Source organism: Solanum stenotomum, chromosome 10 (genome assembly GCF_019186545.1).
Source record: "Solanum stenotomum isolate F172 chromosome 10, ASM1918654v1, whole genome shotgun sequence".
NCBI lineage: Eukaryota > Viridiplantae > Streptophyta > Magnoliopsida > Solanales > Solanaceae > Solanum > Solanum stenotomum.
Genome location: NC_064291.1, coordinates 10,347,180 through 10,419,268, shown reverse-complemented (window position 1 = coordinate 10,419,268; position 72,089 = coordinate 10,347,180). Strand labels below are relative to the sequence as shown.

General features: G+C 35.3%; 2 protein-coding genes and 1 long non-coding RNA gene across 5 annotated transcripts; 2 read left to right on the top strand and 1 right to left on the bottom strand.

The window, feature by feature from the left end:
- Nucleotides 1–2,991: 2,991 nt before the first annotated feature.
- Nucleotides 2,992–6,541, bottom strand: LOC125842421 (cation/H(+) antiporter 15-like). Its single transcript, XM_049521718.1, has 3 exons — nucleotides 6,069–6,541; nucleotides 4,450–5,415; nucleotides 2,992–4,363 (listed from the first exon to the last, which is right to left on the bottom strand). The coding sequence occupies exons 1-3, from the start codon at nucleotides 6,291–6,293 to the stop codon at nucleotides 3,059–3,061; spliced, it is 2,496 nt and encodes an 831-aa protein (XP_049377675.1). The 5' UTR covers nucleotides 6,294–6,541; the 3' UTR covers nucleotides 2,992–3,058.
- Nucleotides 6,542–27,702: 21,161 nt separating this feature from the next.
- Nucleotides 27,703–31,716, top strand: LOC125842436 (uncharacterized). 3 transcript variants are annotated; one of them, XR_007443915.1, is made up of 4 exons: nucleotides 27,709–27,800; nucleotides 29,498–29,566; nucleotides 30,970–31,474; nucleotides 31,605–31,716. It is a non-coding gene; the product is annotated as an uncharacterized LOC125842436 (long non-coding RNA). The 3 variants fall into 3 exon arrangements; XR_007443914.1 differs by having other exon boundaries at nucleotides 27,703–27,800; nucleotides 29,485–31,474; XR_007443913.1 differs by having other exon boundaries at nucleotides 29,498–31,474.
- A 35,159-nt stretch (nucleotides 31,717–66,875) lies between these two features.
- Nucleotides 66,876–71,171, top strand: LOC125842425 (3-oxoacyl-[acyl-carrier-protein] synthase I, chloroplastic-like). The gene is made up of 3 exons (XM_049521722.1): nucleotides 66,876–67,416; nucleotides 69,949–70,380; nucleotides 70,788–71,171. The coding sequence occupies exons 1-3, from the start codon at nucleotides 66,967–66,969 to the stop codon at nucleotides 71,154–71,156; spliced, it is 1,251 nt and encodes a 416-aa protein (XP_049377679.1). The 5' UTR covers nucleotides 66,876–66,966; the 3' UTR covers nucleotides 71,157–71,171.
- The last annotated feature ends 918 nt before the right edge of the window (nucleotides 71,172–72,089 follow it).

Sequence of the window (72,089 nt, the reverse complement as noted above, 5' to 3'; positions counted from 1 at the left end):
TTTAGCTTAAATCTATTCAGGAGAGAAGGTGTGAAACCTAAAAGGAGGAGGAAGACTCCACTTCGATTCAACGTTCTAAAATAATAATATTGACAAGTACTTACACACATCTTCTACGTAATTTCCCAATTTCTTGTATTAGGTGAACATATTCTACACTTAAGTTATGCTATTCATACTTGCTTCTACACTACACCCCTCACATTTTGATTTTTCATAAATACCTTGATTATTTCACAATCTTATTTATATATATAGATATACCAAAACTCCTCATTGGCTCATCAAACTCATCATCTATTATTCTATCCTAAGAAAATATCACAAACTATTTAGTCTAAGAATTATATTGATTTGAGTGCTCATATATACGACATCAGATTTTATCTCAAAGGTCAATTAAATATTTAATTGTTGATGCATTCAAGTTATTTTGATATGAAAGTGGGCAATTACTTATTCTCAAACAAGAATAATGATAGGAATAGTGATGATGGTAATAATTCTAGGAATTATAAGGCATCATCATTGAGGTTGAGATTCAAAAATTCGTGTTTGAGGAAGAAGAAGAGAATATACAAATTGCGTAATTGGTTCATTGACTCAATTTTATTCAAGATTGTCTCTATTTTTGAAGCAATTGTTATTGTTTCTACCTTAGCTTTCTTCTTATTCTCTTATGGTTTTCGTATTTGATATATTCTCTGTAAACCAAGGGGTTCATTAATATTGGACAAAGTTGATATCTAATGGGGGTTTAAGGTTCATTTGGTTTATTAATTTAGTTTTCTTTATCCATCTCTTATATATATATATATATAGGGATAAGACATAGGTAATCCTTGAACTTAATCGAAATCTCAGCGACACATCTTAACTTAACTAAGGTTTTATTATCCTCTTAAACTATTTTATAATGGAAAAATACACCCAAAAAACTGACGTGGCATAGAGAGTGTGTACACTCTCTTGAAGGCAAGTGATGAGTGAATAAATTGGACACATGAATTATATGGCAATAGGACCCTAGTTAACTTAAGATATGTCGTTGGAATTTTGGTCATAGTTCATAGAGGTACTTATGCCTTATCTCAAATATGTACTATTTTGCATTTCCAACATAGAAATTATATTCTTGGGTTTTATTTTACTTAGCTTTTGAATTAATGTTTTTAAGGTAAAAGAGCCTGATATACCCCTCAACCTTGCCATTTAGAGTTGATATGTCTCTCGTTATGAAAGTGGCTCTTATATGGCAAGTGAAAAAATTAGTTTTAAATTTATTTTTTGACTTTTAATTCTAAAAAAATCCATGTAGGGGCATATATGACCCTTCTAGCAAAGTTTAAGTATATTTTAATCTTTTTTCATACAAAAAATATTTTTTGACTTCTTTTATTATCATTATTTGAGTTTCTTTTTCTTATTTTATTTTTTTCTTTTATTCTTTAGTGTAAAAAAATATGTTAACACTATTTTTTTGGTAACTATATTATAATTTAAAATGATTTTTTCCGGCTATATTGCAATTTAGTTTTTGTATTTGACAAAAAATTGGGCCATCTATGATAAATTTTACAAGAAAATTAATGAAACATAAATAAATTTGACCATCAAAATAATACAGTAAATTTAAATTAGTCATTGGAACAAAAAAAGTCAAAAAATAAATAAATACGTGTGATGAAGATTAAATATTCCCATATGGATTATATTTTTTTCAAAAAAAAAAGTAATTAAAAATTAAATTAAAATTAATTTTTTTCACTTCCGTTAGAGGAAAAGGGTATATGTGAGCTATTTGTATAATAGTAGGGGTATTTATGAGCCACTTTCATAACGAGGGGTATATCAACTCTAAATGATAAAGTTAAGGGGTATATCAAACCCTTTTCCTCTTTTTTAATGTTACATTTTAGTAAATCAAGATTAAAAATGAAGATATTCTAGAAAGGTGAGAATGACCTCCATGACGGACAAGGTGAGGAAGGTGAGATTGAGATGATTCGGATATGTGAAGAGGAGATGCACAAGTGCCCGGTGAGGAGGTGCACGAGGTTGACTATGGTGGATAATGATGAGGCTAGGGGTAGGCCTAAGAAGTATTGAGGAGAGGTGATTAGTCATGACCTAACACACCTGCAGCTTATTGAGGACAAGATCCTAGATAGGAGGATATGGAGATCGAAGATTTTGATATAAAGTTATTAGGTATAAGTCGAGCGTTGTCACTACAACAAAAATAATTTTTAGCAACAATAAATATGCACATTCACAAGAGTGTTAAAGTTTTTACCAATATCAGTTAATTGTCATTGGATCTAAAGTAGCTATAGATTTTAGGAACATTTACAAAGAGTGTTAATTGCCTCTAAAAAATATGTTTTTGGGCAATAAGTTATTGTCGTTCACTAATTAAAGCTAACAATCATTTTTGGTGTAATGTGTCTACTTGTCCTTATTACTCTCCTACTATCTTTATCTTGAATTTTATTATCACTTATTTTTACTTTGCTTCAGTTAATGTATTATTTGATATTGCTATTGTCTTCTCTTTTCGTATCACTTAATTTTGATAAGTTTTACTTGAATCGAGGGTCTATCGAAAAGTGAAATTGTTTTGTATGAATTCATGTGTAGATATTGTCCATTAGTTTCTAATTAAAACCTTTAGTGCTGAAATGCATGCCTATCTCGCATTACAATATATGGTGGATACTACTTCTTCTCAATGCCAAGTTAGTGGAAATTGTTCAAATTTCTCTAGTATGATAGTGTTACATACTTTTGCTAGGTTAACACCAATAGTAATATATCACAAGTTTTAGTTTAACTTCTAGTTTCTTGAATATTATGTCACAAGTTTAATAGTGTAAGAGAATATTTAGCTCACATTGTTATTACACTTACCTGAAAATGAAGCAAACTATCATCATTCAACCCCACTTAAATTAATCTTTTCCAGGTGAAAACCAATACATCATTTAGGAACTTTTGAATGTGAAGTTACAACCTTTTTAAGTGTTTGTCATCAGCCTAAGCTAAGACTTTGTGTTGTTTAGACTCGTGGCATATGTTCCGTTCGCCTTCTAAAACTGGAGAACACATCCCCTGATTCACTATCCGCGCGTTGCATGTCCAAGTCCATGTCCATCCCAATGCCTGCTATCCTCTCACTCATTGATCCATAAGAATTTACTGAACCATCTCCAATTGGCTTAACATACTGTTGCATCACCAGCACGGAGAATGTGGAGTCGAATTCTGATGTCACTAAAAGATCACCAATAGGCCCGAGCTCAGGACAGTCACACCAATCTACTAGGCCAGCCGTTAGTGGTGACACCACGCCTCGGCCTTTTCCTACGATGTAGAGATCATAGTTATGCTGATCCATTAGTTTTATGGCCTTGACAGCTTCTTCCACATCATTCAGCAACAGTTCTATGTATGTTACTGATTTGTCATTGGCTGTGCTGATCTTGAACCTGTTTAAGAACTCGTCGTCCATCAACTTTTCACTCTCTTTGTCAATCTGGACATTCACATGACTTTCATCAGCAAATTCTGTTTGCTCTATATCAGAAGCGCCTTCGTCTGGAATGAACTTTACAACAGTTAGCCGTGTATCTGGACGATCAACCATTCTCAAAGCGTAAGCCAGAGCTTCCCTGTCATCAGTGCCTCCAAAAAAGAGGACAACGATATTTTTTGCATAGTCACTGGTCTCAGAGAGGCCACGATCGATGAGGATTCCCACAGAACAAGGGGCATTAGCTAGCACACCTTCGTTGACAGCCCGAATTTCAGGGTTGACATCCTCCATTTCACCCTCGATACCTCGTTGTTTGTGGAAAGGTAGAATGATGAAAGCTACACGCTTGTCTTTGGCAATGTTGCACATATCTTCATCCATGGTGGACAAAGCAGACCTTGCTGTGAGTACTTGTACCATCACTCCATCTGATCGTAGCTCATAGTTGTCAAAAGCAGTGATGATCTGTCTTGTTTGTGTCTCCTCGTGTCCAAGACTTCGAGAGCCTCGTTTCCCTGAGTTGTGTACTTCTAGCATAGATGATCCACGCCCGACTAATTCTACTACTTGGAGAGCAAAGACAGTTATTGGGGATGCTGGTGTAGAATGTGACGAGCCAAGAATGTTGATGACTGAAGGGATGTCATGTGTGCCATGGATGCAAGCAAGGACCCGAAGCTCCTCCTCCATTCTTGCCTTCTGTATAGTCCTTCGTTTATGGGGAGCAATTTCCTGCGAGGGACGGTGGAGCATAGTCATAGGGGTGACTATCGCTGTCATCACCAAAATGCCAGCCACCATAAGGGAGTACAATTGTGTGCTCAAAACCTGGCCAAGATTTTTACAAAATACAAAATGGTTAGTCGAAAATCCATATCCAGTAAAAGCAAATACAGATCGGTAAGACAATCAACCTGTTGTGCCTGACCAGCTTCGATAATGATCAAGGCCATGATACTCTTGGTATTGCTAAGTACTCCAACAGCCAGGGCCTCCTTAATAGTCATTTCAGAGAAGAAAGTGGCAGCTATTGAGCTCAAGATTTTGGCTGAAACAAATAAAAGTATGTAGCCAACAATTTCGTAAATGCTGCCCATTTGTCCGAAATTGGTTCTGAGTCCACAAACAACAAAGAAAGTTGGCTTAAAAATGCCCGTCACAAAGTCATCAAGCTTATCGATAATTTCTGCTTGAAGCACTTGGTTAGGTATACTAAGTCCAAAGAGAAAAGCTCCAATAATAGGATGTGTCCCTAAAGCATCAGTTATAACTCCGGAAATAGCCATTCCAGCAAGGATTGAACATATAAAGAACTCACTATACCCTTGTCCTTCTGGCATTTTTCTAATGATCCAGCCAATGGCACGACGAAGATAAAAGACACAGAATAAGGCGTAAGCAATCGTGCAAATTAAAGCCCAATGTATATTAGCTGTACTCCCTGTAACAACATATCCTAGTGTAAGAATAAACCATGCACCAATATCATTGATTACAGCTGAAGACATAGCCATTTTCCCTATGTCAGTTTGGAGGATCTTTTGTTTATCAAGTATCTTAGACAGGACAGAGAACCCTGTAATGGTGAGAGCACCACCATAGAAAATGAAACCTCTAACATCTTCATCGCGAGTAAGTGAGAAATATAATATTGTTCCCATGACAAAAGGGATGATGATACCGATAATAGCAACATTTCTAGCCTTTATTCCAATTCGAAGAACAGATTTCATATCCATCTGCAATCCCACTAGAAACCCATAGAACACAAGGGCTACATGAGCCATTGTCTCAATAACATGGAAGTTGTAGTTTGGGAAAAGCAGCCTCCTGAACCTCATGATCCTTCCAAGTGCTGTAGGACCTAAAAGTATGCCACTCTACAAAACAAAATCATCTTTCTTCTTTAAACCTTTTTTTTGTATAAATGTCCAAATCAATGCATAATATCTAAACAGACACTCAAACTTAGCCTCAACTCGTCATGTATAAATTGAAGTGTCTGGATGTGCACTCTCCAAGTTAGAACGCTTGCTTACCAACTAAGGTCAAGTTTGAGTGTTTGTTTATGTCAAAATTTTATTCCCAAGTACACAAAACAAGAACATGAGAATTAAACAACATTTTCTCTGGAGTGTAATGCAATGCTTAGGCTATAGTTTCCTTTAAAAAGCTACAATATCGCTTGAAATGCCACATTTTAAAAATGTATCTCAAATTCCACATCTTAAGAGTGCATTTGATACGACGAAAGATTCAGATAGTTATATAGAAAATTACTGCACGTAGAAAGTTAAAATTAAAGAGTTGTCAAAAAAAAGAAGGAAATAGACAACTTTTTTTAAACATGCTAAAAAAGAAAGTAAAACAAACAAAATGACACGAAGGAAGTATAAGTAATGAGTCAATGTAATATACTATATTATGCAGAGCAGAAGATAAAAATAACTAATCATTACGTTATTAATATATGCATAACTCTAATCAACGAACATACAGATCGAAATAAGAAAATTTCAAAGAATGTACTTACAATAATCTCAGCAACAAAAGGAGGTTGCCTGGTGGGTTTTAAGACAAAGGTGACAAAACGAGTGATCAAGATAGCTAATGAAACTTGAATAAAGAAAAGAGGGATAATTGGTGTCAAAGGATCTGGTCCTTCCCAAACTCCATTAAATCTATAAATTGTTTGTGCATAACATAGAACTTTTTCATTTAATTTTCCAACATCAATCAATGGCTCTGGATCTGCCATTTTTTCCTTTCTAATGTTCAACAACAACAACAATAATGACAACAAAAAGATTTTTTCCCTCTTAAATCACAAAATTTGTACAATCAAAATTTGTACATTATTTTTCTTGAACACCCTTTTTTTGTTTTGTCTAGTCTTGTGCCAGGGCAGGGAACAACCCTGGCTACAACCCTATTTTTGATATTTAGCCACCACAACAAATGGAGATAGGTATAAAATGGAACATGAGTAAAACTAAAGATATGGTTATCACCATGTGAAAAATAGTAAAAACTTGGTTTTTTACCAACAAAGCTTTGTTCAAAGTGAATGGTTTTCCGCTCAATTTGGAAGCTTAAAACATTTTTTTTAAAAAAAAATTGAGGTTGTTATTTGACAAAAAAATAAAAAAAATAAACATGAATTGTTGTGGGATTCATGTAGTGCCATCTGTCACATAATGATTTAAGGGTCAATAATTATTCAATCAAAACAACCTCTTAAATCATAGTTAAGCTTCAGTATCTTTTTGGCTTACTACCAAATTCTCAAGATAGAAAATAAATCCGGGAAGGACGCTGAAATTTTTTCTGCTAATTCCAAAATCCCAAAAATTTGTTGAGGCAAACTATCTTTTGCTGGAAAAAAGATTTCCTTACCATGGATAATATATGTCCAAGAGAAAAAAGATACAAGACTCAACAAATAGAGAAGATTAAATAATTTATTAGTGACAACAACAGAAGATCAAAAAGAACAATCTAGTGGCAGTTTATTGTCATCATATTGACAATTGATAATTTAATTGAGGTTTGGTTATTGTTCCTTGAGGCAATAACATAGAGTTCTTTTGGTGTATTTGGCTTGAATTTTGTAATTACCAATCTATAATTTAATGCAAATTTGTTGTGTTGCTTAGTTGAAGTTATTTGCACTTTGTAGTTGAGAAACAATAATGGAGGAAACAATAATTTTCCTTTCTTGGTTAACGGAGAAAAACAGGATAACGGGGGATGTGATCATTATGAACGTACTTACTTAGTTACTATATAGTTTTTCATCTCGTATTAACGAACACCTATATAATATTATGAAGAACTAGAGTAACGAAAAAAATCTCTTACTGATCTTTCTTAACCGTCTGATAGCAAGAAACAAAAACAAAGGTATAATATAATTTAGTTGTAGAAATTTCTTGTGGTAGATTTCATGAAAAACGAAGAGGGAAACAATATTTATATTGTAATGCACTTTAATTTTGTTAAGAAGTTGAATATATAAAGAAATGTGAGAAGATTTATTAAATAATATGAAAATAATAGAGTAATTAATTTGAAAGAAATTGAGTTTGGGATGGAAATTAATTGATTTTTTGGAAAGAACGTAAAAAAAAAAAGCTAAGAAATTCAAGATACCATTAGTTTTTGTCGTCGGATAAAGAAAACAGAGCAGCAATTGAGCAAAGATCCTCTCCTATATACATGGCGCTAATATGGAATAAAAAGAAATTAAAAAAGGATATTGTAGCTTAACCATGATTTAAGAGGTTGTTTTGATTGGATAATTATTGACCCTTAGATCATTATGTGACAGATGGCATCAGATAAAAGGTGCACTAATCCTAGATAAGAATGGACAGATTTTAAATATTTGTATATAGTTAGAGATAAGTGTCAAAAACACACCTAAACTATCCCATTTTTTGAATTTCATATCTAAACTATTGAAAATGTGAGTTTCATACCTAAACTATCACTTATTAGTTTGAGAAGCACAACTCTATCTTTTATAACACTCTCATCATGGTATGTGTAATGTACTCTCTCTTTTATTCAAAAAAATTGTCACATCATACTCTACATGGACAAAACATTTCAGCTTGACAAAAATTAAATAAATATAAGTATTAGTTAAAATTAAAGATTAATAAATTATTATCTCAAAAAATATTTTTTTATAAAATAAAATGTAAAATATTTTTCTTACTCCACATCACTTCCTCTCACCGTATACCCCCGCCCATTTTAAAAGTTTTTTTGTTAAAATTTATTTTCTAGAAGTATTTAATTTTTTTTATTTCATCNCCCCCCCCCCCCCCCCCCCCCTTCAAATACTAATTTAGATATATATATTTTTTTTTAAAAAAATAATTCTACTCACTTTACCTAACCTTCCACTTCCAATTTTTTTCTCGTTTTGTGTTATCGAAAATATTTTTTACTTGTCGCCGCAAGACTATTGTTAAAATAAATTTTTTATTTATGTTATCTTCGGTACACAAGTAAAAGAAAATCCCTAAAAATATATGTACATATCTAACACAAAACGAGAAAAATGTAAAAATAAAATTAAAAAAAAATTAAGAGCGGAGGGTTAAATAGAATGGGGTAGAATTTTTATTTTTTAAAAAATAAAATACTATCAAAAAAAAATTGGGAGAATGAGTGGGTGGTTTGGGGGTGGGGGGAGAGGGAGGAGGTGGTGGAGTGGGGTAAGAAAAATAATTTAAATTTTATTTTTTAAAAAATTATTTTTTTGGGATAGTAATACTTTAATCTTTAATTAATATTAATAGTTTATTATTTAATTTTTGTCAAGATGGAATATTTTATCCATGTGTCAAGGTTTTTTCAAATAAAAGAGAGAGTACATCACACACACCACACTGAGGTGTGTTTCTCAAACTAATAAGTGATAATTTAGGTACGAAACTCACACTCTCAATAGTTAAGGCATGAAACTAAAAAAAAAGGAATAATTTAAGTGTGTTTCTGACATTTATCTCTTATAGTTACTGTAGATAGAGATAAGTACTCTTTTAGTTCTATTAGGACTCTGAGTCCTTCTCCTATCTTAGTATTTAAATATTGAATATATCATTGATAAATTATCAATTCAATCAAAACTCTTTCTCACTGGACCAATTGGATGCTACATCCACTGAATGGGAGCCGAATCCATTGTTGTCAAATCCAACATACAAATATATATATATATATATATATATATATATATATGCGCGTCAAGCTAATTAATATTAACTTCTTAAAATATTAGAATAAATGGAAGAATGCATGTTTAGCTTTTACAACACTAATTATTATTGCAAAGCACAAATTATACTGAAAATTGCTATTGGATGAAGTTTTGAAAGGATATTCTTGATTCAAGAGAGAACAAAATGTTTATTAGCAATATTGCTTTCTATCGTTAGAACGTTTATTTCAATCATTACTATAGTTTATAGTTGTACAAATACTCTAAAAAATATTATATAATCTTATGTGTTATAAAACATAAGCTTAGAACAATATAATATAAAGAGAAAGAAGACAAAATATGTAGATAAAGAAGATGACTTTTCTTCTATTCAAGTGCGTCCTTCAAATGGTGAATGATATCTCTATTTATAGTATTGAGATATCACTCCCAAAGGTCACCAAACTAGTAGATACATAGTTATCCAAAAAATTCTTATCACCTTGAAAGTATACATACATGAATTCAATTAATTCTTGAATAAATCAAATAGACAATCAACAATTCAATGGATTTATAACATTATGTAGTTTTTCTAATATATCAAATATTCAGCTTAACCATTTTCTTATTTTATAATATTTCAACAACTCGGTTTCAATGTGAACATGCACAATATCGTTTATGGTTACAATCTTGAGAAAATGACCAAAATGGTTCTTGATTTATAAGTAATGCTTTATCTTAGTCCTTAATATATTTCACTCGATTGAAATGGTCCTTAACATATAATAAAGGTATTCATTTTGGTCCTTAATATATTTTACTTGATTGAAATGATCCTTATTTAATAACAAAAATGGGTTCATTTTAATCCTTTATTATCAAAATAAAAGTGTTAAATTTAACTGTAGACCCCACGTGGCAAACAAAATCCACCATTATTGTCTTCTTTGTTAGCTCCATATATAAAAAAAACTCCATGAATCTAACACCATTATATTTACTTTCTCTAACAAAATTTACTATTTTATCTTGCTTAAAACATAAATGGGTATTAGGTCAGTGAAATAATATTTTAGGAAAGAGAAAATAGTAAATTTTGTTAGAGAAAAGTTGTTATCGATAAAAATATACACTTACAAAACTCTGCATATGGCGGATAGGACACTCTATTCTCTCTCCTACCCTCCATGCACAACCCTAGTAGTCAGCTTGAAACCTAGTTTTCATTTCCACTCCGACCACTAATCAGTATGCTCCGACGGCTCATCAGCTTATTGCTCTAGCCTCTATATCTCAATTACCTATTCTAATCCATCTGAAATCTTCAGAAAAAATCATTACCCAACCTAGCCCTTCTTTTCCTAACAACATCAATACCCTCATCCCTCTCATCAATCTAATAATGGTTAGCAGATCTCTAGGACTCTTATCATTTGTAAGACTCTTTTTATTCAGACTTTTTATATTAATTTTTTACTTATCAACTTTTTTTTTATCTTTAGGATTGTAGTTACATAGATTTTTTCTATTACCTAGATTTTCTCTAAGTTGATATTTTATTTTCAGTCGTGTATATAATACACTGGCTATATAAGGATCAATATAGTAATCAATAAACATCAGCTCATCTACTGCCAATCTTTTTCTTCTCTTTATGGTAACCAGAGCTATATTGCTTTAAGAAGTTTGATTTTTTTTCTCCCAGCCCACCCATCTCATGCCTAAATGGTCCCCAATACAAGTGTTTTCAATGTATCATGACCCGAGCCTACACCCTGGACGTGACCGGCACTCGAGAACCATTGATGACCCTCAAGAGAACCCTCATCCTGACTGACTACAAGCGGAAGACTAACCAAGCATACGTAAGCATCAAATTGAAAGAAATATTTAAAAATAATTTACTGAATCTCAAAACTTTGCTGAATATACTGAGTATGAAACATAAGTTTAAATAAAACATTAGAAAACTAAAAGACTCTTCAAAACTATTTATCTATGAAGCCTCTACTATACAAAGATGAGTGTTAGGACAAGACCCACGACTCCTCAAAAGAACTACTACTAGCAACTCATAAAACTGAAGTCCTCTGAAAGCAAGGAAGTCTCACTCAAAAGTTGACGAGTGGATGAAGTGATCTCAACAGACTCATGTTAAGGATCCTAGGAACCTGCATCTACATCATTAAAAGATAAAAGTCGAATGAACTCAGTACATTGAATGTACGAGTATGTAATATAGATGAATAACAAATAACTGAAACAAAGGACTGGAATATATAACAATGTACTCAAACTGAATGTAAAGAAATTAATCAAGGAGTTAAATCATTTAAAGCTTTTCAAAATACTTTCTCATCTCTGAACTCAACATAATAAGTGATGTATAAAAATACACTTTAACACTATTGGGATATTCTCTAACCGACAACCATCACTATGAGCTCTGTGACGATACAACGTCTCGCCCACACTGACAGAAATGTCATATACCTTGTCAGAGTATAGAATACCTCAACTAAGTGGATCCACTAAGATCTGCCCGAAGGCACTTAGGATTCATCTAAAAAGTATGATCATGTACCCATGTTGACATACATGGTTTATGAGGAATGTGAGTTATCTGAACTCATCCCCATATCGGTGCTCAATACTACTCCCACTAATATATACTCATGCTCAATGTTTAAAAATATATTCTTCCTCTGGTTTGATATAATTACTCAAACTATCCTCTTAAAAAAGGTATCTGCTCTTGAAATATCTTTGAACTCATAACTTATTGAGAAATCAAAGTTTCTCTTTTATCAATGTAAAAGTTGATACCTTTGGAATACTTAATTAGTTCCCTTATACTTTTACTCAATTTATACTTGAAAATTCTTTCTCAAAAATATATCAAAATCATATTGTGATATGATCATTGATGACTCGGGAAGTCATAATGCATGAACATCGATGACATAACTAAATACCATACTTCTTAAACATTGATGGCATACTCGATTGTCATACTAATCATGTTTTAGAAACTGTCTCTAAACTCATCTTTACTTCTTCAAAAAATCAGTTTAAAACTCAAGTGTTGACTTTAAAAACTTTCTCAAGATTTATAACTCAATTCATAAGGTTCATGCGGAATTATGGACATAAACGACTCAACTCAGGGATCTTAATAGCAATATGAAAACTCAGAACTCAACGATACTACTCATCTAAAAATATACTCAATTCATAGGGTTCATGTTGAAATATAGACATGAACGAATCAACTCAAGAATCTTAATGCATAACATATAGTAATTCAATAATTATGAATAGAATTTCAAAAGAATCAGGAACTCAAGAACTCAATATCAACTCATCTCAAGAATACTCAAATCTAGGGATATAATCCTAGATTACTCTTTTACTGATTTGAAAGTAGATGTAGGGCGTGAGGACGAATTAGTCCAACGCTATGATTGCCTTATATACCTGGAAGAACAAGGTTCTTGAAGAATCGTGAAGAAGAACTTGATTAGAAGCCTTGAAATCCTAACTTGAAGCAAGAAAACCTTTCTTTAGACTCTTGAATTAGTTTCTTGAAATCTCTATGGAAAAGAATTATGATTTTCATTAGTGATTCATAACTGTATGGAGTAATTTGAGTTGAAAAGAATGGAATTCTTGGAGAAAAACTTACCTTGAAGAAGAATCTTTTTCGGTTTGAGAGAGAAGAGAATGACGTATTAAGAGATGAAAATCTGATTGTTTTGGGTGCTTAATTAGTCAAGAAATTCGTTTAGGATTTTCTTAGAGGTAAAAAAAATCAAAAATACCCTTTTTTAATGTTTTCCCGTCGGATAATTCGTCAATGCATTGTATCTGGTTACTAAAATGGTCATAACTTTTTACTCGAAACTTGGATTATTGTGAAATTGGTGGCGTTGGAAAGAAGATTCAAATATCTTTAATTTGATAGGTTATGGGCCATGTAACTCTCTAAGATATATGGTTGTTTGAAGTTGACCCAAAGAGAATCTTACATCAAAACTTAATCGGTAACTCTACTTTGTGCTAGAAGTTTCTAGTGACCTTAATTGATATCCAAAATCATTCCAACACTAAATAATTTACCTTTACACATATGAAAAATTTAAGAATCACCTGATACGACCCTACAAGTAAATGAAGAAAATTCGGGTAAAAACTTTGAAATTTTTGGGGTGTTGCACAATGCCAATAACATCTTCGGTATAAAGATTGTTGCCCAGTTCATGAATTCGATTACTCAACTCTCTGTCAAGCTTATTGGTAGCTATAACTTTGTGTTGTGGAAGGCCAAGTTTTCCATATTTATGTGTGGACATAACCTCTTTGGCCATTGGCAAGTCACTGAATGCATATATTTTTAACCCAGTATGTCAAATAATAGTATATAGAAAGATGTTGAACCCACTGTTGACACCCAATTTTGACCTTCCCCAATAAGAATTAATTCACGAGCTTCTTAATTCCCAAACAATTTAGAATAATTAGTTTTATAAAATTCAAATACTTTCAAAGTCATTTTAAGTGATCTTAGTCGATTTTCATAATTTATAAATACAAATATATTTCATATAGTTTTTTTAGATATAATCGGTATGTTTCATAAATATTTGACAATCATCTCAAAAAGATTTTATTTTAAATATTCTAATAAAATTAGTTTAGTTTAAATTATGGTTAATTTTAAAAAATCAATTGGTTTATAGTTGAATTAATTATTTTATTTTTGTTAAGATGGGAAGCTCCTAAATTAATTATATTAATTCATCATATTTATATTTAGCCGAATTTGCAAATGAGTTCAATTTGATTAAGTTCGTAATCTCAATTGGCCAATTACAACTCATTGTGGTTAAATTAGTGATTTACTTGGCCATATAAAAAAAAAGAAACTAAAGTTTTGGGCGTTCCCTTAAATTTCCAGCAGCCTTCTCCATTCTCTGCAGCCCATTTCATTATTTTCAACTACATTCTCCAGCCCACCCGTTTCCTTTTACCCAGACCCGACCCAACTTCTTTTACCATCAACAAAAAAGAAACCCAGCAATATAATATACAACAATACAAAAACGACCCAACCCCCCTGTACATCTTCTTTTTCTTCCAACAGAATTGCAAACCCAAAAACTCCATCAGTGAACCAGCCCAGAAATCGGCCACCCACTAAAGTCGACCCGAGTCCAGCAACTCACGATTCCAAGCGTGAGTTCACGGTGCCTTCACGCCAGCTCGAACAGCAACACAAACAGCGACCATACGACATCTTCACGGCCTCAAATTCCGTCAAACTACACAGAAAAGCAGCAACAGATGGGCAGTGCTGTGAAATTTTTGTCTTTTTCTCCAATGTCTCTTTGCAACTCATACATTTCCAGCAGCAAAAAGGCATGCGTCTGTGTCCCTTTCCTCTTCCAGAATGGGTTGAAAATCTCAAAAAAAGTATGCTTGCCTTTAATGGTGAAAGAATTTTGATTTCGAATTTCGAATGGCAAAATTCCATCCAGATTTTCGCCCTTTTTTCTATATGAATTTTCTTGTATAAAAGCTCTCTTTGCATTTAATCTAGGGGTTCTTTCTTTTTTAGTCTTGGAGGTTAAAAAAAATAGAGTTAGAAAGTTGAGAAAAAAAAAGTTGGAAAAGGTTGGCAATTCAAAAACGGATTCAGAGAATCCTCTAAGCAAAAATAGCTATAAAGTGTATATGAAACACATTTGAGAAAAAGAGAAGAGATAACTAGTGTTGGTTCGAGTGTCGTTCTCTTTTATTGTTTACTCTCACTTCACAGCCTTCGTTTGAGTTTGAGTTTCTGCCCGAATTTTTTGTTCACTGTTCGTATTTGAGTTTTGTGGAAGAAGAAGTTGTCCCCTGCTCGTCCCGTCCCCGTTCGCTGCCCGCAACAAGGTAAACAGCTCGTGACTCTTTCATTCGTTTTGAGTTCAATGTGTTGAATCGTGTTTGGCCTCTGTTTATTCAAAGAGGATTTTATAGGATATGTCAAAGCATAAATCTTTCTTTTCATGTTAATCTTTTATGAAACTGATATACATGCGTTTCATTTTCAAAATGATTTATCGTCCGTGTAAGCCTGTTTTTCTCTGTTCGTGGTTCTCTTCGAGTTTCCTGATGACTGTGTTTATTTTGATCTTTGTTTGTTTACTTGTTGGCTGCATCGATATTGCTCTGGTCATATATTATCCAGATGGTGTGATTTATTCGTCACATGTTTTGAAGGTGTCAAAAATCTGATCATCCTTTTCCAGAGTCTATTTTTAAGTTTTAAATCAATAGTTGGGATGGATAAATGGGGTCTAGCTCTGTATGGGTTGTCTTACAACATGATCGACTCTTCTATTTTTGTTTGTTTGATCTTGTTTCTTGTCGTTTAGATATTGTTTAAGTCCAGTTTGGATGTGCTGTTTCCAGATATTATAACTACTATTTATGTTTGATCTATCTTATTCATTGAAAAAGTGGGTATGAATCGTAGTCTTTTAAAGGGAAAAAACCTCTCATTCATGTTCTAAAACTTCTGCAAAATCCTAGCATGTATTGTTATTTTTGTTTATTTGTTCCTCTTGTTTAAAAGGCTTAGTTTCATTACATTAACATATAGGTCTGCTACAGCCCTTTTCTTAGTGATATGAAGCACTGCTTTATCATTTTCTCATTATTCATGGCTGCTATGTCTAGGGAAGGAAATTAGTTTGAATGTGATAGTTTAACTTACTTTAAGTTAGCTTTTGTCTCACTCTTTACCTCTTAAACTCAATTTTCTTACCCTCATTTTAATATGGCTGGCAACTGAATTGGAATCGGGACGACTGGTCCGGTACGGACCGGAACCGGTCACCACGGGCTGGAACCAGTAATTTCGGAAAAAATATGGCATACCCGTCCCGGACCGGACCAGAAATCGGGTCCCAACGGATATATTTTTAATTTTTTAAAAAAAAATTAAAAAATTAGGAACATTACTCAAATAATATTAAAATTTTTATAATTTTAAAGTTAAAAATTTATACTTTTAAACTTTTAAATACAAACTTTCAAACTTTAAAAGTATAGCAGTTTAAATTTTACACTTTAAAAGTTTGAAAATTTAAATAATAAAATTCAAACTTTAAAACTATAAAAATTTAAATTTCACACTTAAAAGTTTGAAATTTAAATTCAAACTTTAAAACTATAAAAGTTTAAATTTCACCCTTTAAAATTTTGAAAATTTAATTCAAACTTTAAAACTATAAAAATTTAAAAATTTAAATTCAAATTTCAAACTTTAAAACTATAAAAGTTTAAATTTAACCCTTTAAAAGTTTGAAAATTTAAATTCAAACTTTAAAACTATAAAACTATAAATTTCACCCTTTAAAAGTTTAAAATTTTAAATTCAAATTTCAAACTTTAAAACTATAAAAGTTTAAAATTCACCCTTTAAAAGTTTGAAAATTTAAATTCTAACTTTAAAACTATAAAACTATAAAAGTTTAAATTTCACACTTTAAAAGTTTGAAAATTTAAATTCCAGAGTCAAGACAATAATAAAAAAAAAATTAAGGCGAATAGCCTATACTTTTATTAATATTAATTAAATAGTACAAGTTGAATTACAAAATATTAATACAGTATTAAAAAATCTAATCTACACAACCACCATCTAGGAAGGGTTCTGTTTGAATTAGAACTCGAATTATTATACTCATACTAATAGACATTTAAATTTAATAGTTCATGCTACCAAGGAAATCTTTTTTTAAATCATTTAACATTTCTCTAGTAACATGCTCTGGAATTGGTTGATTAGCTAGTTCCTCCATTACATCAATGTCGTCGTCACTAAAATCTTGCAATATTTCATCAACGTCATTTTAAAATTTAGTCGGTAAAGGTGGACGACCATAACTCCTTCTTTAGCCATTAATCCAATCTCTAAATAGTATCGATATCTCCAAGCTATCTGCTGCTAATGAATATCTATGCTCTCCAATTTAAAAGCTTGCTGCACTAAAAACGCCTTTCGAAGCTGCTGAAGATGCTTGAATAGCTAACACATCTCGAGCAACCGGTTGAAGTTTTGGAAATCCCTTGTCGCGATTGCTCCACCATTCTAGAAGATCAATAGTAGTAGGTTCTATATTTTGATTAATATATCCATCAAAATCATTTATATCATTGTGAGAAAGTTCAATATAAGAATATATCATATCATTAATAGCATCTTCATTATTATATCTACTCCTAGAACTTTGAGGCTCTTCATTACGTACTACATTCATTATATTAGAATTATACAAGTCATACAATTTTCTAGCTTCAATTTTTATACTATCTTTAACATCTTGACAACCAGGTGTTTCATCATCTTCACTATCAATACCCAAATTAAAATATATTTTATCAATCATTCGTGATGCACCTTCATCTTTGTAATGTGGGTTTAACAAACAAGCGGTTAAATAAATTTGAGGAATAGGAATAAAATATTTTAAAAATTTTTCAATCATTTTCTTAACAGATTCTTTAAATCTTGGTTTATTTTTGAATTTATAAAATTTACTAGAAATAACACAAATATTAGGTAAAACAGAGCAAATAGTTAGATAATAAAGCGCATATATTTTTTTTGTAGTTAAATAAAAAGCTTTTAAGAATTCTATAAGTTCTTTTATGTCATCCAATCATTATCATCAAGTCTATATGTCATATTTGAATTATGAGCATTCCAAATCATTTGTAAAGGTTTCCTATATTCATAAGCGACTTCAAGCATTTTATGTAAAAAAATCCATCTAATACACACTGATTTTGGATTTTTTCTAGGTGGAAGATTAAATTCACGACAACAATTTTCAAAATCTCTGCGTCTAGACTTAACTTGACATTTAAAAATAAAATGACATGCAGTTTCAACTTTTATGCAACCATCATTATACATTGTTATACCATCTCTAACAATCAAATTATATATGTGTGCAACACATCTAATATGAAAACCATCAACATAAATAGGGCAAAGAGACAGTTTTAGTATTTCAACAACAGTTCTATTATTAGAAGCATTATCTAAGGTGACACTATTTATTTTATCACAAATTCCATAGTTTTGTAAAACATCTATAATTGTTTGAGTTATATAACTACCGGTTTTATGCATTTCACAACATTTATAACCTAAAATTCTTTTTTGTAAAGTCCAATTTTCATCAATCCAATGTGCAGTAATAGTGAAATAGTCATTACCATTTACACTACTGCCCATATCATAAGTAATAACTATTTTACAATTATTATAATAAAATAAACAACGAAGATATTGAAAATGTTGAGCTTGATAATCAAAGATAGCCTTTTTAATCGTATTTCTAGTAAAATCTTTAAAATGTGGATTATACACAATTTGAATATAATGAATAAAACCGGAATTTTCAACAAAACTAAATGACAAACCCATAACAACAATCATTTTAGCTAATTCTTCAAGATTTTTTTCTCTACTATATGACCGTTGTATACTATAGCCAGAAACATTAGAAGGATTTAATTATGTTTGGACCATATTAGAGCCTTCTACTCCTACATTTTCAGGAAGGGTGGTACCATTCTTTTTAGCTTCGGCTACAACTTTAGCATGCAAAAATTCATTTTTAAAACATGACATTAAATGATTACTCAAATGTTCTGTCCCACCCTGTTTTCCTACAGTTTTATGATTCATTCTATGTTTACATTTATTACAAATAGCTTGTGTTTTATCTTCATTCTGAGTCATAAATTGCCACACACTGATTTTTTAGCACGTTCTACCTTAGTCCTAGGATGCACGAGGGGGACGGGAGCAGGACAACGAAAGGGAGCGGGAGGGGAAGAGGGATTGGGAGTGGGAGTAGCTGTAGCTGGCTGAGTTTCATCATCATCATATTCATCAATATTATTATCAAAACTATCAATATAATCATTAACATCATCATGTTCATCATCATTTTCATCATCTTCAGGTAATTCCTTATCAAAATTACCACACCTTCTTTTTAAATGTTTATGATAAAGATCTAATCCACTATTACTATCAATATTAAAAACAGTATTATCAACATGCGTATAATCATCCGTATTTTTTCTTACTTGAGAAGTTTTTAGATTTAGATTTAGAAGTACTACCAGTTTTTTTTATTTTGATTGGATTTTGAGGTAAATAAATTAGTGAACGAATTAACTATGGTTGTTTTACCCTTTTCAATAATGTTTTTTCCTAAATCCATATTCAAATATAAAAAGTGAGTAAATTATGTATAATACGAAAATGTAATGCAAAATTTTAAACAAATAAATAAGTAGAGACTAGTGACTAATTACTCACAAAATAAATAATTAAATGCAAACAAATAAATAACTAAATGAAAAGTGAGTTGGAACGAATGTACCAAACGTCTACTTAATAAAGTAGACGTGTATGATCGAAAGCCAAAAATTGAAAGTTGAATTTTGAAGCTCCAATTTCCAAAGATCAAATTCGTAATTTTAACGAGAATTAGAGATTAGAGACTAATAGAGAATTAGAGAGTAGAGATAGTAGAAGTTAATAGTTTCGTGAGTGAAAAGAATAAAAGATTGGGGGTAGTCATAGTTAAAAAAATGATGAAAATGTAGTTTTTAGAAGGTTGGGGTATTAAAAAAAGTTTGGGGGAGGTGTAAAGGAGAGTTATGGGGGTGAAAGAGCCGTTGGTGGGGCCTAAAACCCGTTGCCCAATGGCTCTCAACGGCTATAAATAATTAATTAAGATTTTAAAAAAAGAAAAAAAAGACGGATCGGATCGGATCGGGACCGTAATCGGGACTAACCGGTAAATCTCAATTTCTGTCTTGTTACCCCTCCCGGATCGGCTACAATCCAGAGCAAACCGATATTAAGCAGAATCGAGACGGAATTGTTAAATTGCATTTCCGATTTAATGATAACAACCCCCACCTTGATGAATGTCTCAATTCATGTGCTTTAATTTATCCCACATAATTATTTTGTAAGAGTTTAGGACAGGTGAAAAATTGGGCCTAAGGCCCAATATATTTCTTTTACATTAGTTTAAGGCAAGTGTAGGTGACTCTACAAAATGAAAATGGGCCCAAATACTGGCCCAGACAGACAGGAAAACTAGTTTAGGCCCAAATCTCTTTCCCTCTTTGCTTTATTGTGTTTGTTTATTTGTCGATATTTGTTACTTAATCTTAAGGTTTTAAAAAAATTCAAATCCCCAAGAGACACCAATTTTGAATTAATTACTTAACAAAACTATTCATATCTTACTTGACCTAAAAATTAAATAAATAAACAAGTTTACAAAATACTCCACTTGGATAATATTTTAATATCTTTCTTCTTTTTTCTCTTAAAATGGTCCTAACTATAAAAATTGCTCAATTCAACTTAAGTTAAAATGTTTTAGCCAAATAATAATTGTCGAATAATCGCGTATTAGTGCGAGTTTCGGGTGGTTTCAAATACTTCTCGAAATGAAAATAAGAACCTCGAACCCCCTTAATAATTTTTCATTAGATTTCTGTTTTAATATTTTGAAAAAGTAGTTTTTCTTGATTTTACTTTAAAATTAAGTGGCAACTCTAAATCGATCTAAATAATATTTTCTTAATAAAATAGAATGGCGACTCTGCTGGGACTTGAATGTTTCTAACCTTAAGATTAATTTATTTGGTTATGTGTTTTGATTGTCTACTTGCTTTATTCATTGTATATATTAAATTGTTGCATTCATAACATGACATACTCTGTCAAACAACATTTGTTTTAATTTTTCATTTAAAGGGTGATTATGCTGGCCGCAATCGTTCATTAACCAAACTCTTCTCGGGGCACCCTGACGAATGTAGTTGGCTACTGGATAGTCAACAATCGTTAACTGTCCCAGCACAAGTAGTCCGCTTGGGTCACCTATCCACTATAAATAAAGTTCACTCTTAGTCAAGACTAGTGTAGAGTCAAACTCAATCCCAAAATTTAGCACATTGACTTAAAATGAACCAACACCCAACGCGTGTTGGGCCTATTAGAAAGATCACCTTGAGTCTAAAGAGCCCACGGCCCGAACGGACGTTCATACTTATGTGTTTGAAGGATGTATGCGTTGTTTGACAAATTATTGTGTCTTGGGTTTGGGGGTATCTAATTCTTTGTATGTTTTTGTAGATGACCAAGCAACACTTGAGTTTCAAATGGTCACCGAGACGCCAAACCTTCTCCGTGTATGGTGGTACAATCTCAATGCATATCAGAAAAGAGAGCTTTCAATTCACTTGGGTCACCTCCCGTCGATAATGAATTTCTAAGTTTGGCCTAAGTTTATTGAGGTGGTCACTCGATTTTCGAATGATAAGAGGATGGTGTTTCACTTCGGAGATGTCGAAATGACACCAACTGTTGAAGAAATTAGAGATTATCTAGACAACGTCGGAATATGCCAGAAAAGGAAAAATCATCCAGATCATCACATTTTGCTACCGGATAAGCCGACCAGTACAAAACTGAAAAACATACTGTTGTTGGTAAATGCAGACTGACTAGACACCCTAAGTATTCCGTTTGTGAAGTTCTATGAACGATGGGGACATGAGAACTATTACAAGAATTTTTCAAATGAGTTTCTCAGTCGCAGTAATTGGAGTTAAACTCAAACCTTAGCATTTGCCATATGTCTCTTAGGGACGATAGTATTTCCTCAGGACAAGGGGAATGAAATTGATACTCGGATTGTCATGGTAACTCAGGCCATCTTTGAGGATTGGTAAAGAGGGACAAGTCAAGAAATACTTCAACCTGGTCCCGATCATTTTGGCCGACATCTACCGATTTTTGGGTCAATGCAAATATGAGTTTCCATTTTTTCAAGAGTCTAATATCTTGCTGCAGTGGTGGATGTCTAAACATCTAGTAAAGAAATACGAGACGCAGGTACAAAAATTAGCCGAGCCACATAAGAAAAGCCATCTTGACCACTACAAGTTGCATTTGAGCATCAACAAATTCTAGATCCACAGCACGAGGGAAGCATGGGCTAAAGTCTTCCACGACATAAAAGATGAAAATGTACAATGGATGTTTCAAAGTTTCATGTCTAAAAAAATAGTTGATCAGGGGGCTAAGTGTCCTTTTGCTAATTCTTCCTGGCATTAGAAGTGTACGACCCTACAACCCTAGCAGGGTAATGCGACAATTCGGCAAAAGGCAAATTCTACCTTTTAAAGGAGACACTAGACGCTACGTCTTTGACTACAATGGGTGCGACAAGATACCTCATGCCAAGGAAATTCTCGATGAATGGGTCGGACGGGTCAACCTAAAAGGGAGCATGGCTGAAAACAGATATGAAGCTGGGTATGTTGACGAATACAAAAAATGATTGCAGGATAATCTGTGTGGTACACTTGACCCAATGCCATGCACGGGACGACAAATTGAAGATGTCCAAGTAAGGCTCCAAATCCAAGCCTACCACTTTCAGCAGGAATGGGACCGAAGAGAGCAAGAGTTTCAACGTAGGGAGCAAGAATACCTACGTAAGGAACAAGAGTTCCAGCATCGAGAATATGGAAGCCAAAGGGCCTTAGCCTTTGCCATACAAGAGTTATTTAACGCAAGAGCCTACCTGATATGTTTGGATTCAAATTTGGATGATCACCTTAACACTCTCCAGGGCGTATTGATGTCTTCCAAAGCTGTGTTCGCCGAGCCGCATGTGATGACTAGCAAGTTCCTCATTCGCGAGAAAGTGGAAAAAGCAAAAGGATGAGCGGGACCTTCAGCCTTTTAGTTATTTTATTCCCCTACGTGGGATTGGTGTTATTATATTTGCAGTTTATCCCTTCCCTAAAAGATGTATCCCCTTTGTTCATTTTGAAATGAATTCTCTAATTATTTATGAATCTTATTTTGGGGGATGCAACAATTTGTTTCAAATAGCGCAATACATCCTTCAAAATCGTTGGGCTTACCCTTGGGACAAAAGGGTCACGTGCATGTTTAGGACGCGATATTTGTCTATTTACTTGTGTGCGTTAACTGTTTATGTGGTACGTTGCTTTGAATGAGGACATTTTTAGCCCACTCCCTTTCAAAAATTTCTGAAAATCTCCACAATCCCAAATACAAGTCACTACCAAAATTTTCGACCAAAATTCTTGAGTCTTGAGTTTCTCAGCCAAAAATAAAATCATACTACCAAATCCTAAAACATTATTCTGTCATCTCAGGATAGGTAAAACCACTGCTAAGATGGAAAAAGGCAAGAATGTCGAGGTGAAGACGACTAAGGAGAATTTAAGGATGAAACTACGTCGATTCAAACAAGAGATTCGAGAAATAGGAGAAAGAAGAACATAAATAGAACTAGCCACTGCAGTTGCGCAAGCCAAAAGTGCAGCACTAGACACGGAGTTGGCGGCTAAGATGACAAAATACGTTGTCCTGAACGAAGAAACGATTGCTATGCGGAAGGAGCATGATGTCTTCAACAATGATATAACCATGAGGCTTTAGAAGATATACGGAAAATGTTTTTTCTTCAATAAAGAGGCCAATAGTGGTCCTAAAGACACTCACCCTAGAGCTACTGAAGAATATAACGATGAGGAAATCATTTATATGTCTCCCTTCCTAAGACGTCTGAAAGGAGAAAACAAAAATATCACACTCCCAGCTTATGAGCGGACACATAACGTGTGGGTAAGAGTCGTACCGTGTGCCCTTATTTACAAGTACCTTAAGGCTTCACGCATGTTGAAGCCTCTCTAAGGAACCACTTTGGGTTTGGGAATGAAACCTCTCAAAATATGTGTGCCTACCACCCGAACCAAAGAGGACACACTATAAAATAATGTGTGGAGCTTAAGGCAGCAATCTACGACCTGATCAACGTTGAGGAGATTATTCCGTATATGTGGGGAGAGAACACCGTCCTTACCTGTGACCAACCGGAGCCTGGTATGCCGGTCACTGAGCACACTTTGTTTTATTGTCACTACTTCACGCCTTTTAAGAAAAAATTGTTGGATATCTACAGTTAGTTGGTTCAAAAAGGGGTCTTGGCCTCTATTAGAGAGGATGACGAAACAATCGATCCCGTTGGGATTGAAATCTAGAAATCCCCCCCTATCATGACGCCATAAATCACAACATTGGAAGAAGCCTCGGGTTTCGCTATGACGTGGAATCCCTCATTAACATGGGAAAGATTCAAGTTGAGAGTTTACTCCCCGTGATTAATGCAACAGTCAGAAGAAGAAGCTTTGATAAAGGCACCATCTATCTTTTAAAAGCTTTATTAAATGTTTTTTTTACTTTCCTTGTAATCTTCAAGAAATAAATGAATGAAAATGAGAATTTCCTTTTGTATTCGAACTACGTAGGGCCTGAATTTTCCTTGGAAGATACGTAGGCAGCCTTTCAAGGCTCGGCCCCTATATTTTTAAAATTTTCTTTTCCCCCCTTTCATTCTACAAGGAAACATTGAATTCACATCAACAGATGTTGAGAGATGTAGCAAGAAGACCTTAGTTCAACACAATTTAACCTTTCTGAGTCACTAACCTCAAAATAAAACGAGCAAATTCCCGCTTGTTCAAAAAATCAGTCCCCATTACTCATGGGTAACGTGTCCTCAAACAAAATAATTTTTATGTGTTTACATGTTTTCTATGTGCTATTTTGCTTTATTTGCCCTGAATCGAAACTAACAGATTTGCCTTTGAGTTGTTTCCTCTACAAGTAGTTAGAACTGATCTGTGTTGATAAGCTGGCTAAATACCCCTATTTTACAATATCAAAAGGGCCTACAGATTCCTTCCTCAGTCAAAGTTCTCAAAAGGGCAAGTCAACAATGGGTGATAACAATGAAGTGATTGGCCTTACCAATGTTGTCGTGTCTTAGCCCGTCATTGCTGATCAAAACGAACTAATTATGTAGTTGATGCAGCAGATCACCGAGATGAGGGTCAAAATGCAAAGAAGGGCAAGATCTGCCTAATCTGGTCTTTGGTTTCAATGCTCCGACAGATGGAAGGCCTCCACTTCACTTTCCTCCTTCAAGTGCGGAACAGACTCAAAACCCACCCTCCAGTCGTGCTCATAACCCCTCAATCATCGACCTTACCACCCAAAATCCCCATTATGCCTCCGCCTCTTATCAGACACCACCCCCTCTTCAAAATACCAATCTCTTAGTGCCACTTTCTCCCTAAAATGCCAACCTCCAAACCAGTCCACCCCTTCAAAACTAAAACGTTAACAACCCGCAAGCTTCCCTCCGTCACCAAAATCAACATACCAACCCCCAGACTTTCCCTCAAAATTACCAAGCCACTCAAAATGCCCAAAGTCCCTCCATTGCTCCACCCCTACCTCAGAAAGCCATTTTCCAAATCTCGATTCCCAATGAGCATGACGCCCATAGTTCTGAGCTTGACCATTACGAAGAACGAGAGAGAGAGTGGAGGTCAAAGGAAGAGGCCGCCAAGCTGGATATGAAGGAAGAGATCCGAAAGGCCATGAAAGAGTTGCAGTGTATTCCTGAAGTCATCGATTTGGTCCTTCCGAAAGGGTTCAAGGTGCCAAAATTTGACGTTTTTGGAGCAATAGGGAACCCCTTAGCGCACCTGAGGGCCTACTGTGACCAACTCGTGGGAGTTGGAAGGGATGAAGCTTTACTGTTGTGGTTTTTTAGCTGAAGTCTGAGGGGAGAGGCTCTAGAATAGTTTACATCTCATGAAACGAGACAGTGGCCTAGCTGGAACGCTCTGGCTAAGGACTTCATCGAATGATACGCCTACAATGTAGAGATCGTTCCTGATCGTTATTCCTTAGAAAAAATGAAGTAGAAATCCAATGAAAGTTACAGAGAATTTGCATACAGATGGAGAAAGGAAGCAGCTAGAGTTCGGCCTTCTATGTCTGAGAAGGAAATTGTCGAGTATTTGTGCGGGTTCAAGAACCCGAATATTACGATAGAATTATGTTGCTTCGTTGGAGCAAAGTTTGCTGAGATAGTCAAAGTAGGTGACACTATCGAAGATTGACTAAGAACTGGGAAGATTTCCCATGTTGCTGCCTTTGCCTGGATCCTCGAGTTTGTTGAAGAAGAAAAGAGAAGACGTGTCTTCTATCTCTTATAAGGGGAAGAAGATCCCAAGGAAATTCTTATCATGCCAAGGTCGTTCTCGACCTTCACGGAGTTTGTACCCGACTTGTTATGCACAGGCGAATTACCAAAATACCCCTCCCACCAGTTATCAAAATACCCCTCCCCCACCAATTACCAAAATACCCCTCCCCCTACTTATCAATATACTTCCCCTCCTATCTACCAAACTCCCCTTCCAGTTTACCAAACTCCACCACATCACCACCAGAATGTTGCCCCCAACTGTGCTAATGTTCAGGCAAATTACCAAACTCCTCCCCCAATGTACCAAACCCCAGCTCCACTTTACCAAAATACCCCCCAAAACTACCAAGCTTCACAACCAAATTACCAAACCATCTCATATCCCAGATATCAAGCTCCTCGTCAAAACACTCCAAATTATCGTCAAATGCCTCCCCCTCAACAAGGCAATTACGATCCACTCCGTCCTAGATTTGAGAAAAAGCCTGCTAGAAATTTCACTCCGTTCATCGAAAACCAAACAAAGCTATTCGAGCGATTAACTGCGGCAGGATATGTTCACCCAGTGGGGCCCAAGCCGGTTGACACTAGCTCAAAGTTTTACAGACTTGACCAGAGGTACGCATATCACTCCAATGGTGTTGGACATAATACCGAGGACTGTATCAACCTGAAGCATAAGATCCAAGACCAGATTGACACTACTAAAAAAATAGTGTTTAGCGACGGATATTAGCGACAAATTATATTCCGTCACTAAATAACGACGGATTAGCAACGGAATAGTCATTTCGTTGCAAAAATTACTAATAATTTTTTGAGTTATAATATAGCGACGGATTGGTGACGAAATATATTTTTGGTCGCTAAAAAATAGCGGGAAAAATTGGCGCCCTAATTTTCGCTACGGATTTTGCAACAAAGTAGGTGTAACGAAATTTATTAATATTCCGCGATGAAATTTGTGACGGAAAAGCGTTGCTAGATTTATAAATATATTTTTATGGAATTTAAATTATATAGTGACGGAAAAATCCGTCGCTAGAATTTAATCTAAATTAATATAATTATTTTTTAGCAACGAATGTCATAATCTATCACTAAGTTTGTTGCAAAAATATTTTAACTAAGTTTGGACCTTTCTTAATCTCAAAACACAATAGGAAGCTACAAAACATTTTCCCTAAAAAATAGGGTTTTCTTCCTCAGCTCTCCGTCTCAGCTCCCATCGTCTGAGCTCCCATCGTCTCAACTCGTCCTCTCAGCTTCCATCGTCTCAGCTCATGTCTCTTTCATCCTCAGTCTAGAAATGTTCCCACGCTTCTGTTGCCTCAAGTGAAAGGTAATTTCTCTTTGTTCATCTATGTTCATTTCCTTTAGAAATAGGGTTGTGCTATAGTGCTATGATTCCTTGAAATGGGTCAAAGTGGTATTTGCAAAAGAAAATCAAATATTTTTAATTTTAATTGAAATTCTTACCATTGGAGATGGAGTTTTGTTTGGTGATACATTTTACAAAATATATTTATGTTCATTTCCTCTATACAGATAAATAGCTAACCCAACTAGAAGCTAGATCAATTAACATGCGACTAACATGTGGTTGATGTTGATTTATTGATTGATGAACCTTCATTTTTTAGCCCTTCTCTTGCTTTCTCTCTTCGGGTTGAGCTGTTCCATTCCATAGTGTACTGTAGTTGTCAGGATGTCCGGTACTTGGCAGAAAACAGTTGAGATTTCACTTATAATAGGTGTATTATTTATAGAAATAGATGTTGTGTTAATGATACCATATGTAGGAGGGGGAGATAGGTATCCTCTGTTCTGGCCTCCGCACTGTGGTCCATACGTAAGTCGAGTTCTTGTAATGTGCTAGTTTTATCTACCATGTGAAGTCCTCTCTGAACCTAGTGATCAGTTTAAGCAGTTTTGTTCTTCGTATATGAGGCATCTGGAGTCCTTTAGGGCTTTGATGGATGACCTAATTACGAAATGCATGATCTCGTTAGCTTGAATTTACCATTTTGGGCTGCTTTTTAATGGATTTCTTAGTAGCTTAATTTAATAGTGGAGCGTAGTGACTATGTGGATAAAACCATCTACTGTAGTTATAATTGAAGCTTCTTCGACTTAACTCTCTGGTAGTTGTTTTATTACTATTACCATGTCTTATAAAATCATGTGCATGATGGCAGAAATGCATATGTTTCTGTGAAGTTCAACTCAGCTTAGTTTTCCTTAATTTCAATACGTTGGTGGCACTTTCTCCTCTCCTATATCCTATATGGGAGATGACTACATATGGTCTAGTTATTTGCATGATGATTAATAGCTCCTCAAATCACTTTAGTGTTAATGTTGATTTGTCCGAGAGCTGATATATGATAAGTTAGATTTCACTGGATGGCGAGTCCAGTGTACCCATGTTGGTTATTGAGATTGAGAAAGCATTCGAGTGACATTTACTGTGTGACAACTTGCCTCTCATATTGTTCAATTGCCATGTGCAGTTGGTTGCTGATTTTTGCGTTGTAGTTGTTGTGCTTTAGTTTCCTACTTGTTTGAAGGTGAATAGCATCTCCCTCATGTTGTTCCCTTGCCTCTCCGCAAATACATATGCATATCATATGTTTGAATATAGATGACTCCTTTCACCTAATATGGTTATGTAATATGTATTTTTTACTTGATTAAATCACTTGATCATGGCAAATTGTATTAATTTGATGTGGAAGATGGTAGGAGTTCCTTTTAGCTTTAGAAAATGTTACCATGATTTTCTGAACCTATTTGTTTTGTTTGTGTGTTAAAATACGTTTTATGCTTTAAAAATCACCTCGAAATGATTTGATTCAATGAAATTAGGAAGGATTTTTGGTCTTATCTAACACGCTTGAGTTGGTTAGTGTTGTATGGTTCATTGTAGAACTAATTTAGTTTGAGTATTTTTCTGTTGAATATACTGATTTAGGTGATTTGGGGTTTAAAATTGCTATTTCGATTAATTTTTTCCTTTGCGTCAGCTTTTCGTCTCAGCTTTTTGTCTCCGAAGAAAGACATTGACATCTGGTGTACGTGAAACTCGAAGAAAGACATTGACATCGAGTAAGTGTTCTATTTCTCCTCTTTGTTCTTCTTTCCGTTGTCATCCTTCTCACTGTTCCCATTTTCAGATCTCATGAAAAGAATTTCTTTTGAAGTTAGAAAAGGAAAATGTTGCCTCAACCATCTCAAATAAGAAATTAATTTCATTCTGGAAGAACAAGTTTTTTAATGTTATTTCTTATGGGAAATATCTATAGTTTTATACTACTAGTTGTGTACGATATTTAACAATTAAATTTTCTATTGTGCGATACTACTAGTTAGAGTCATTGTTGGGAAAAGTAGATGCCGCTGCAAAGAATTGGTGGAATTCTCTCATTAGGAATGAATATTTTTGATGTTTTTGGTGAGGCTTAAATTTCTTGTAAACTATCTGCTGGTTTAGTAATTGTGACACACTGGATTAATGCATGTTGTTGGAGGTTTTGTTTGGAAGTGCATGAAGGTAATGGTTTAAAAGAAAGCTCATGGTAATGGATATTCACCATGTAATTACTCTTTTCTAGCCAGCAACATCTGGAGTACTACCTGTAGTATAGGACTTGCTATGATATTTGTGGTTTGATTATTTATCTTGTTTGTTCTTGAAACTCCTACATTGAAAAATTGCATCTGGATTTATTTTTTAGGGATCCTTTGCAATAGTTGTGGCATTTCTTGTGCTATGCATGTACTAGCAAAGATTAAACTTTTCTTGTAATTATAATGGAAAAAACTTAAATTCTTGAGTTATGACTTACAAAATTCTTCTCTTTCTCATTTTGATGTAAGATTAATGACCTTAAATGTCATGTCCATTTCATAAAAGTAAGTTTCTCAAATTTAAGTACTGAGTGATATATAACTTTATTCCAACAAAATTACTTTTTATGGTATCTATTGAATTACTTTGAAAATACAATGACACTATGACAGGCAACTTGATGATAATATTCCATATATTTCTACATATAAAAACAAGTCATTTTCTCCAAAGTAGAGTCAAATTTTGTTCAAAATCTTTTACTTATATGTGGCTTAAATTTTTAAACTTTGTCTACAAAGTCTTTATTAAAGACTACCATAAAGAAGTCGGATGGGGAAGATTTTAAACATTAGGAAAAAGAAAGGGAAGTTCTGTTAAAGAAAGGGAAGTTATGTTATTGAAGGACTTGTTGATCTTTCTATGTGTTTGGTGTTTTGTTATTTGTATGCTTGTACTACGAGTCCCTTATTTATAAAAGAGAGTATAGTTTATACTCTAAAGCAAGCTGGCTGGATTTAGAATGCTTTAGAATCTTGATTGGAATAAGAATGCTTCGATAACTTGATTGGAAATAGAATGCTTTATTATTCTGTAAGTTGACTGGAATTAGAATTCATCAGTAAGGAAAAGTTTATTTTTTAATCTAAGTTTTGAAAAGCTTGTAAGCTTTTTTCAGCTTTCCTAGTAATAAATTTCAGAAACTGTGTGGTGGGTGAAGTTGCTGCTGGGACTCACACAAGTGGCTCTATCTTTTTTTTTTAAAAAAAATTAAAGTCGGGCCATAGACCCCTTTTATTGCCAAATATAACCAACTGTACAAGATCAGGCCCAAAAGTGGCCTTGTCCAATAAGACAAAAATAAAATAAGAAAAAGGACCAAATGAACAAAGATGTGGAAAGGTCACTGTAACATATCTTGAACATATCTGCTGGAAGAAGCGGGTCATGGAGGAAGACAAGGTTGTTGTTATTTTCTGATCCCCGGAGGAAGCACCATAATTAAGCGTGTGAGCTACTTGTCGTCGTCCAACCCCCGGAGAAAGCACCACTAACAAAGATAATCTCCATCTTCACTTCTAGGTGAAAATGAAAAGAAATTCACTCTTCTCTATCTCACAATAGGAGGTGGCTCTATCTCAATTGGTGAACATCGCAAGAAACTTGTAAGTATATATTTCACAAATTATATAAGTAACATTTTTAGGTTATCTTATATATACACTTGTTCTAAATACACATTATGCAATAGATATTTTTGTATCTAAAAAGTGATTTTAATTTTCTTTTGTAAAGGCTATTGAAAAGGGTCGAGATCCAACACCAAGCGAGTTACATTTGCATGTCCATACGCATGGTAATGATGGAAAATCTTTTGTTGGTGAACGCTCTTGAATTGTCCATGTAAGTCCAAAACTTTGAAAATGCAAAAAGACATTTGTTTTTTAGGTCTATCATAATGTTTCATTTCATTTCTAGTATATGAAGATATGGTTGGTTTATGCTATTGGAATATATGAAGATATGATTGGTTTATGCTGTTCGAAGTAGTATTAAGACATATAAATGTTGTTGGAAGTAGTATTAAGACATATGGTAGGTTTATGTTGTTGGAAGTAGTATATATATGGTTGGTTTATGTTGTTTGTTTATGCTGTTTTTTTTTTTTAGAAAAGGGTAACTGATGTTGATTTATGCTGTTGGAAGTAGTATTAAGACATATAAATGCTGTTGGAAGTAGCATTAAGACATACAAATGTACATCTTTTTAAGGTCTATCATAGTCCTCTTCTTCCATGTTTGCCGGGTTAGCTTATTAATTAAATCATCAGCAAATGGAGCAAACTGTAATGGCACTGTCTAAATCTGGAAAGTAACCGTTAAGAATAAACTCAGTTTTCAGTTGCATTTGGTTTGGCATTTCTTGATGAAAGATCAATCCCTAGTAAATTTGCTACATTTTACAGGTTCCAGGTTATTACCATCCCAAATCTTTTACACTTTCGAGTTAAAATAAAATAAAATTTCTAGTTTTCTTCTGTAAAATGTTTTAACCATTCCGAGAGATATAACTGGCTGCAAAGGATCAAATACAACAAGGGAAATCGATAAAATTTAATGATTTTAATCATACACTTAAAGCATAGGTCTAACAAAAATTTCAAACTGGTATCTGAAATTTCTTACAATCAATAGTTTTTTCAAGTAATACAGGGAAAATGCTAGATCATCAAGTTTACTTTTTCCTGGATCTAGTCAACTGAAAAAACTAGATATAAGCCTCTAACTGTTTTTGTAGTGCATCATATAAGCCTTAATTATTGAATTGTACCTGCATGCACCGTGAAAAGAATGTTATTTGGAGTACAAATACAAAAGCCTCTCCAATCATTTTATGTTTTTCATGTTGTGGCTTGGAAGTGAACTTACCTTGTGCATCTGCTTCAACAATGAATCAACCATGGAGATGTGCTGTTTATTTTTTACAAGTTGATGACATTTTGTTAATCAAACTTCATTTTCTCTTCTATTTCTGGGAATGTTGTTAACTTTGAACACCCTGAAAGAACGAGAATTTCAAGCTTTTCCAATCGAATTCTCTTTGGTAGGGTTTTAAATTTCTATAGTTCTTCAGATTCAGTAAGACTAGCTTTCCAAGATCTCCAATAGAAAAATTGATTGGTACCAAACTTGTGCATTCTTCAAGAACCCGAATGCAGGTTTTTCGTGTGTTTTCCAGTCTTTGAGCTAGTAGGTTGAAGCTACTGCTTAATTGGTATGCTGAAAACTCTTGTTTCATATATACTTTCTAACTTGTCTCTTCATGTGTTTGTTGGGGACATGAATATTTTGTTGAATATAGTGTTGTCACAACTGTAACTTACAGTTTTAATCTAATCTTAAATGTACTGTAAGTTGGCTAAAAAGTATAGCACATTTAGTTAAGCTATAAGGTTTATGCATGTTTCTGCCTTTTCCTTCCATTTTAATTTTATTCCTAATCTTTAATGTTTTCTCTTTATCTCAATTTATTACAAGAAAAATATGAAGAAATATTACGGGAGAAAACAACCTCTCAATCTGATATTGATCAATGTGAAGCATACTACCAAGCTGTCGGGGGAGAAAAGAAGAAAAGAATATACGGTCTTGGATCTGAAGCAAAAAATTACTACGGGCAGAATCTTTGTGCCTCATCATCTGTAGTATCTTCAGTTTCACAATCAACATCGACAAGAAATATGGATGTGTTTGTAAAGGAAATGATTCCTGCCCTTACTAATCATTTTCTTCCGGTTATATTATGGAGCGGGTACAACAAGTGGTTACTCCCATTGACAATCCATCACTTGTGACACCCATGGTGCCTCCTGCTACTACTAATGAGGAGGAGGTTGATCATGTAGTTTCAAGTGATAAGGGTATCCCTTAATTAGTCTCATGTAGCTTTAATTTTTTATGTTGACTGTCTTTTTGAAAAGTACAAATTGTGCGATGACAATAGTTGATGAATGTAGGTTCTCTTTAGAATAGTTGATAGATTGCTTTTGATATTTTGCACCGAAAGTATGTGATTTGGAATTTGCTATCTACAACTTTTGAACCCTCTAAATATTATTTTATATGAATGCTTGTTATTTTAGAGGTATTTAGTAATATTTTAGCAACAAATTAAATGACAATTTGGTCGTCGCTGTAAAAAAATATTGGCGACGGATTAGCAACGGAACATATTAGTGGCAAATATGCGGGCTAAAAATAACAAAATATTTTTGTGACGGATAAGTGACGGAAATTTCATCACTAATTTATTTGAAGTGACGAAATTAATTATGAAATTAGCAACGAACTATATAAGTATAACGACGGACCAGTCCGTCACTAACGAATGGCGACGGATATCATTCGTCTCTAATACGTTGCTAAATTTGCGACGGAACTATTTTTTCGTCGCTAAGAGATTACTAACGAGCGAAATAGTAACAGCCAACAATTCGTCGCAAATCCAGTTTAGCGACGGAATAACATAGATTAGCGACGGATTTCGTCAGTCACTAAATGCTGTTTTTTTTGTAGTGTGACCAGAACGTAGTCTCTCTTCAGACGAGCGCGCCTGATGTTTATTGTGACCAACGACGCTAACCTACGGTATGAGTGTCTACGATCGTCGATAATATAGTAACCCAATTAAAGGTTGGGGTCGTGTCCCAAGGGTGTGGTTTTGAGAATTGATAGAAAAATAAAATTAAGCTCTAACTAGTCGTAGCTAAAGACATTAACGAACAAAAACATGATAAATTAAAGGGGGTGACACAAAAGTGTCAAATATCAATTTGGGGGTTTTGTCACAAGTAGTAAAAATAGCAAAAATTAACAAGAAAATCAAGTATGCGAAAATGTTCTTGGGGTGTGACCGCAATACAAGTTGAGATAAGTAGTTGGGTACATTCTTTTGAAAGGAAATTTGTAAGATAATAGTGACTAGGCTAACCTTTAAATGTAAATAAGTTCCCTCTCGGGCAACTTACCCCATTTCAAATGCGTTCCTCTCGGACACCCATTTGCCGCATGAAGACCTGCCTACGCCTTACCCCACTCACTCTCTCGAGCTGAGTATTAGGATATGGGACTAGGGCTCACCCTCTCGGGCTGAACCTCATATCGACCCACTCCTTAGGCCATCAGTCTAGTGGTCTTGGTTTCGCGACCTCCCTCTCGGGCAAGCCGAAAACACATGGGTGGCTTTGTATTTGCAACTACAAACCTTTTAGGTTAAACCACAACCACTAGGTGAAATCACCATTAAACTACATCTAACCTATCATCAAGCAAGACCCAACAATAATATCAACACATATTTGCTAAATCACACCCCAAGAATGGGGGTTTTAGCCACACATCAAGAAATAACAAAATACACCTAAAATGATAGTAAAATCAAATGGGTATAAGAAATTAAACCTTGATTTAAGCAAAGGAAGAAGAATGGAGAAGACCCACTTCCAACTTAGGGAAGACGAAATCCTTCTCTCTTCAAGTATCCCACAAAACCCTCTCCAAACTTGAGAGAAAAATATCCAAAAAGTACTATTCTGTTCTGGAAATTATAATAAAAGTTTGACTCTCTAAAATTAAGAACAAGTTCAGTATTTATAGACTTCAGAAAATAGCACTGGCGGATCTTTCAGCGAAGTTAGTCGATATCGCCGAATGACTTCGTCGACTCGCCCTTCATTTGTCTCATCGCCGTTTCATGCTTGCCTTCAGCACCTTTACGTTCTGGACCATTAGGCGATATAGTACTACTTCGCGGAACTATTCGACGAAGCGTCGAATGTTCCCTTCATCGCCTTTTTGATCCTTCTCTTTCAAGGCTTCGCATACTGGAACAAATGGTGGAGCAAATCCCTTCGGTGAATTGCCAAAGGTTCTTGGCGATGCTCATGCTTCAACTTCTTCGTTCTTTTCAACCTTTTTGTTCCTTTTTGGGCCTAAGTGTCTATTCTTCCACTAAAACTTCAAATACCTGAAACGTAAGAGTTTTCATTAGATATTGAGGAAAAATAAGCATTCGAGGACACTATTTCTATCAAAATACTTCCCTTCTTTTCCTTTATCAATTCTTTTTTCTAGTGCTTCTAAGTCACCTTTTTATTCACCTTCATGGATTACTTGGAAACTCGATTTCCTTCGTACCTTATTCTACAGTTTTTTTTTTGAATTGAAGGGGTTTCCACTTATGCAATCTCATGGGTTAAGGGGGGAATTTTTTCTTGCACTTTAAGAGGATTGTAGGTAGTGGGTCAAATAAGGTCTAGGGTTCATCAAGGTTCCTCCAAAGAAAGGTAAGACTCAAAGGGTGTTCAAAGGAGTTTCACACACTCACGGGTAGGCCACAAAAGAGGTATATGTCAAATTTGGTTCACAATCTATAAAGTTGCCTAAGATCATTTCAAGAGGACACCTTTCTAAATCAATCAAACTAACAGGGCAAACTCTAGGTTCATTCATGCATGGTTCAAAGCAAGCTAATCACACAAGGCATCGACACTTTAGTCAAACAAGACTACACACTTTCACTAGTGTGCAACAGTCATTACAAGAGAATCAATTAGATAAGTGGCTAATCACAACGAGATGCAACGAGTTCACATTTGCCTATGCAACTTTATTTGGCCTCGTCATAGCCATACATTCATGTTCGTTCTATTAAGAGCACTATTCAAATCATCCGTATTGATCGAAATCGAGACTTAAATTCTTGCAAAAGAGCAGCCACATTCAACTCACGAGGGGTGGCAAAAATGTGTGAAAAATTCAAAAAATTTCGAAAGTGTCAAAATTATTTTGCAATTAAAAGTTAACGGAGCCACAAGTTCAAACATCCATAGAAAAAGCAGTATTTAACACAATTATAAACAGACAACCCAAATGTACACCAAAACACAAGTACGAATAAAAAGTAGCACACACAGGTGGGCCTCACCCCACCACAAATAAAAACATTTGTCCTCAAATGCAAGTAATAAATATCCAAAGATTTGAAAGATAACTAAGAACATAGAGGGAGGTAAAGAGGGGATCCTGGCTATGCAATTGCTCCATCTGTCATGGCATTAATATTCGGAGTGACCACTAGAAGGGCCAGCTCCACTGGATCCCATAGCAGGAGATTGTGCTAAAGAAGCTTGCACAACAACATTCATCATGATTTCTTCAGTCTCGGCTATGTCGTCCGCTGTAACTTCCTCAAACATCTCTTCGTCAGTATCTTTTTTTGGATCAGGATCGGCTATATGCTCCCTTCCATCTCCATGCCCTGTGATAATCAGAGATACTTCTGCCCTATCTGGAGTCTCTACTGTACCAAAGACCATGGATACCTCGGTGGAATTCATGTGGTCTAGATCGTTTCTTAGTTCAGCAATGGCAGCTCCTCTGTGGACCCTTGGTTATGCTCGCACACCGCTATTCTTACCGCTAGGGCATCAATGGTAGTGCTCAAAGGTGTCACAGCATCAGTCAAGACAATCTGAATCATGTCTAGAACAGAGGCCTCCAGGTTCGCAACTCGACGATCGGCAAAAAGAGCTAGTTGTCCGATCCTGAGTAGAGATGCCCGGGTGAGTGGAAGTCGAGAATCAGTAGCAACATTAGTGGGTTTTGGCGATCGTACAACAACAGAAGAACCTGGAGGATCAGCGTAAGTAACAGTGGCAATGGATATACATGACGGTTCAATGGTCGGAGTAGACAGATGTGTCTCTGCAGGTGATAATTATGTGTTTACTATATTCATTGATACTACGTTTTGCTTTTCAACCTTATCATTAAAATACTCGGCTTCGATCCTTCAAATATTAGTAGAGGCTGTGGGCATCACTTCTATGTCCTTCCTAATATCCCGAGGCACCTGGGCTCGTTTGCACAATTATGTGATCAAGATCGGAAATGGAAGTGAGGTTTGACTCTGTCTTGCACGCATGAGTATCTCTGAAGCAATGATTATACCCAAGTTTATCTGAGTCTCCTCTATGATGCAACCTAGGCAGGCTGCCTTGGCAAGGCAAATGATAGACTCATTTTGGGATGGCATAATTGTGCTGATGATAAAACCGAACTAGAACCTTGCGGCTATGTTTAGTTCTTTATTTTCAATCGAAATTCCTTCCGCCGGCCACTTTGAAGTTTCATCTGCAATTAGTCGGGTTAACCACTCTTTCATCTCTTCCAGCTTCTTTGTTCTAATCATATACTAGCAGTGATCCCCAATATTTGTGGACATGCCCAAGACTGCGTTAATTTCCATATTATCACACTTTACTCTCCTGCCTCAGACAACCATATAGCTAACTTCTCTGAAGGCTGCTGCTAGTTTCTTTTGATGGGGTATTATTGCACTATATGCATTGTAGAACTCTCTTAGCCAGTTTGGAATATAAGGGCCACGGGGTTTAGTGAAGATTTGGAACTTATGGTATCTCAGACACTCTATTATCTCTAGGTATCTATCTGTAACCCTATCTATGGACAGACGCTTCTTTTCCAGAATTATCCTCAGCCTCTCAGCCTATTCTCGATTTGATTTCGACGGAGGACCTTGTATGAGAAGTGTTAATACCAGTATCAGTGTTGGAACTGGAGGTGCAATAATTGTAGGCTGGGGAGTCCTGGCCCTGGGTGAATCATTCTACCTCTTAACTCCCCGCTCAGCCCTGTCTGATAATTCATAGGCCTTGTGTTTGCCTTTCCCTTTCTCGCAAGTTTTGGAAAGTTTAGCAACTTTGCTTCTGAATGTATCTGCATCCCTGTTCATTGTAATCCCTTTTGTTCTATCTTGGGGTAGCTTGCTTCTTCCTGCAACTTTAGATTTAGCCATTTCTGCAAAGAATTCGAAAGAAGTCAGAACAACTAGATCGAGTTTTAGAGAGACACAATTTAAGCAGGATTTGCCGAATAGCTTGGCGAATTGCCGAAGGGTTCGGCGAGTTCGCCTTAGCGCTTAGAATAATCTAAATTCATCAGAAAGTCTCATCACACGACATTGGATAAAATTACTTGAAATGAGAGCATCCATACCAAAATTAAATGCAGGGTTCGGAGAGCCAACCTTTTAGGAAAANAGGATTTGCCGAATAGCTTGGCGAATTGCCGAAGGGTTCGGCGAGTTCGCCTTAGCGCTTAGAATAATCTAAATTCATCAGAAAGGCTCATCACACGACATTGGATAAAATTACTTGAAATGAGAGCATCCATACCAAAATTAAATGCAGGGTTTGGAGAGCCAACCTTTTAGGAAAATTAGATCAAGACTGTGATGCTAAGCAATAGGTTATTACAGATCCAAGCACTACTCAAACAGCTAAAATACTTACGCTTTGCAAAAATTCTGGAAATACTAAGTAAGTGCAAATTTTGCGATAATCGAGAGTGAGGGGTATGAGAAAAAAAGTTGAAAGTTAAGGCCCGTGGTTTTATAAATCCCATCCAGATCTAACTCATTCGACGACATTATTTGGATTTTCTTAGCTACTCAGTGATCCGTCGAGTGTTCATCTACCTCATCGAGTTTTACAGGACCCTTAACCAAAGTGAAGATCCAAACGGTGGTCTTTGTAGCGGTCGCCGATCTAATCGGCGTTTCACCAATTGGATTTGAGTAATTCATCCGGCACTTTTCACAAACTTTTCATGCTCCATTCTTACAAAATCAAAACACCTTTATTTCAAAAATAACAAACTTAAAGTAGTTAAGTATTTTGGGTTGCCTCCCAAATAGTGCCTTCGTTAACGTCGTGGCACGACGCAGGTGAGCACCTAACTTTCACTTTTGGAGTTGGCCAAAACATCATTTGGCCACCCCTTGTCTTGTGCCTGACGGAGATCAGACATTATGTGACCCAAGAGAGTTTCAATTAGTTGGATAGTTCTAAAGTGAGAACTGCTCATATGATTTAGCGCTTCTACATTTTCTCTAATCTTCTCTAGCACTCTATCTTGCTCATTTAGCTTTTGAAGGATGGTTAATAACATATCTTTGATATGTTTATTTTCAATGTCCATTGACCTACCCTGCTCAATAGGTAGTCTGCATTTGCTCTTTTCTTTGGACATCACTTCCAGTTCCTCAATCTTTTGGGTCAAGTTATCTATCTGACCTAGCAAAATGATTAAATGTTGGTCCTTCTCAGTATCCTTGTTGGTTTTAGCCACAAGGTCAAGGAATTTGGCTACGGTCTCATAGGAGTATTTATCGCGACCGCCTGGCATAAGTCGGTCGATTAACTCTCTGTTTTCGGGACCTAGACCCCTATAGAAGCATTTCAGCAGAACTAAATCATGGATTTCATGAGTTGGACATTGTATCAATAGTGTTTTAAACCTCAACCACGACTTATGAAAAGGTTCTCCTCCTAGATGATTGATGTTCAGGTTGTGATCTATGAATTTCATCACTTCTACTGGGAGGTGCTCCATTGGTCCACCATCCCCATCAAGTATACTCATTATCATGTCTCAACATAGACAAACCAGACAAAACTAAAAATTAGGTAAGTACACTACGACTAAGAAGAACAAAAATTCAATTAATCAAAAAAATTCTCACATAATACCACTCTCCAGGAGCGGCGCCATTTTGATGCTTATCGTGACCAACGACACTAACCTACGGTATGAGTGTCTACGATGGTCAAAAGTATAGTAACCTAACTAAAGGTTCGGGTCGTGTCCCAAGGGAGTGATTTTGAGAATTGATAAACAAATAAAATTATGCTCTAACAAGTCGAAGCTAAAGACATTAACGACCAAAAATATGGTAAATTAAAAGGGGTGACACAAAAGTGTCAAATATCAATTTGGGGATTTTGTCACAAGTAGTAAAAATAGCAAAAATTAACAAGAAAATCAAGTATGGGGAAATGTTCTTGGGGTGTGACCGCAGTACAAGTTGAGATAAGTAGTTGGGTACATGCTTTTGAAAGGACATTTGTAAGATAATAGTGACTAGGCTAAGCTTTAAATGGAAATAAGTTTCCTCTCGGGCAAATTACCCCGTTTCAAATGCGTTCCTCTCAGACACCCATTTGACGCATGAAGACCAGCTTACGCCTTACCCCATTCACTCTCTCAAGCTGAGTGTTAGGATATGGGACAAGGGCTCACCCTCTCGGGCTGAACCTCATGTCGACCCACTCTTTAGGCCATCAGTCTAGTGGTTTTAGTTTCGCGACCTCCCTCTCGGGCAAGCCGAAAATACATGGGTGGCTTTGTATTTGCAACTACAAACCCTTTAGGTTAAACCATAACCACTAGGTGAAATCACCATTAAAATACATCTAACCTATCATCAAGCAAGAACCAACAATAATATCAACACATATTTGCTAAATCACACCCCAAGAATGGGGTTTTTTAGCCACACATTAAGAAATAAAATACACCTAAAATGATAGTAAAATCAAATGGGTATAAGAAATTAAACCTTGATTTAAGCAAAGGAAGAAGAATGGAGAAGACCCACTTCCAACTTAGGGAAGATGAAATCCTTCTCTCTTCAAGTCTCCCAAAAAACCCTCTCTAAACTTGAGAGAAAAATATCCAAAAAGTACTATTGATGATGTGTCTCGAGGTTGTGATTTCTACACGGTAGAGCTGGTAAATGCCACTGGTGATGACTTGGATCCACAGCCTCCTATATCTTCTGTGTACAAGATGATTGCTACTGTTATGCTCCGGAGCGGTTTCGAATCAGGTTTCGGATTGAGAAAGCATTTTCAAGGAATTGTCGAGCGTATCCAGATTCCCGCCAAAGGAGTAAAGTTTGGTTTGGGGTATGTCCCCACAGATGATAAAGCAGAGATGAAGAACAAGAGTGTTGATCAAGCATTGGCCAGGCCAATTCCTCATCTGTACCAATCATCTCTAGTACGAGAGTATGTCAATGATGATGGTCTCGGGGAAGGAATCTGGGGCCTTTCTGTGGAGATTGATGCGGTCATCGAGGAAGAGGTTGGGACATCAAGCATCCGCGATGCAGAACTTGAGAAGGAATTGTAAAATTGGACCTCCACACCACTCGTGATTTCCCGCTCATCTGGGTAGAAAGGACATGTGTTTTTGTTTGTTTTTAAAATCGGTGAAAGTCCGGTAGAGGCTCGAGACCCACCCTTTATGCAGTTTTAATTTGCTTGAAGTTTTTAAATTCCCTTGTGATGTTTAAAAAGGCAAAATGGCCCTTGGCCGTGGCCAAAATTTGTTCTTGTTTTTCAATCTAAATGAAAGCCTCTTTTATCAAAATCTGTTTACTTACCTATTTATATTTTATTTTCCTAACTTTGTTTGTTTATAATTTTAGTAATATTAATTTAAAACCTGTCAATGTCATGTCATGTCATGTCATGAACCGAGTGAACAAAATAAGGCAGGTGATGATGAGAGTGAGGAATATGAAGAAGAAAATGAGGTACTCAGATAATGTTGCCGAAGAGTTTTGACAATTTGAGAATCAACATAAGCTGAATTTGGAAGAAACCGAGACTGTGAATCTCGAAGAAGAGGAGTGTGTCAGTGAAGTCAGAATTAGTGTCCATTTGACCGAAGCAAATGGACCTGGTTCATTTTCTTAGAGAATACATTGATGTATTTTTCTGGTCTTACAGAGATATGCCAGGGCTGAGTACGAATATGGTGTCCCACAAGTTGTCGATTAATCCAGATTTTAATCCAGTAAAACAAAAGACTCGGAAGTTCAAGCCTGAGTTGAGTTTAAAGATCAAAGAGGAGATTACCAAACAGATCGAGTCTCAAGTAGTGGAAGTGATGCAATATCCGACTTGGTCAACCAACATTGTTCCGATCGCCAAGAAAGACGAAAAAATCAGAATTTGTGTTGACTACAGAGATCTCAACAAAGCAAGTCTAAAAGATAATTTTCTTTTGCCAAACATTCACATTCTCATTAATAATTGTGCTAAGCATGAGATGCAGTCATTTGTGGATTGTTATGCGGGTTATCACCAGATCCTGATGGATGAAAAAGATGCAGAAAATAGAGCTTTCATTATGCCTTGAGGAGTATATCATTATCGGGTGATGCCGTTTGATATAAAAAATGTCGGTGTTATTTACATAAGAGATATGACGACCATCTTTCACGATATGATTCACAAGGAGATTGAGGTGTATGTAGGTGATTTCATAATCAAGTCTCGCGAGAGTTTGGATCACTTGACTCACTTAAGGAAATTGTTTGATCGTCTACACCGATACAATTTGAAGTTAAATCCCGCCAAATGTGCTTTTGGAGTGCCAGCTGGCAAGTTATTGGGGTTTATAGTCAATAGAAGGGGCATTGAGCTTTACCCTTCCAAGATCAAGACAATTCAAGAATTACATCCTCTGAAGACCAAGAAAGAGGTGTTGAGTTTTCTCGGAAGGTTGAACTACATCAGTCGATTTATAGCTCAGTCCACCGTGGTGTGTGAGCCAATCTTCAAGTTGTTGAAAAAAGATGTTTTGACCAAGTGGACCGGAGAATGCCAAACTGCTTTTGATACCATCAAGAATTATTTATTCAATCCACCGGTGTTGGTTCCTCCATGAGAAGGGAGTCCACTGTTGCTATATTTGTCTGTCTCGGATAAGGCATTCGTATGTGTGCTTGGTCAACATGATGAGACTGGGAAGAAGAAGCGAGCCATATATTATTTGAGCAAGAAATTCACTCCATATAAGGTCTGTTACACTCTTTTGGAGAGAACATGTTGTGGTTTGATGTAAATTGCTCAGAAGTTAAGACATTATTTGTCTTTTTATACCACATACCTTATTTCCAAGATGGACCCATTGAAATATATTTTCCAGAAAGCAATGCCGATTGGGAAGTTGGCTAAATGGCAAATGTTTTGAGTGAATTTGACATTGTGTATGTGGCTCAGAAAGCGATAAAAGCACAGGCCTTAGCTGATCATCTCGCAGAGAATCTAGTTGATGAAGAGTATGAACCGCTCAAGATTTATTTTCCCGATGAAGAAGTAGCATTTGCGGGTGAAAATATTTATGAAGCATACCCTGGTTGAAGAGTGTTCTTAGATGGAGCGACGAATCACCAAGGGAAAGGTATCGGAGGAGTCTTAGTGTCAGAATCTGGTCAGCATTATCCTATGGCGGCTAAACTCTGATTTGATTGCATAAACAACATGGCTGAGTATGAAGCTTGCATCCTAGGTCTGAGGATGGCCATTGATACGAATGTTCACGAGTTGCTGGTTATTGGAGATTCAGATTTGTTGATTCATCAGGTTCAGGGAGAATGGGTTGTGAAGAACCCAAAGATCACACCATATGTGCAGTAAATACGAAAGTTGTGCAAGAGATTTCACAAGATTGAGTTCAAACACACTCCCAGGACACGGAATGAGTTGGCTGATACTCTTGCCACCATTGCCTCAATGATTAAACATCCAGATACAAGTTATATTGATCCCTTGGATATAGAGGTAAAAGAGCGGCCTGTCCATTGTTCACATGTTGAAGCAGAACCAGATGGTTTAACTTGATATTTTGACATCAGGAAGTATTTAGAAATCGGGACTTATCCTGAGAATGCAACGTTCAACTAAAAGAAGTCGATACGCCGTATGGCCCTCAATTTCTTTGCAAGCGGGGAAATCCTTTATAGGAGGACTCCGGATTTAGGTCTTCTCAGATGTGTTGATGCTAGTGAAGCTGCAAAGCTTCTGCAACAAATACATGCTGGAGTTTATGGTACTCATATGCATGGGTTCACTTTGGCAAAAAAGATCTTTCGAGTTGGTTACTTTTGGATGATTATGGAGCATGACTGTTGCAAGTTTGTGCAGAAATGTCATAAATGTCACCTTGGCCTTTTGTAGCTTGGGGCATGAATGTCATTGGTCCAATAGAGCCAGCCGCCTCTAACGGACACAGATTCATTTTGGTTGTTATTGACTACTTCACCAAGTGGGTGGAAGTAGCTTCGTATAAGTCAATGACCAAGAAAGTTGTGGATGATTTTGTTTGCAACAATTTGATATGTAGGTTTGGAGTACTACAATCCATCATTACTGATAATAGAGCGAATCTCAACAGTCATCTGATGAGAGAGGTATGTGAACAATTCAAGATTACTCACCGAAATTCAACCACTTATCGTCCCCAAATGAATGGAGCTGTAAAAGCTGCCAATAAGAACATCAAGAAGATTTTGAGGAAAATGATTGATAATCGCAGAGGTTGGCATGAGATGTTGCCATATGGTTTGTTCGGTTACCGAACGACTGTCAGAACATCAGTTGGAGCTACTTCATATTTGCTAGTATATGGAATAGAAGCAGTTATACCTACAAAAGTTAAAATACCTTCATTGAGAATCATCCAAGAAGCTGAATTGAGTGATGTTGAATGGGTTCGCAAAAGGATTGATCAGTTAACATTGATCGATAAGAAGAGAATGGTTGTTGTTTGTCATGGCCAACTTTATCAACATAGAATGATCCGTGCTTTCCATAAGAAAGTAAGAGCCAGAATACTCGAAATTGGTCAGTTAGTTCTCAAACGCATTTTCCCTCATCAAGATGAGTACAAAGGGAAATTTGCACTAAATTGGCAAGGACCCTACATGGTTCGCAAAGTGTTATCTGGAGGTGCCTTGGTCCTGTCGGAGATGGATGGCACCGAATGGCCGAAATCGATCAACTCAGATGTTGTCAAGAGTTACTATGTGTGAAACTTTAGTTTGTATTTTTGTTATTTCCTTGTAATTGTTCTATTCACTTGTAATTGCTTTGTTTGGAATTTTATCCCTTCTGTAATGAACTACGTCTGACCTGAATTCTCAAAAATGAGATACGTAGGCGGCCTATGTCGGCCTCGGTCACCCCTTTATCCCATTTAATCTATTTCCTTTTGTAAATGAACTACGTCTGACCTGAATTCTCAAGAATGAGATACATAGGCAGCCTATGTCGGCCTCGGTCACCCCTTTTATCCCTTTTAATGTTTCTGTTTGTAATTGAACTACGTTCGACCTGAATTCTCAAGAATGAGATACGTAGGCGGCCTATGTCCACCTCGGTCAGCTTCTTTGTAATTTTTCTTATTTTTGTTAATCCTCGAGAGGGGGAACTACGTTTGACCTGATTCCTGCCCAACGGAATACGTAGGCGCCACAACGGCTCGGTCATATCTTCCATAAGATTCTATTATTCCTTTATGATAGAAACCGGGACAAAATTTTTGAGAGGGACTCCAAAATTCTCAAGAAGAAGATCTTTGCAACAAACCAAGACTGAAGTTACTTTGAGATTTGCAACTCGGACAGAATTTTTGAGAAGATCTCAAAAGTTTCGTCATTTGATCATTAACGGTTCGGTATGCTCCCAGACAGTTTAATTGGGACAGAGATTTTGAGGAGGACCTCAAAAATTTCAATAAGGTTCATCGGAAGCTTGGAACAACTTGGAATACTTCCCAGCAAGTAATTAGATAGACCTCGAGACATCAACTTCAAAGATGCTCGCTAAGCTTGACATGACATGACACTTGGCAGTGACCTTTCCAAATATTACTTTTTAAAAATCTAATTTTCTTAAAAAAAATGCTTTCATGTTCCAATTGTTTTGCATAAAAATATTTTGTCCTATCTATCAAGAAACAGGAGATTGGAGAATTCAATCGGAGATAGTCAAACAAGGAGTAGGCAACTGAAGAGATCGACATAGATCAGTTAATTTTAAACTAACAATTTTTCTGTGGATGCAGGAAAAGTTTTATGCTTCTTATGCCAAAGAATTGGGAATATGAATGGCATTATTTCATTCAAATTGTCAACAAGACGAGGTCCATAATGAATACGCAATTATGCTCGGAGATGGAACAAACGAAAACCACGAAGAGAGCAATATTATTATCTTTCAGCAACTAAAGATACCTGGAGGAAATTTATCCGCATTACATTATCAGATATGATAATATTCTTACCTTGAAGGTTATTTATATCGTATTGTCGATTGAGACGATACCACTACCTAGAGAGTCAATTATATCGTATTGTCAAATGAGATGATACCACTACTCCAAGGGTCACTTTTATTGTATTGTCAATTGAGACGATACCGCCACCCAGAAGATCACCTATGTTGCTCGGTGAAGCATTATCTTCGTTCGGTACTAGGGAGGCATAAAAAAAAGGAGTCATGCATAGCAAGAGAATGAGGTCATGCATAGCAAGAGAAAGAATTCATGCATTGCAAGAGAAGGAAATCATACATTGCAAGAGAATAAAATCATGCATAGCATGAGAAAAAAGTCATGCATCACAAGAGAAGGAAGTCATGCATTGCAAGAGAAGGAAATCATGCACAACAAGAGAAGAAAATCAACATCAACTGCATCATTGTTCTTTGCAAAAACGACATCAAGAGAACCGTCAACATATTACACCAGCTTATTTTGTTACTTCGACATCAAAGAAAGAGTACATTGGCGATTATATTGAAAATATGAGATACAAGTTTTATTTGCTTTACGTCAAACCTGATGACATTGCCGTCAATATTCAAGGAGAGATATTAAGTGTCGACACAGTAAAAGACACTATCTCTCCATTTGAAGTGCATTTTATGCTAATGAGTTTTATCTCAGTCTTTGTCGAGAGCATCCGAGATGATGAATTCTCAAAACAAACCACAAGTGCGGACTACATCAAAAAGGATGCAGCACAATGTGGAACTTTTTCTTAGCAGCAAACTGGGACATAGTCCAAAGAGGAGTGCCAAATTCTTAGGACGCGACCAGAGGAGCGACTTCCACCACAATCAAACCACACCCCTATCAGAAGGCATGTGGGTTTATCTTTGGGTTTGTCGGTTTTAGTTTCGCATCCTGAAATTTTTGGTCTCTACCGAAAGCAGCTTTCCAATCTGAGTGATAATACTACAAGAGCTTTGAAAATTATGTATGTGTAAGTTCTTAATCATTGGTGTGAAGAGCGCCACATTCATGACTAAGAGGTTGCAAGCCTCTTTTTCATTCTCGACTTACTTGTCACTCATCTCGAACCTAAGGTTATCTTGCATAATAGATTCCCTTTTCAACCGATTAAATCGAACTACAAGCGGACTGATTCCCTAAGTTGAGGGATATGTAGGCGGGATCAATGTTGAAAACTCGATTGTATTCCAACATTCACTCTCAAATATTATTCTCGAGCATTTTGGTGCCTTCATAATCCGATATCAGGATGACATTTGAATTCTTTCAAAGTCGTGCGTCAAATCAAGCGTATCGAACTAAAAGTCACATGAATTCTCATATAGCCTGAGATATGTAGGAAACCAACGTCTGGGGTTTGGCCATAATTCTTAAAGTCCGTACCAAATCTCTTTTCCAAAAGATGAAGATGTGGTCGGTCAAAATTGGATTAGTCAACTTCATTTTCCTCGAATTTCTTGCATCAATTTAAGTAAAATGAGGGACAGTTGTTGACACCCAATTTTGACCCTCCCCGAGAGGAATTAATTCACGAGCTTCTTAATTCCCAAACAATTTCGAATAATTAGTTTTATAAAATTCAAATACTTTCAAAGTCATTTTAAGTGATCTTAGACGATTTTCATAATTTATAAATAGCAAATATATTTCATATAGTTTTTTAGATATAATCGGTATGCTTCATAAATATTTGACAATCATCTCAAAAAGATTTTATTTGAAATATTCTAATAAAATTAGTTTAGTTTAAATTATAGTTAACTTTAAAAAATCAATTGGTTTATAGTTGAATTAATTATTTTATATTTGTTAAGATGGGAAGTTCCTAAATTAATTATATTAATTCATCTTATTTATATTTAGCCAAATTTGCAAATGAGTTCAATTTGATTAAGTTTGTAATCTCAATTGGCCAATTACAACTCATTGTGGCTAATTTAGTGATTTACTTGGCCATAAAAAAAAAAAACTAAAGTTTTGGCCCTTCTCTTAAATTTCCAGCAGCCTTCTCCATTCTCTGTAGCCCATTTAATTATTTTCAACAACATTCTCTAGCCCATCGGTTTCCTTTTACCCAGACCCGGCCCAACTTCTTTTACCATCAACAAAAAATAAACCCAGCAATACAACATACAACAATACAAAATCGACCCAGCCCACCTGTGCATCTTCTTCTTCTTCCAACAGAATCGCAAACCTAGAAACTCCATCAGCGAACCAGACCAGAAATCGGCAGCCCACCAAAATCGACCCGAGTCCAGCCACTCACGATTCCAAGCGTGAGTTCACGGCGCCTTCATGCTAGCTCGAACAGCAACACAAACAACGACCATACAACGTCTTCACGACCTCAAATTCCGTCAAACTACACGGGAAAGCAGCAACAGAGGGGCAGTGCTGTGAAATTTTTGTCTTTTTCTCCAACGTCTCTCTCCAACTCGTACGTTTCCAGCAGCAAAGAGGCATGCGTCTGTCTCCCTTTCCTCTTTCGAAATGGGTTGAACATCTCAGAAAAAGTATGCTTGCCTTTAATGGTGAAAGGATTTTGATTTCGAATTTCGAATGGCAAATTCCATCCAGATTTCCCCCCCCTTTTTCTCCCCGAATTTCCTTGTATGAAAGTTCTCTTTGCATTTAGTCTAGGGATTCTTTTTGTTTTAGTCTTGGAGGTTGAAAAAAAATACAGCTAGAAGGTTGAGAAAAAAAAAGTTGAAAAAGGTTGGCAATTCAAAAACGGATTCAGAGAATCCTCTAAGCAAAAATAGATAAAGTGTATATGAAACACGTTCGAGGAAAAGAGAGGAGATAACTAGTGTTGGTTCGAGTGTCGTTCTCTTTTCTCGTTTGCTCTCACTTCACAGCCTTTGTTTGAGTTTGAGTTTTTGCCCGAATTTTTTGTTTTACTATTCATATTCGAGTTTTGTGGAGGAAGAAATCGTCCCCTGCTCGTCTCGTCCCCGTTCGCTGCCCGCAACAAGGTAAATAGCTCGTGATTCTTTCATTCATTTTGAGTTCAATGTGTTGAATCGTGTTTGGCCTATGTTAATTCAAAGAGGATTTTATAGGATGTGTCCAAGCCTAAATCTTTCTCTTCATGTTAATCTTTTATGTAACTGATATACATGCGTTTCATTTTCAAAATGATTTATCGTCCGTGTAAGCTTTCTTTTCTCTGCTCTTGGTTTTGTTTGAGTTTCCTGATGGTTGTGCTTATTTTGATCTTAGTTTGTTTACTTGTTGGTAGCATCGATATTGCTCTGGTCATATTTTATCGACATGGTGTGATTTATTCGTCACATGTTTTGAAGGTGTCAAAAATCTGTTCATCCTTTTCCAGAGTCTATTTTTGAGTTTTAAATCAATAGCTGGGACGGATAAATGGGGTCCAGCTCTGTATGGGTTGTCTTACAGCATGATCGACTCTTCTATTTTTGTTTGTTTGATCTTATTTCTTGTCGTTTAGATATTGTTTAAGTCCAGTTTGGATGTGCTATTTTCTAGAGATTATAGCTACTATTTATGTTTGATCTATCTTATTCATTGCAAAAGTGGGTATGAATCGTAGTCTTTTAACAAAAAAAGGGAAAAACCCTCTCATTCATGTTCTAAAACTTCTGCAAAATCCTAGCATGTCTTTTTATTTTTGTTTATTTGTTCCTCTTGTTTAAAAGGCTTAGTTTCATTACATTAACATATAGGTCTGCTACAGGCCTTTTCTTAGTGATATGAAGCACTGTTTTATCCTCTTCTCATTATTCATGGTCTGCTATGTCTAGGGAGGAAAATTAGTTTGAATGTGACGTTTAACTTACTTTAAGCTTGCTTTTGCCTCACTCTTTACCTCTTAACTCAATTTTCTTACCCTCATTTATTGTATTTCAGATTTAATGATAACAACCCCCACCTTGATGAATGTCTCAATTCATGTGCTTTAATTTATCCCCCCTGATTATTAACATTTCTTATTTGAAAGTGTGTTTGATAATAATATTCTATTTTTTACTAATGATGTGTCATGTATTAATAGATAATGAGAAGTATTAGACTATGTCTCCATTTATTCATTCATGCCTAGTTGTTAACTGATCACCTATGCAACATTTGCTTATACTCGTTCAATGTTCATCATGTGGGATTCTGTCTATTTGCTAAAATCTATGTTGTAGTACTTGTTTTAACTGTAAAAATGTGCTTTGTTCTTCTCTTAATTGGAGTGGTCCCACCTTCCAAAATCAATTTGGTTACTTGATGATTAACTACGTGGATTGTCTCATCTATTCACCTTACTTGTGATTCAAATATTATGCTAAGATATTGAATCCTATTCTATGTTAATTCTTATCTTCCATTCTTGCATGTGAAATTTGCCCGAGTTCACTATGAACTCATCATTCCCTTTGCATTTCGGGAGAGCCATAAAGGCTGAAATTCCACTTTTATCCGAGTCATCTAGCCGTAAAAAATTGACGAACAGGTCTCGAAGGTGGAAGAATGCGAAAGCGGAGAAGAATTGAAAAAATTGGGCCAAAGGCCCACTCTTTATACAAAAGGATTGTATTTTATTATTATTGGGCCTAAGCCCATTTAGTCATTATGCTTATTATTTTGTAAGAGTTTAGGACAGGTGAAAAATTGGGCCCAAGGCCCAAAGAAAAATATTTCTTTTATGTTAGTTTAGGACAGGTGCAGGTGACTCTAATGGGCCGAAGGCCCAAAATGAAAATCAGCCCAAATACTGGCCCGGGTGGACAGGAAAACCAGTTTGAGCCCAAATATCTTTCCCTCTTTGCTTTATTGTGTTTGTTTACTTGCCGATATCTGTTACTTAATCTTAAGGTTTTAAAAAAATTCAAATCCCCAAAAGACACCAATTTTGAATTAATTACTTAACTAAAGTATTCATCTCTTACTTGACCTAATAAATAAATAAATAAGTTTACAAAATACTCCACTTGGATAATATTTTAATATCTTTCTTCTTTTTTTCTCTTAAAATGGTCCTAACTATAAAAATTGCTCAATTCAAGTTAAGTTAAAATGTTTTAGCCAAATAATTAATTGTCGGATAACCGCGTATTAGCGGACGTTTCGGGTGCTTTCAAACCCTTCCCGAAATGCTAATAAGAACCTCGAACCCCCTTAATAATTTTTCATTAGATTTCTGTTTTAATCTTTTGAAAAAGTAGTTTTTCTTGATCTTACTTTAAAATTAAGTGGCAACTCTAAAACCAGTCTAAATAATATTTTCTTAATAAAACACCCACAAAGATTGGTTTGTCTATTCTACATACGTTTCTTGTTTTAATTACTATTTAAGCAAATCAAGAATAGTTGAATGGTGACTTAATTAATTAATAATATAAAAAGTAGAGAAAATACTTTTATTTTCACAATATATTAAAGGTGTTGGGGATCATTACTTCACTCAATATTTCTATATAAAGTAAATTCTTTATTCCCAAATTTATATTTCTCATAAAAGTATAAATATCTCTCACGATTATACTTATATATTATTACTATAATTGAACAATTAAATGCACTCCTCCAGTTATACAATTTAATTGACAAAATAGTAATATTTAAGAATGAGAAATATGTACTTGAACTAAAACATATTCTTCTATGTAAGTCTCTTTCAATTACCTTACTTGTTATAACTAATTATTACACTATTTGTCTCTCTCGATGACAAATAAGTGTAGATTTAATTATAACATAAAATAGATATATGTCACTAAAATATTAGTAATATGTCAATACTCTAATTAACGGTGTTATTTCTTCCGCCTCTCTCGATTACAGAATTAGTAATATGTTAATACGTAGTATACAATAGATAAATGATAATATATAAAATAACATCTAATTTTAAAATAAAAATATATATATACATAGCTTAAGCTCACGCAAGTAAAATTTAGAGTTAATACTTACTATTATATAGAAATATCAAGATCCATCATTTTTCCAACATAAATGAAAATTACTCTATAATAGAAATGATACTACTAACGAAAATATTCTTCTCCATTAAATAAGAAAATAAAAAGAAATATTTAAGAAGAAAAATTTCACTATCTAATTAAAAGCAAGAACTAAAATAATTTTCAAAATCAAATAACTAAAAAATAGTAGAAGAAGAACTTAAAGAAATATACAAAGTGTTTTGCTTTTACCCCTCTCTACTTCTTTAGCAGCTCATTTTCTCGTGTTATTTATAACAATTCTCTGAAGATGGAAATCATTTTTTTCTCTTAATTTGTCCACTTGCATGTTGAGATTTTTGACAAATTTAAAATAACAAATTCAATGCATACCAACATTTGACAAAAAAATTCTTTTCAGCTTTTCTTTTGCTTTGTTTTTCGATTTGGTGGGTTCCATACTATTACAATTTTCAACTTTTGTTTTTCATATTTGCTGAATCTTCCTTTAATTTATTTCTTTCTTATTTGTTCTTCTTATACTTTTTAGCTTGTGGGTACCATAAAAAGAAAAATGTATCCAACTCTTTTTCATATTTGCACAACTTCTCGTTCCTATATTTCATAATTCTTTAATATCCTCATTTGTGTTGGATAATTTCTTGTAAATCGGCACTTGTATTTCTTTTGCCACATATCTACTTAGTTGATGTTTTCTTGTTGTATTGTAATATTTTCTGTAAAGAAAGATTAAATATATGAGTATTAAAATTAAATAACAACTTAGTATGTATATGATATTTTTCTCTTATCAGACATCTTGATGGATTGATCCAAACCCCCTCAAACTATCTCTGAAAACAATCTAGTAGTACTCAATCCTACTTATAATTTTTTATTTCAACAAGATTAGCTTATACAAAATGTTGTTCTGGAAACTGTGGAAGCGACCATGACAATACAGTCGCTTCTGCTCTAAATGTAAAAGTCGCTTGGGACACCTTGCATTCTGCTTTTGCAAATAAATCTCAAACTCGTATCTTTAGTTTTAGAGATTGTCTAGCCCGTCTTTCCAAGGACTCTCATCTTGTTATAGGTTATCTCCGTCAAGTCCGGTCTCCTTGTGATGAACTTGACATTGTTGACTCCCATGTCTCCAATGTCTCCAATGAAGAATTTAACTGTCAAGATTTTCACTAATTTTGGATATGAATTTCAAGAAATTTCAGACATTATCCGTGCTCAAGATTCGGCATTTCCCTATGAAGAACTGTTTTAAAAACTCAAGGAGCTTTTCCTTCCGCATGAGGAAGATAAAAAGATACATTCTATTTCAATCGCTGCCAACATTGCTCAAGGGACTACTTTCTCCCCTGCATATTAGGAATCCACTAATAACCAGAACACTAATCGACGATCAAATGCGCAACATAAAAAAATCGTATTTAATCTTGGAGTAATAGTCAGCAACCTTAACACAACAAACAACATCATCAATCCTACTTATAATTTCTTGTTCTAACAAGATTAACTTATACAAATTATTATCCTGGAAATCATTGATGCGACCATTAACAGTACAGTCGCTTCTGCTTTAAAGGTAAAAATCACTTGAGATACCTTGCATTCTTATTTTGTAAATAAATTTTAAATTTGTATCTTTAGTCTTAGAGACTTTCTAACCCATCTTTACAAAGACTCTCGTCTTGTTGTAAGTTATCTCCATTAAGTTGGATCTTTTTGTGATGAACTTTCTATTTCTGGATCCCCCGTCTCTAATGAATAATTTGATTGTCAAGATTCTCACTGATCTTGAATATGAATTTTGAGAAATTTTAGTCGATATCCGCGCTCGAGATTCGGTAATACCCTATGAAGAACTATATAAAAAGCTCAAGGAGTTTTTCCTTCGACATAAGGAAGCCAAAAAGACACAATCTGCTCTGATCGTTGTCAACATTGCTCAAGGGCTTACTTTCACCCCTGCACATCAGGGATCCACCAATAGCCAAAACATTAATCGATGATCAAATATGCAACATCAACAAAATTATAATTAATATTGGCGTAACAATTAACAACCTCAACACAAAAATAAAAAAACAACAGTCTCCCAACAACAAACTTTACTGTCAACTCTGTGATGGTAGAGGTTATACTGCTCGTTTTTGTCGAACACACTCTCACAATTATCTTCAAGTGCGTGCTAATTATGTTACACACCTCCAGAATTAATTAGTCAATTTTGTGAATAATTGACAATGGTGCTACCTACCATATTGCCTCAGGCACACAGAGTCTTGTAGAATGTCCACATCTAGAATTAGAGAAATCAAGGATTGTATTGATGATTAAAATTATTGAGTACATGCACCTTATATTGGGAGAGAATTGTAGAGCTCTAAGTTAACTATACTGAGAGTCATAATACAATACCTATTACTACTATAATAATAATGTAATTATAAATAATTTAATCCTAATCATAATATAATCCTAGTTGTAATCTAATCCTAGTCGACTTCAGCTAGTACAAGAAGTAGCAGCTTAATGGATATAACTGACCTAAACATAGAGTGACTCTAACTTCATCGTACACGTTGATTGGACCAGGTTGTTCATCATGTTCTAGGTCTTCAATTTCTTTTATCTCCTACACTTCCTCTCTAGCTAGAGAGTGGAGGAACGATTACTCCTAGCTTGCTTTGAAAACCAAGCAAAAACTTATTTTTTCAATGCTTTGTTATGAATGTAATGTCAAGTCATTGCTTATGATAGTTCATTTGTAGATTGATATGAGTAGTCCCACCAGTAAAATACTTAAGAGTAGTATGGTTATTCCTACCACAAATTTGACAAGACTCAATATTGTTCCTCTCCTTATTTTAACTTGGGAAACGTTGACTGTTCAACGAACCTTGTAACACCCTGAGGCTACCCCCTGGGAGTAAAAATAGGACCTAGGATCACAAGTGACCCTAAGCTAACCCTGAGTTGGCATATCATAAGCAAAACTGAATATATCTATGAAAGATAAACTAATGCGGAAGCTAAATCAATTTATAACTAATAGTGGGGAATACCCAAACTGGTCTGAATATATATAAAGACTACTAAGAGTTTAGTGATACTGAACAATCACTCAAAAACTAAAGTTAAATCTAATACTATGTCTGAAAAAGCCTCTAACTGACTAGAGTTGTTGGGACATGCCCCCAACTAACTCTAGCAAAACTGAAACTAAAATGAAATACTAAATTTGAAAACATATCTATTGTCCTCGAAATATTATGACTAACCACTGAAGCTGCTGAATGTGGATCAGGAACCGATCTACGCGTGATCTGAATACTGAGGACATGAACCTATATCATGAAAGGATGTAGCGCAGAGTATGCGTCAGTACTTGAAAGGTACTGAGCATGCAAGATAGGATAAAAGCTGAAAAAACATATAACCGAAATAAGCATAACTGAGCAATGACATAATCTAAACTTGATGGAAATGCAGAATTGAACTGAATGCAATAAACAAGTTCTGAACATGCTAAGACTAAATACTGAAGTATAAATGAAAACCTGGTCAAATACACTAGAGTCTGACTATGGGAGCTACTAATAACCGACATAACCACCACGTGAGCTAATCGTGGTGTCCGACGTATACACCACATCGAAGGGCCCGATATACCTTGCCAGGGGTATAAAGACATGATTGGCGTGATCACTAAAATTGATGCCCACATAGGAGAATTAACCTACGGGGGCACGTAGTTCTAGGACTATGAGGGTACACTGAAACCCTAGTCCACTCGGTTCTAAGCCTACTCCCAACTGAATATCTATATGATATATTATGACTGAAATACTAAAGAGCTCAAAATACTGACATGCAAATCTGAAAATATAACAATTATCTACTAATAATGTGACATTCAAAACTGGAGCATATTTAACTGACCTAGCATGTGTAATTAATGAACTAAGAGAATCTACACAACTAGGGTTCTGAGTTTCATGCAAAGAACTAAGAAGCGATTCCACGAAAACATGATAATCTGATTAGAAATATTCTAACAGTTAAATCAAAACTACTATCTAAGGTTTTAGAAACCCTAGGTCTAAGGAAGATATAGTAATCAATAATCTGACTGAATTCTAGGGACCTAGTGAATGAAAGGAATCCACCAGTGAAATCCCACATACCTGGTGACGAATTTCATGAAGAAATCTTTCGATTACGGGGCTGGAACTGAAGAAAACTTATTGTGTTCTTGGAGGGGTTTGAGTCGCCTCTTTTCCTCTTCTTGAACTCTTCTAAAAACCCTAAGCGTATTTTGGGAATAACTAAAACTGATTCTAATCAGTTTAGACTCCTAAAACCTTACTTAAAACATTTAAATCTGATTGGCTAAGGAAAGGACCAAAATACCCCTCATATTTTTGGGTAACTTTCCTTATTTGGACTACCCAACTTCAAATGGGCATCTCCCTCATAACGAGCTCAAAAATTAGCAAACTCGGTGGCGTTGGAAAGAGGATTCCAAGACCTTTCATTTGATATCTTAGGGTCTCATAACACATCATGTGCTAAAAGTTATGGTCGTTTGAAATTGACCCAAAACTTTAAAAGAACTTAGGAATAAATTGAATGAACTATCTTCTAAAACCCTAAGCGTATTTGGATTTATGAAAACTGACCCCAATCATATTTGTCCCCAAAATATTACTAAAATTCGTTTTAAGCTGATTGGGTAAGGAAAAGACCAAAATACCCTTCATATTTTCGGATAATTTTCCTTAACTGGATAGCCTGACTTCAAATATGCATATCTCTCTCATACGAGCTCAAAAATTAGCAAACTTAGTGGTGTTGGAAAAAGGATTCCAAGACCTTTCATTTGATATATTATAAGCCACCTAAATCATCATGTACTGAGAGTTATTATCGTTTGAAGTTGACCAAAAACTCATACTTAGCATAACTTGCCAAAATTTCCAAATTTACTTTTTCCAAAAATAGTTTCTTTCTAATTCTAGTTCTTTCTAAGGCGGGATGTTATAGTGATACATCTAATGACCTTAACACTTAAGAAATTTTTAAATCCCTCGGCAAAATCCTACTCACAATGAAGGATGGTTCGAGTCTTAGCTCAAAAAAAATTCTGGGGTGTTACAATATCTCCCCCTTGGGAACATTCGTCCTCGAATGAAGTCTAAACAAGCTGAGTATGGAGGGAAAGAGCTGCAATCCCTACCACTAAGTACTAGAAATTGATATCTGACTGAATTGAGTTCAGAGAACATGCAAATATGCTGAAAATGCAAGAACAACTTAAGGAACAAGGTACTAAGACTGAATTTACGCACGAGTAAACTGAAAGACTGAAGAGGAAACTATTATCTCAAGCTGAAACAAATAGTTGGATCATACCTTAAGCATGATAAGAGTAGCAAAGAAAGTAAAGTTTTCCTAAAACACTCTGTAGCCTCCCTCCCATTAGATGTGGTGCACTTCACACCCATGAAAAAGACTCTACTTAGTGCGGCTTTCAGACATACTAGGAATCATAAAGCTAATTCTCTGATACCAAGTTTGTCACACCCCGAGGCTACCCCCTGGGCATAAACACGGGACCTAGGATCATGAGTGACCCCAAGCTAACCCTGAGCTGGCATATCATAAGCAAAACTAAATATATCTATGAAAGATAAACTAATGCGGAAGCTAAATCAATTTATAACTAATGGTGGGAAATACCCAAAACTAGTCCGAATATATTTAAAGACTACTAAGAGTTTAGTGATACTGAACAATCACTCAAAAACTAAAGCTAAATCTAATATTATGTCTGAAAAAGCCTCTAACTGACTAGAGTTAATGGGACATGCCCCCATCTAACTCTAGCAAAACTAAAACTGAAATAAAAGACTAAATCTGAAAACATGTCTATTGTCCTCGAAGTATGAGGACTCACCACTGAAGTTGTTGAATGTGGATCGGAAATTGATCTACACTTAATCTAAATGTTGAGGACCTGAACCTACATCATGAAAAGATGTAGCGCAAAGTATGTGTCAGTACTCGGAAGGTACTGAGCATGCAGGAAAGGATAAAAGTTTAACAAAACATATAACTGAACAAAGAATAACTGAGCAATGACATAATCTGAACATGATGGAAATATTGATATATACTGAAAAGAATTGAACTGAATGTAATGACCAAGTATTGAACATGTTGAGACTGAATACTAAAGTATAACTGAAAACCCGGTTAATTACACTAGAGTCTGACTGTGAGAGCTACTAATAACTGATATAACCACCACGTAAGCTAATCGTGGTGTTAGATGTACACAACCCATTGAAGGGCCCGATATACCTTGCCAGGGGTATAAAGGCATGACTGGCGTGATCACTAAAATGGATGTCCACTGAGGGGACTTAACCTATGGGGGCACGTAGTTCTGGGACTATAAGGGTACGCTGAAACCCTAGTCCACTCGCTGCTAAGCCTACTCCCAACTGAATATGTATATGATACATTATGACTGAAATACTGAAATATTGAATAGCTCAAAATACTGACATGCAAATCTGAGAATGTAACAATTATATACTGATATGTGACAATTGAAACTGGAGCATGTATATCCGTTTAACTAACCTAGCATGTGTAATTCATGAACTAAGAGAATCTACACAACTAGGGTTCTGAGTTTCATGCAAAGAACTAAGAAACGATTCCACAAAAATATGATAATCTGATTAGGAATATTCTAACAGCTAAATCACAACTACTATCTAAGGTTTTAGAAACCCTAGGTCTAAGCAAGATATAGGAATCAAGAATCTGACTGAATTCTAGAGAGAGACCTAATGGATGAAAGGAATCCACTAGTGAAATCCCACATACCTGGTGACAAATTTTACGAAGAAATATTTTGATTTTGGGGCTGGAACTAAAGAAAACTTGATGCGTTCTTGGAGTGGTTTGAGTTGCCTCTTTCTCCTCTTTTCCTCTTCTTAAACTCCTCTAACAACCCTAAGCGTATTTTAGGAAGAACTAAAATTGATTCTAAGTAGTTTAGACTCCTAAAACCTTACAAAAAATGTTTAAATTCGATTGGGTAAGGAAAGGACCAAAATACCCCTCATATCTTTGGGTAACTTTCCTTATTTGGACAGTCCAACATCAAATAGGCATATCTCCCTCATACGAGCTCAAAAACTAGTAAATTTAGTGGCGTTGGAAAGAAGATTCCAAGACCTTTCATTTGATAGCTTACGGGTCTCCTAACTCATCATGTGTTAAAAGTTATGGTCGTTTGAAATTGACCTAAAACTTTAAAAAAACTTATGAATGACTTGAATGAACTCTCTTCTAAAACCGTAAGCATATTTGGATTTATGAAAACTGATCCAAATCAGATTTGTCCCCAAAATATTAAAATTCGTTTTAAGCTGATTGGGTAAGGAAAAGACCAAAATACCCTTCATATTATCGAATAACTTTCCTTAATTAGACAACCTGACTTTAAACAGGTATATCTCCCTCATACGAGCTCAAAAATTAGCAAACTCAGTGGCGTTGGAAAGAGGATTCCAAAACATTTTATTTGATATCTTATGAGCCACCTAAATCATCATGTACTGAGAATTATGGTCGTTTGAAGTTAACTCAAAACTCATACTTAGCATAACTTGCCAAAATTTCCAAATTTACTCTTTCCAAAAATAGTTTCTTTCTAATTCTAGTTCTTTCTAAGGCGGGATGTTACAGTGATACATCTAGTGACCTTAACACTCAATAAATTTTTAAACTTCTCGGCAAAATCCGACTCACAACGAAGGATGGTTCGAGTCTTTGCTCAAAACTATTTATGGGGTGTTACAAACCTAGTCCATATTGACTGTTTTGAGAACCTGTTCCCTGTCCAGCAGGCTTGAAACCTCTTTATCTGGAGTTGAAGTTGTTGTTTCCTCTTTTCCTGCCTCTTCGGACAGAGAATACCATATTATACTTTTGTTGTGGCACACACATCTTCTTCATATTCTCTTAAATCAAAATCCTTGAGAGCATTAATAAATTGATTAAGGGTGTGATATGGCATCTTACCTAACATGACAAGTCCTGAAGGTTTTGTATTTGAGACCTAAACCTCTAGAAAAATTGATTACTTTGCTATATTCATCCACAAGTTTGTGAATGGCTACAAGGCCATCACATACGCCTTTGAATTTTTTGATGTATTCATCAATCTTTTTGGTTCCTAGCCTAACTCTTTGTAGTTATTATTTAAGTTGAAACTCCTTATCTTTTGTTGCTTGAAGATAAGCTTCTTCTAAGCATTTTCAAATCTCCTTAGAAGTTGAGCAACCCACAATTAGGTACATTTTTTCTTCTGTCAAGGTGCCTAAGATCCAACTCCTTAGCAACACATCTTTCTCCTCCCGATCATCAATACTGCCACTATTTTTTGCATCCTTCTCAACTGCTACAACTTTTCCAATTGCCTAACTTGTCCAGTGGAACAACTACTTTTAGTTTGTTCATTCTATGTGATGAGATAGGTTAGTTTCATCACATGAATCAATTGAGATATTTGTGTCCTCCATAAAAGGTAGTTTGTTGGCTTAAGTTTAATGGAGCAAGCGACAATGAGTTGGTAAAGTGAGGAGGTCGACATAGTGTTGGTAGAAGGGGTCATTGCAATTTATTGTGTGCTTTTTTTGTTTTTTATTTTATTTTATCAATACTCAGAGAGCGAAAGAGCTTTTAAGATCTAATATCATGTAGAATTCTCACGTCTAGGATTAGAGAAATCAAAGATTGTATTGATGATTAAAATTATTGAGTCATGCTCCTTATATAGAGAGAAAATTGTAGATTCCTAAGTTAACTATACATAGAGTCCTAATACAATACATATTACTACTACAATACTAATGCAATTATAAATAATCTAATTCTAATCATAATATAACCGTAGTCGTAATCTAATCCTAGTCGACTTTAGCTAGTACAAAAAGTAGCAGCCTAATCGATATAAGTGACCTACACCTAGAGTGACTTTAACTCCGTCATACACGTTGATTGGACCAGGTTGTTCAACATGTTCTATGTCTTCAGTTTCTTTTATCTTCAACAAGCCTAACCACTACAAGACTACCACTGCTCGGAGGATATCATCATGGGTAATGGTAATACCATTTCAATCTCTCATACTTGTACTGTGAACTTTAATGTATCCAATCACCAATTTTGGCTTCAACATATACTTTCCTCTCCAGCTATTACAAATAATCTCTTATGTATTTCTAATTTTTTTCAAGATAATAACCCATTTATGATTTATTTTTTTTCCTTTCTCTTATCTTGTGAAGGATCTGACTACGGAGGTGTCATTGGCTCACAGATAGAGTAATTTTTTTGTGTATGAATGGCCACCAGGGGATGTTGATGGTCCACCAAAATGCAATGTCATTGTTTCATACCACATGTGGTATCAACGATTAGGCCACCCTAATGGTCAAGTTCTAAATAAGTTTCTGCATGGTTTTTCCATTTCAGTAGTTGGTTTCAAAAGTAATATTGTTTATCATTTATGTTATTCTAATAAAAGTCACAAGATGCTTTTTAAAAAAAAGTTATTTGCACAATGTCAATCCATTAAATTTACTTTATAGTGATTTGTGGGGATAGTCTTCAATTTTATCAATTGACAAAAAATAATATTATGTTTTATTTGTTGATCAATTTTCACGATATATGTGGTTGTTCACACTAAAATCTAAAACATGAGTTCTCGAAATCTTTCAAACTTTACTTCCCTTACTTGAAAGACATTTTAACACAAATTTTGAGTTTCAGAAATTAGATTCCTATCTAAAAACACATGGAATTGAACACTTAGTGTCTTCTCCCCATACACACCACAAAGGGTAGCCTTAGTTGGACGTTGATATCGGCTCGTCATCGAACATCTTTACATTCAACATTTTGGAGTTATGCTTGTCAAGTTGTTTATTTGATCAATAGGATGGCTGCACCCAATCTACAAAATAAATCATCTTTTGAAATCATATTTCAGGTTATGCCTAATTATAATACCATCAAAGTTTTCAGATACTTATGTGTGACGCCCTAGCTTAAGGTTATAAGTCTCTATCGGTAAAACACAAGAGATGTTGGGTATATGAGTAACCAAGCCTTACCAACTAGTGACGTGTTTTTAAATCGTGCGGACCTAAGGCCCAAAGCGGACAATATCACTAGCGGGCTGATCCGTTACAAATAGTATCAGAGTCACTCTTATGTCAACCTTGTCCATATGGACCAGAGTTCAACTGAGTTTAGGCAAATCATGATAAGGCTGGGCAAACCTCAGTGTTGAGTCTAGGAAAATCTCATTCGGTGGGGAAAACCTCAGCGAGGACCCTGAGTCCATAGAAAGGGTGTATGTGACACCCCAACTTAAGATTAGAAGTCCTATATCAGCAAAATACAAGAGAGATGTTGGGTATATGTGTAAGCAGGCCTTACCAACTAGTGACGCATTTTAAAGTTGTGTGGGCATAAGGCCCAAGAGGACAATATCACTAGTAAGCTGGGCCGTTACATTGTTCTACTTATGGCTCAAAGCGCATTCTAATAATAAATTGGTACCTCGATCTACAGTATGTGTTTATTTAAGATTTTCTAACAAATATTACAACCATTAGTGTTTTGATTCAGTTAACTTCAAATTATACTTATCCAAGGATGTAATTTTTTTGAAAGACAATTTTCTTTTTCAAAATATTTTTCCAGGTTTAATAATAAAGTTATTGTTTCTTGGGATAACATCTCTGTTCAACAACAATTCAAGGAGGACACTAATCTGATTTCACATTTCTCCTGTCAACTCCCCCCCCCCCCNCCCACCAGTGACTATGTTGGCAACGGTCCCTCAACGCCTGCAATTTATCTCCTCCGCTTCAAATGTCATCTCTCCATTATCATGTAGCATGTTTTCTCCCATCTCAACTCCTACTTCGTCACCCTCTACACAAGTTTCACAAGAACATCAAATTAATTCTTCTTTAACACCTCAAGCTTTGCTCTCACGACCACTTATCACATTTCATAGACGAGAAAACCACCCATTCCTAAACAAACTCCAATTCCTCATCATAATCCATCCGCTTTGGCACAAAATCAGCAACAAATAACTTCATTCCCACCTCAACCAACAACATCTCATATTCAACCTGACCCAACAACCTAACCCCGCCAAACCAGCCAGCCAACAAAGCCCATCCAATGACTATCCGATCACAAAGGCATTGCCTTAAACCTTCTCAGTTTCTCACAACCACTTTAATGTCTCCAAAAATCCCACAACTCATAAGCATGTCAAGATAATTCCCCAATGAAATTTAGCAATGCAAGTTGAATTTGATACATTTGTTCACAATCATACTTGAGATTTGGTTCCATGTGACTCTTTCAAAAACATGGTGGATTGTAAGTGGTTATTCCTAGTTAAACATAAATCAGATGATTTTATTAATAGGTACAAGACTCGTTTGATTGCCAAGAGAATTACTTTGCGCTTCAGACTTGATTAATATTCTACTTTTATTCCATGTAGTCAAGCTTACTACTGTACATCTTGTCCTGACCGTCGCCACTCATCTTGAGTACTGGCATGTTCATCAGCTGGATATTATTATAGGGTCGTTTTACTGAAGAAGTATAAATGCGACAACCACTCTGATTTGAAAACTCTTAGAATCCTACTCATGTATCTTGTCTTTAGAAGGCAATTTATGGGCACAACCTCGTGCTTGGTACATTGAACTCAAAAATTATATCATTACTTTGGATTTTGTTAAGTCACATTATGATTCCTCACTCTTCATTATGCATAAATTTGGGTTAACTATGTATATTTTAGTTTATGTGGATGATATTTTAGTGACTGATAATCACCAACGAGTTGTTCATTATATTTCTCAATGTTTTTCATTGAAGGACCTAGGGTCTCTTCATTACTTTCTTGGTATAGAAGTGATTCGTTCTTCTGCTTTCTCAAGAGAAGTAAACTATGAATCTCCTACATGAGGTAGCCATGGATAACTGTAAAGGTGTTTCCACACCTATGACATCTACTATTGTTTTTTATCCCTCACCTAATAATCATCTAGTTGATGGTTCCTTATATCGGAGCATTATTGATAAGCTTCATTACCTTTCTTTCATTCGTCTCGACGTAGCTTTTTCTATCAGTAAGTTGTCACAAGATATGCACCAACCGTTTATGTCTCATTGGGTTTCTCTTAAACGACTTCTTCACTATTTCGTTCCACTACCTCATTTGGTGTACTCGTTTCCAAGGAGACTGATCATAGATTATTGGCGTATCATAACTCAGACTGGGCAAGGGATCCTCAAGATCACACTTTCATCACTGGTTATGTTATCTATTTATTTGTTCCCCTATTTCATGGTCTTCAAAGAAGCAACATTTAGTTTCTCATTCTTCTGCAGAGGCAAAATATCGCGCAATTGTTGCTGCTGATTTCGAAATTAACTAGTTCACCCATCTTCTTCGAGAGCTTCAGTTTCCTCTGATTGATGTTCCAAAAGTTCTTTATGACAATATTAGCACCACTTCCTGTTTTCCATAGCCGCATGAAGCATGTAGCCATCGACTTCCATTTTGTCCCTGAGCAGGCTGAGCGCAAACAGCTTGAAGTTTCTCATCTACAAATTGCAGATCAAGTTGCAGATCTTCTCACAAAGCCTCTTCCCCGTGCTCTTTTCAATAACCATTTCTCCAAGTTGGACGTAGTAGACCTCAATGCCAACTTGTGGGGGCGTAATAACGGGTAGCAAATCTCTAGGACTCTTGTCATTTGTAAGACTCTTTTTACTTAGTTTTTTATATTAATTTTGAACTTATCAGTTTTCTTATCTTTAGGATTGTAGTTGCGTAGGTTTTTCTATTTCCTAGATTTCTTTGAAGGTGTTATTTTATTTTCAGTCCTGTATGTAATACACTGGCTATATAATGGCCAATACAATAATCAATAAGCATCAGTTCATCTGCTACTAGTTCTTTTCTTCTCTTTACGATCAACCTCCACTTTAGCTCAATTATGCGAATTTGATTAACCCTAACACTCTCCGCTCTTATGCAAATGAGAACAAATATTGAACCTATTCCAATCAAAAACAATTTTTGATATAACAAGTTTGCATTGTCTTTTCGCACTTAGGAATCTCATCAATTGAGAGATGAGAACATGTGGTGAAGTGGATTGAGAAAGAAATGAATCGAATGAATATCATTGAGAATTTACAATATGCAATGATTGGTAAATTCTTACATGAATGATCGAAATTTGAAGATTTCAACAAGAAAATCTTAAAATAGTGTGGGATCAAAGGTTATGTTGTATTGGTTTACAAGTATTGTATAACTAAATTTATTATTATTTTTAGATATAATACATATTTACTTGATCCATTGTATCAATTTAATAACTCTCATTTCATCAATTAGTATACATAGGTATTACATTTATTTTTAGCTTTAGTTTCTATTTTTCTATAATCTATTCATTTCATATGTATTTTGTGCCATACAACACAAGTATACTAAAATCAAAAGAAACACATTTTTTCCATTTAAATAATTATATACATATATCATAACTTCATTTCCGTCTTTATTGTTGACACAACAAACAGGTACAATACACATACACTAAACTAGTTTTAATAAACAACCTTATAACCTAATATTCATATCCCTCTCAGAAATAAAACTACCGGTAAATAAATTTTGATAGAAAATATATATAATATATGTAAATTATTCAAATAAAAAAGTATTATAAATTTAATTTATCTATTCGATTTGAATTCTTTTTATTTTTGAAAACAAAATCAAAATCTGATCAAATACTATCGAATTCTTAAAAATTAGTAACAAGTCAAGTTAAATTCCAAAAAATAAATTAATTTAAGTAAGCGTTTGGACATGTGAATTGCGATATAAAATCATAAATGAAATCAACTACATATTTAATGAGAAGACCTCTACGTAGTACTCAGACANTGATTTGATAAAACATTCTCGGTTATTTTATGCCTTTCTCCTGCATCCACATTGTTGTCATCGAAACTCCACTAACTACATCTTTCCTTCTCCGCCGGTAACCATGCAAGCTATCCAATCTTCATCTCTCCGGCCATCTCCGGTCGACCCATTTCTCAAAACCATACCCCAATTCACCAATGTAAAGCCATTGAGACCTAAAAGAACCCCTTTTATCTCAGCTTCATCCACTACAGTTTCAGCTCCGACAAGGGAAAAAGACCCCAAAAAGCGTGTTGTTATAACTGGGATGGGTCTTGTTTCTGTGTTTGGGAATGATGTTGATGCTTATTATGATAAGTTATTAGCTGGTGAAAGTGGGGTTACTCTAATTGATCGATTTGATGCTTCGAAATTTCCTACTAGATTTGGTGGACAAATTAGAGGCTTTAAAGCTGATGGTTATATTGATGGTAAGAATGATAGAAGGCTTGATGATTGTCTCAGGTATTGCATTGTTGCTGGGAAAAAAGCACTGGAAAATGCGGATCTTGGTAGCGACAGCGATAAAAAGGTTTTGATTTCATGTTTAAGTTCTCGAAATTGCCTTGGTTAACTTTGAGATGAAAATGGGGTTTGATGTGATCTGTTTTATTGGTATTTTGGCTCATTACAGGGGAATTTACGGGGTTTGGATGCTTATATATGTATATTTTTTGGTTAATATTTTTTGTCTCTTAAGCTATTGAATTTGCTGTGGAGTTGTGTGATATGTTTGATTGGTACTTTTACTCTGTCTAACATTTTGTTGGTAGAATTAGAGAAGGTAACCTAATGAAGGAGAAGTATTCATGTCTAGCTTTCCTCTAATACAATGGTATCTTTAGCTAATCCATGCCCATCAACATTTACTGGAATAATACAGTAGATTCTATCCGGTGGAAGGGACATCTCAAAGGTGTCTTTCAATCAGCAATAGAGTTTCTTGGTCTGGGAAAAAGATCTTCTTTTGCAAGGGTCCTTTGAAGGCCTCCTGCTTCTCTTGGATTGTGGCTAGGGAAGCTTGTCTCACTCATTCCAACCTTCAAAAGAGGAGTTTTTAGCTTTTCAGTAGGTGCCCAATGTGTGAGGAACACTATGAAGATGTTGGACAACTCTTCTTGCATTGTAGAGTAACTAGTCAGTTTTGGTGCATGTTTTTGGCTATATTTAGCTTGTCTTGGGCCATACCAAGATCCATTTTTGAGCTACTGCAATACTGGAACATAGAGTGGTTGTCCAAGGAATTACGAAAGACTTGGAATACCATCCCTCAAGCTGTTTGGTGGACTGTATGGCTTGAAAGAAATAGCAGAATTTTTTAAAGGCAACAGAAGGAACATACATAGCCTTAAACAAAGATGTATAGTCTTGTTAGCTTTTTGGTGCAGCCTGGTTATTGTACATGATGCAGATGCAATCCTAGATACAATAGAGAATTTGCACAATCTGGAATTATGTTTTGTGGTACTGGCTTAGTGCAAGTAATTATGAAATCATTGATTACGTATTAAAAAAATTTTTAAAAAAATGGACCAAACTACTCAGGTGTAGCAAGTTATGTTTAGTTTAATATATATATACACATGATTCCAGCAACCCAAGCAGTAGTTATTGTAGTAAAGATATACTTCAGATTAAAAATATTACCTTGTCTCAACTTTTGAACAACAATAGGAATGTATATTTTCATAGGTCTCTACGTCATGAGCTATATGCTTACATTAATGGGTCGTTTGGTAGAGTATATTAGAATAATGCTAATTAAAGTGTATAAGTAATGCTTGCATTAGTTATGGAGAGATTATTTCTTATGCATTGTTTGATTTGGTGTATTAAAAATAGCATGTATTGCATTATTTCTAAAAATTATATTTATTTACAAAAATACCCTCCACATATATATTAGAAAAGATGTACAAAAAGTTTTTAGGGGCAATTGCGTCTTTAACTATGCTAATGCATGCATTGAAAGCACTTGCATTACTAATACCATGGATTTCCATGTATTAGTAATACACACCTCAATACACAATAGAGTACTAATACACAAAACTAATGCATGTATTATTTTTACTAATACACTCTACCGAACGAGCCCTAAAGTCTTTAATTTATTTGTGAAAAAACAGAATGATATTATAATTCTTCAGCAGTTTTACTGGATTTGTTCAATAATCAAAGTCAGCTGCCTCCTCAGTATGTACTATGTAGAGGTTTTCCATACTAGCATCACATATTGTTAACAAAATTAATTGAGAGTAAAGATTTCCCAGTGACCTCCTGGCAGGATGGTCTTCAAATCTTTAGTTTTTTTTCAGACAATCTTCCACTGCTTGTATATGTAATATGGTATATGTAGTCCTACGACTATTTTAGATAGGTTCTCATATATTGGTACTTTGATGTCTCCCTCGATTCCAACTTGGTGTCTCTATTGTTTTATTAATCAGCCATTTGTAATTATAGGTACTACATTTTCCTCCACTATGCGGCTACCATAAAACTTGTTCTTGATTAGCAAACTAAGGCAATGGGAGCCAAGATTGGAGTTGAGGCTCCAGTAGAGCTTCCTTGGATTCCTTATTCTCCAGTACTAACCTTCTTACTTTCCGCTCATTCCATGCCTTTTGGTAGCAGACTATATGCTTGCTAGTTAATTGGTGCTATTATTGTCCATGAATCTCCCCTGAATTTTAGAACTTCACACATATTTATCGTCCAGTTTAGCTTCTATGTTTTTATAATATTTGAAATCTTCGGAATATGGAATAAGCCTCAGTTGTTGTGATGTTGGAACTTCACTTCATGAACAAACTCTCTGGTCTCTTATCTTCTGATTTTGTGCTTTGACATCTTTTCATATTCTTTTTCTGCCTAAGCTTTCTGTGAGTTTAAAATAGTCAATACTAATGGTCTTAGCAATGAAACATTGTCCGCTGTTGATTCTTTTAGTTACTGCATTTGAAAATCATGCTTACTAGTGGACAAACCTTCTTTGTCTGGATTTGTTTCTCTTTTCAAGTAGGAAAGAATTTTAGGTTCTTTAGTTCTATTTTGACTGCAGATTGATAAGGAGCGAGCTGGTGTTTTGGTAGGAACAGGAATGGGTGGTCTTACAGTTTTTTCAGATGGCGTCCAAGCCTTAATTGAAAAGGGTCACAGGAAAATTACTCCATTTTTCATACCATATGCCATAACAAATATGGGTTCGGCCTTGCTTGCAATTGATGTTGGTTTCATGGGACCAAACTACTCGATTTCAACTGCTTGTGCTACCTCCAACTATTGTTTCTATGCTGCTGCAAATCACATCCGTCGAGGTGAAGCTGATTTGATGATAGCTGGTGGAACTGAAGCTGCCATAATTCCTATTGGGTTGGGAGGTTTTGTGGCATGCAGAGCTTTGTCTCAAAGAAATGATGATCCACAAACTGCTTCTAGACCGTGGGACAAAGATAGAGACGGCTTTGTTATGGGAGAGGGAGCTGGAGTGTTGGTAAGTTTGCTGAAGTGTTTATTAAAGTTTGATAACAAGGACATCCTCTAAGCTTTATATCTTTGTTGGACCAATGTTTGTGTTGTCCTGTTTTTTAACAATTGATGTTTCTATCCTTCATGAAATAATTAAATATGTTAAGAAAATGAACCTTGGGCTTAACTCAACCCAAAGCTAGTCCATGATGTGGGGATTGCCTAAGACTACATAAGGTGACAACAACATATATCCTCCAACAGGAAACCCTTGACATAAACTCTATTTTTTTTTTTTGAAAAAATCATAAGTGCTCTTTCATTGCTCGGCGGAACTCAGTTTTGGACAAAGCACTGCCTTATTGTATCACTCTCATATAACATGATCACCTTTGGGAATACATCATGACAATTGGATGGAGTTGTTGACAGGTGATGGAAAGTTTGGAGCATGCAATGAAACGAGGAGCACCTATAATTGCAGAATACTTGGGTGGTGCAGTAAATTGTGATGCACATCACATGACCGACCCCAGAGCTGATGGACTTGGTGTTTCTTCATGTATCCTTAGTAGCCTTGAAGATGCTGGAGTGTCACCAGAAGAGGTATTTTTGGTTCTCTTCCTCCACTCATTTGATGTTCTACTTTTGTTATGTCCACTCAATAGTCAAAGAAAAGCAGTAACTGGGCTGCAGGAAAGAACAAATTGCTGTAGATATAGACAATATATATTAGGTCATATCTGTTGTCCTTCAGGCACTAAATCCAACATTTGTACTTCCATGTTCTCCATTTCATGAGCTATTCATCATTAAGTAAAGAGTAATGGACATAGAAAATGTAGTGCTGACATCAATAATATGTTTTATCATGAGACACGGACCTTGTTTGAGGCTTTTACTTTGTACTGTTTTTCTCTTGGAAATGTAGGACTCGACATTTCTTATTTCTTGATTAGTCTGAAAGAACACTTGTAGCATCTGAGCTTGTTCTAAATTTCCTTAGCAATATTTAGTGCCTTGGTTGTTAGATAAGTAAATAAGGTTATTATATGGACAATATGGGGAAACCTTTGTACATAATCAGTGTACTAAGTGAGCATTCTAACAAGAAAGCCAGATATAGGGGCCAAAGGTAAGAACCACAAAGTTATACCAGAGAAACCTAAGCATACAACATAGACAGGTGTCCCTTTATGTGAAACGAAGAATGGAGCAAAAAAGGAGAAAAGTTGCACACAACAAAGAATTTTGTGCCAGAAAATGTACAAACCAAATTTTCCTCCGTCCATTTTATGTGAAGAAGAGGATGTTCTGAATGTGCATAACTGAATTTCTTCTCCCTCAGAGGTGCACCTATTCCTTATACTTGCATGTGAAATAACATCGCTGACCCTCTTTCTATTCTTTTTTTATTACGGTTGTGTTTGGCTTGGCTTGCTTGTGCATACCTCGACTATTTCCACTATGTACTTGCTAACTCCACCAACACAAGTACCAAATAATTCTGCCCATCAAGACTTTGGCAGATGGGACGAAGCATCTAGCTATTGCCTCTAAACTCCAGTTTTTGGAAAAAGGGCCACACTACACCCAACATAACCCAGTTAATTCCCTGCACAATAACATTAGAGTAGTGAATTCCATAATTTGTTAACAAATTTGCAGTGTAGGAGTAGATGGCCTACTTCTTCACCAGCTTCTTACACAAACAATAAACAATATACTCTCTCC

What these genes read in the sequence shown, in the direction of transcription:
- LOC125842421 (XM_049521718.1), bottom strand. Translation starts at nt 6,293, where the DNA reads ATGGCAGATCCAGAGCCATTGATTGATGTTGGAAAATTAAATGAAAAA. An exon ending in CTTTTGTTGCTGAGATTATT is followed by an intron (nt 5,416 to 6,068) that starts GTAAGTACATTC and finishes TTTGTTTTGTAG; the next exon opens with AGTGGCATACTTTTAGGTCC. An exon ending in AAGCTGGTCAGGCACAACAG is followed by an intron (nt 4,364 to 4,449) that starts GTTGATTGTCTT and finishes AATCTTGGCCAG; the next exon opens with GTTTTGAGCACACAATTGTA.
- LOC125842425 (XM_049521722.1), top strand. Translation starts at nt 66,967, where the DNA reads ATGCAAGCTATCCAATCTTCATCTCTCCGGCCATCTCCGGTCGACCCA. An exon ending in GTAGCGACAGCGATAAAAAG is followed by an intron (nt 67,417 to 69,948) that starts GTTTTGATTTCA and finishes TTTTGACTGCAG; the next exon opens with ATTGATAAGGAGCGAGCTGG. An exon ending in GAGAGGGAGCTGGAGTGTTG is followed by an intron (nt 70,381 to 70,787) that starts GTAAGTTTGCTG and finishes AGTTGTTGACAG; the next exon opens with GTGATGGAAAGTTTGGAGCA.